We start from the raw sequence: 59,773 nt of genomic DNA, 5'->3' as shown, positions 1-59,773 counted from the left end.
CCGACGAGCTCTCTCTCCATCACTCCCCGCCGCCGAACCCGCGCTGTTGGGGGGGGGTGGGCTCCCCTCGGAGAGCAAGTTTGCCCGTCGGGCTCCAAAGCATCGCGACCGGAGGATGAACCGGTGCCGTTTCCGAGCTCCCTCCCGGTACCTCGGAGCCGCTCTCCTTCCCCGTCCTCTGCCGGCTCCTGGAGCCATCCCTTCGGGGAAGGGAGAAGGGTGTAGAGCCCTGCGGGGCTGCGGAGAGGCCGGGAGAGTGGCGGTTTGGCTCGGAAGGTGGTTTGGGATCCGTGTGGAGGAGGGAGCTGAAGGGCAGAGGGAGAAACGCTGCCCCGGGTTTTCTGGTAACTTGGCGGGGGGAAGAGGGAGGCAGAGGTTTTTTCCGGCCTCTGCAGTGAGCCTTCGGGCTCTCCTGGAGCATCTCCCTTGGCCGAGGTGGTCCCCGGGGTTCTTCTGCTGCTTTGGTTCTGCTGGTTGAGCAAACGCCTCCCTCTCCGAGCGGTGCTGGCCCTGGGACCTCGGCTTCTCTCCAGCCAGGAGGCAATGCAGCAGTGGGGTGGCTGTCCCTGCTCTCTGCGCATCGGGACGTGGCCACCAACTGACCAGGCTTTGGTGCCAAGCTCGAAAACTGCACAAACAGTGGCCTTGCTTTTATGGGGTCTGTCTGTAAAAGAAGCCCGCTCTCCTTTGACTTCAGTGCCTGCTGTCCCACGAGCTCTGTCTTGGGGTGCTCTCCTCTCCTGGAGACCACAAGGTTAGCTCTGGAGTGATTCAGCAACACGTGGATGTTTGGGTGATCTTGGTCCTGGCAGTCTCCAGGTTGTCACCAGGCTGGGGCAGGTAGTTTGTTGCCCCTAGGACAGGACTGGAACGAGCCTCAGAGAGCTCCTGCCCCTTCTCAGTATGGACAGCCTGAAGCATGAGCTGTATTAGAGGATGGGAGGAGGGATGGGGCCTCCTCAAGAGATTTGGGATGTCTCTGTGCTGCTGTTTTGTACCAGGAGGTGCTGGTTTGTTACAAGTTCACTGCTATATGGCTCATTTCAGTGCACAATAGCCTTTTGATTGCAATCACTGCATCAAGCTGTCACCTCGGTGGAACCTCTCCCCTCTGCACCCCAAGTTTCTCTCCTAACCCATGAGTATCTGCTGGAAATACTTTATTCAGCATGGCAGTGAGTAAGACTCTTAGGGATCTGTAAAGATCTGAGTTTCCTTCCTGAGAACTGACTGATTCATGAATACCAGCAAATAGCATCTAATTCAGAGCAGACCAGGAGCTGGCAGGCGTAGCAGTCGCCTGCTGTCTTGGCTTGATAGTCTGGGATCCAAATGGAGTTGCTCCTTAGTATCTTGGGTAGGTAAGGTGGTTCCTTTTGCTTTTTATTAGCTAAGGTCAGCTTGGTGTGGGTGGCAGTGGAACCTCTTGGCTCAGCCAGCCTGTCTGGTGGCCATCCACCCTTGTGCTCATCAGCATCAGTCTGGGTCTCTGTAGATGGAGTGGCACGAGAAAATCAAGGCAGGCATGCTCTGAAGGCTGGAGATCTGCTGGGGAGGCTGTTCTGGGCTCTGGTCTTGCTTTGCTGCATTTCAGGCCCAGGGGCTCAAAAATCAAACAGCCGGGCTGAAATCTCAGCGCTGGCTTCTGTCTTTTCTCAGGTGCTGCAGCCTCGCCTCCAGACCCTCAGCCAAGTTGGGCTTGGGAGCAAGAGGTGCTTCACCCTTTCTGCCTGGCCTGCTAGAACTGGCTGCAGACCACGTTGCCTCCTCTGAAGGATGTGACTCCTCGGGGACAGGAATTTGAGCTCCATCAGCTGAAATTCCCAGGGTCTGGGACCCGCTGGCCTTGGCTGAGTGTAACCAGCAAACTCAAGGCCATTATGTCACATCCTCCTCACGGCTCAGTTTCCACGTACGTGGCTTGTGCTGCTGCCTGCGAGAAGATGGGAGGGAATTCTCTTAATTGTTTTCTGGCTTGAAAACAGGCTCCCACTGCTCCACAGTGGGAAGCACTGAGCCTGTGCAGAAAAGGAGATGCTTACATGGTCCAGTACATCTACGTTGCCAACCCACGCTAGGGCTGAGGCTGGCAGGAGGCTTTGTAAGCTGTCCATAACCATGGCACGGGCCATGCAGACTCTGTGAAAGGGATGAGGGTGCAGCTGGTGACCTCCCAGTTCGGAGAGTCACTCATGAGCAGTGCTTCAGCGGGCATCATTCCCTGGCTTGCCTATCGGTAAAGGATCTGCTTGCCTGTTTGGAGCCAGCAGACCCTACTGCTGGAGCCACTCGACCACGCTTCCTCATGTCATGGAGTCAGCTTTCCCTCCAGAAGCCAAGCAGTAGCTCCTGCTGGGTCTCACCAGACTCATCGCTCTCGTCTGACGTCAGGGCATTGCTGAGCGGTAACGACCCGTTCTGAGCTGGCCCCCTGCCACCTACTCGAGACACCATCACCTTGCCCAGCGGGCAGGTAAAGGGCACAATCCCTCTTCAAATAGCTGCTGGCCAAGGAGGATGCAGAGAAGGGAGCTCCCGGGCAAGTCTAGGAGCCAGGAACACGGAGATGCTCTGGTACGGGCTGTCACCAGTGACCTGAGCGCTCTTGTCTTGCCTGTTTACCTGTCTGAAAAATGAGCTGGGGACAGAGATGTCTGTCACGGGGGAGGCTGGAGAGAGATCAGGAATACCACGGTGATGGATGGTGCAGCTGAAGCTGTTAACTATCACTCTGCTGCCTGGAGAGGAGACTTCCTTCTTGCCTATGGGTAGCAGTTTGGCACTGCTTGTCCCATAAAATAGCGCTGGATGCGGCAGTAGCTCCTCTCCTATGTCCCCTGGGGGACACGGGGAAGGGGGAATTAGGACATGACCCACATTTCCAGTCCTTAGCAGAGGCAAAGGGCTCCTTTTGCTTAGATTTTGGTTGTCTTTGTGCTGGACTGTAGGAGCTGATGTCTAATCCCAGTGCAGCTGGAGACCTGCACGTTTTGCTGAGCATCTCAAGGCGTGAATTAGTTTCCATTTCTTGTTTTTTCCCTAACCTGGGAATTCAGCAGTTCCAAACCTAGTCGGGTCCTGACCCTTGCAACTTAAAGTGACCCAAACGTCAGCAGAGATGCCTCTAAATCCCTCCACCATGGAGTCCTGCTTGGAGCTGCTGCAAAATACTGAAGGCGAATGCTGAATTTGGAGATGTCTGCAGGAAAAGTTGGAATGTGTGCATGGGAGAGGGAGAAGATTGCATTCCCAGATAGGTACTGAGTGGGCTGGAGACCCTTTTATCTCTTTCAAGGGTGGGAATGTCCCAGTGCAGGCATTGAGGCTCTACCTCGTGCTCCCTCCTCTCAGCGAAAGCTCCTCTGGGGTGACTGGGAGCAACTTTGAGCTGAGTTTCCAAACAAAACTCCCCAGGAGTGATGGGGAGAGAGAGAGAGGCTTTAATTAGAAAAGACCTCCAGCCTTCTGTGCGCACCAGAGCCGATTGATTACAACCCACTGAGCTGCTGAAAGACACTGACTAGGTCAATGTGCTGAATGCCCTTCTTGCCTGAAGCCAGCACTCTCTCTGTGCTGTAGAGCTGGCAAACTGTGTGCCGTTTCCCCCCCCGTCCTCCCCACCCCCTTGCTGAGGCTCCACATCCTCTCTGGCAGCTTGTCACTTCTCTGCAGATGTCTAGACAGGAGGATTCAGTGCGTGTCAGTTATGCCTAATTCATTAAAAAAAAAAAAAAAGAAAAAGGAAAAAAAAAAGAAGGCAACCCAAACCCTTCGGAGAGCTGGGGATTCTCGGTCCTGCAGACTCAGCGCTGTCTGTGCTCGCCCTGCACTGCCTTCAGGCGAGCTCCGAGCAGATTAATTCCACCCATCCACAGGAGCAGCGCGCTCCTCGCCCTCCCATCCCCATCAGGGGGGCTTGGGGAACGGAAGGCAGATGTGTGGGCAAGGGGCAGTGCTGGCAGCAGGAGCCAGGAGAGGGGGTGAAGTGTTTGGGCTGAGGTGCCTGCTCCTAAACCTCTCCTTGGGGCTCACCCCCGCTGTGTGCTCTTGGCGTGCTCACGTCCCCCGCTGTGTCCGTTTGGGAGGTGGCAGAGGGGTGCAAGGTGTCAGGGTCCTCCTCGCCCTCCCATCCCCATCAGGGGGGCTTGGGGAACGGAAGGCAGATGTGTGGGCAAGGGGCAGTGCTGGCAGCAGGAGCCAGGAGAGGGGGTGAAGTGTTTGGGCTGAGGTGCCTGCTCCTAAACCTCTCCTTGGGGCTCACCCCCGCTGTGTGCTCTTGGCGTGCTCACGTCCCCCGCCGTGTCCGTTCGGGAGGTGGCAGAGGGGTGCAAGGTGTCGGGGTCCTCAATCTGGCCATCAGAAACTGCCTGCTTCTTAATTCTACCATGCCTCTTGCCGTGTTTAAGTCACATTTCCATCAACGTTTGCCATCCTGACCTCTGTGCAGGAGCAGCTGTAAATCAGCCAGCCCGGCGGCGATGCCTGGACCTGCAGTTCAGAGCAGCAGGTTCACTTGGTGGTCCTGAAATATGAGGTCCCTCTGCTTCCTCACAATTCCCAGCTTTTCTAGCCTGAACATGTAATTAACCTTACATTAAAAAGGCAGAATGTGAGCTGCCACACGCTGTCAGTGTCTGTTTGAATTCCCTGGATGCAGGTAACGTGTTACAGAAGCTGAGAAGGGACTGAACCCCAAAGTGTTGTATTCAGCACGTAGAATTTTCAATCTGTATCAGTGACGCCAATGGGACAGGTCCTGGTGGGGATAATTGCGTGGATTTAGTGCCTGTTTTGCATCTGAGTCCTGGACATACCCAGCTGGATGGTTTCCAACCCTTTTTGATTGTGTTTATTGCGGGGAAGGTAGGAGCGCTATATATTTTGTAATGGGCAGTGCCAGGCCCTCTGAAAGAAGCAAGAATTTGGGATATCCAGGTTTGAGGTGTAAGGACAGTGTTGTAGCTTGTGAGAACAGCCCTGGTGTCTTAGCCATGCCTACTGCAAGAGGATTTACTGATGCTAAAATGCTGCTGGTCGCCTGGTGGTTTAAAGCTTTTCTTCAGAGGTGGGCTTCGGAGCCATGGGCAGGGTCAACAAAAGGGATTGCTCAGCCAAATGAAGGGGGCTGCCTCCACGAGGCATTAAGGAAGGTGAAAATTTGGAGGCCTGCAGCCTGCTGAGCCACGTCTCTGGATGCTGGTACGAGCTGTGTTTGTGGTCTTAGAGCCGCTATTGTTCCTGCCGGCTCAGCTGTTTGCGTCCCTTGAAGGAAGAGTCTTCAGGAACACGGGAGAACATCTTCTTCCCAGCCCAGCTCCCAGGAGGAAAGAAGCTCCTTGTGCTTGTGTGAGCACCCACAGAGCTGAGCAGGAGCTTGCCTGTGCCCCTGGTCTAGTCCTGCCCTGAGCTTTAACGTGTGTTCCCCCCCATTCTTTGGGGAAATGCTGAATTGCAGGAAGCTGCTTGGCAATGGCCTGGGACTTCTTTCAAAGGGGTTAAAAATAAGAATTCTGATTTTTGGTGTAAGGGAGATGGAGATGTGCTTGGAAGCAGCGATTCCTGCCTGTGAGTCCACTGTCAAAGTCCTCCAGGGGTCCGTGCTGTCACTCTGCCCCAGGAGGGGGTTTGCTGTGCTGTTGTGGAGGATGCTGCTCAGGCTCCAAAGCTCAGAAGGGAGACCTGAAGCTGCTGGACACAAAGGAGTGGCACTTCCAGCAGCCCCTTCCCACCTGGGGACAGAGCCACAGAAGATCTGTAGGCAAAAAAAAAAGGACTTTGTGTCTGGGAGATGGAAGCCCAAGGCCAAGAAAGGGGGAAAATCACTGCCCTGAAAGGGAAACAGGCAATGTGGGGCCACCTTATTGACCTAGCTTGTCCTCTGTGCCGTGACACGCTGGGGTAGAAGTAACTGCCAGCGAGGACTTCATGTCTCATCCTGAAGATCTGATGGCAGCACTACTGTGGGAGATGTAGTGCTGTGCAGAAACCAGGGCTTTATAGCCGATTTACCAGAAAAGAGGTAGTGGAATATCAACGTAGGGATAGGGCACACACGGGAGTGGTGGATTTAAGCATGATTGTACCTCTGGCCTTAGGGCATGTCATGCCTCAGAGTAGGAGATGTCCCCAACATCTGACCAGCTGTACAGGATGTGTTTTTGCGGTCTCCTCGCTAGCCCGGCGGACACAAAACCTCCATCCAGGCTGTCAACAAAAAGCCATTCTCCAGGGCCTTCCTGGGGAAAGGGCAGGCTCTGAACTTTTCCCTGGAGGATACTCTGTTCCCTGTTTATTGCTCAACGCGCTTCTTTTCACTCTCGGCAAAATATGGTTTTTTTTGTGCAAAGAGAACAGACCTCCCTTTGGGCAGGGATCATTTGCATTAATTAACGGAGCTGTTATGCACGGCCACGCTCTGTCGCATAGGAGCCAAACAAACGCCTTCTCTCTCTTTTTCTTTTTTTTTTTTTTTTTTTGTCATAACCCAAGAGTTATTACAAGTCGGGCACCGCATCCATTACAGCTGATGCATAACACGTGCGTTCGCGCTGCTGCGCGCTCCACAAAAGTGGGCTTGTATTTCCTTCCCCTCCGCTGGAGCTCTGGACACTGCCTTACTGTCTCTTGTGGGCCAGGCACTGCTCCCCGTTAATTATAGCGTAGCCCTTCGTTTCCTGGGAATGAAGTTTTACAAGGAAATAAGGAATATTTAGCGCTGAGAGTTCAGGCTCAGGGAGCAGTGTGAGCAGCTGTGGGGTGTCCTTTCCCTTTTTTCCCCTGCTGATTATATCCTGACCCGTTAAAACAAAGGAGCTCTGATGGGAACATGTTGTTGGAGAGCAGAGGGGACACTGAAGGGGCTGTACCCACTCCAAGCCTTAGCCCAGACCACACCAGTGCTCCCCGTGCTGTGGGATGCTGTACCCACTCCAAGCCTTAGCCCAGACCCACACCAGTGCTCCCTGTGCTGTGGGATGGAACTACTGGAAAGAGTCCAGTGTAGGGCAACAAAGGTGATTAAGGGATTGGAGCATCTCCCTTATGAGGAAAGGCTCAAAGAGCTGGGACTCTTCAGCCTGGACAAGAGAAGGCTGAGGGGAGACCTTATTAATGCTGACAAGTATCTAAAGGGTGGGTTGAGGGAGGATGGAGCTGGTTTCAGTGGTTCCCAGAGACAGGACGAGGGGCAACGGGCACAAGCTGGAACATGGGAAGTTCCACTCCAATCTGAGGAAGAACTTCTTTTGGGGTGTTCTTTCAGGGTGCCAGAGCCCTGGAAGAGGCTGCCCAGGGAGGGTGTGGAGTCCCCTCCTCTGGAGATCTTCAAGCCCCACCTGGATGCTCCTGAGTGATGTGCTCTGGGAAACCCAGCTTTGGCAGGGGAGTTGGACTGGATGATCTCTAGAAGGTCCCTTCCAACTCCAACAAGTCCGTGATTTCGTGACCTTTTCCCAAGGAGGCTGGTGGGTGGCTGAGCTGCTCTTCAGGGCAGGGATTGCTGAGGCTGTAGTGTGGCTGTAGCCACAAACCCATCCAGCAGAGTTGGCTCAGGCTGCCTGTGGGTCAGGTCAGCTGTGGGCTGTCCCCTGGGGATGCTGGTCCCTTCCAACTCCAACAAGTCCGTGATTTCGTGACCTTTTCCCAAGGAGGCTGGTGGGTGGCTGAGCTGCTCTTCAGGGCAGGGATTGCTGAGGCTGTAGTGTGGCTGTAGCCACAAACCCATCCAGCAGAGTTGGCTCAGGCTGCCTGTGGGTCAGGTCAGCTGTGGGCTGTCCCCTGGGGATGCTCTTGGGAGCCCAGTGGCAGTGTGGTGGCCGGGATGGCATCTCCCTCTGTCCCTGCTCGGTCATGTCAGAGACAAAGTGACACAGCAGTGGTGTAGCCCAGAGTGCTGCATGGTGTTGTGGGCATGGAAAGCAGTGGTGGTGTTCTAGTCAAGCTCTTCAGAGCTCCGTGGTGGCCTGCCTGGTGACAGCAGGAGGGTGTGGGTGGAGAAGGGAGTGAGCAATAGCTGGTCTCTACCTCTTGGCCACGGGAATCGTCGCAAGGGAAGATAATGTCACCCTTGTCACTCGGTGCATTTGTACTTGCCCAGAGTTGTGCAATGACTCAGTGGCAGGGCTGGGAAGAGAGCCCAGTGCTTCTGACCATCCTTGGAAATGAGTTTGATGACGGCGATGCCGATGCGTCGGCTACAGCCACCTTCAGTCTGTCGTGTCCTCTGTGTCTCTGCCCTGCCAGCATTGTGTGCTGCCCCCATGGTCTGGCAGTCCCATCTCCTCCCTGCTCCTCTCTCCTCTCCTGCGTTGTCCTCCCTCAATCCTTGCACTGCTGTGGGGCCAGGAGCTCCCATCCCTGCTAGGAGGGGTGAGGTGGGTGCTCCCAATTAGAACTGGAGCGTGACTTAAATACGGATGGGGAGAAGTATGCTTGGCAGTGTATAAAGATAAACCAGCTCGAGCAGATCAGGAAGACCCTTGGGGCTTGTAGCTACAGAGGGGAATAAAGGCAAGAAAGCACCATCCACTCTCTGCCACTAAAGCGGGTCTGGGAAAGGAGCTCTTGAGCCCAGGTAGGGATGCTAATAATTATAAACAGCCCTCGTGCAGGCACTTCTCATCCAGCGGTATCCCGAGGGTGTCCTGGGGATGCTGCAGCTTTCCAAAAACCTCGGCTGAGGGGTGTGGGAGGACACGGGGAGTTGACTCGTGGGCTCTTCTTCCCTGCCAAGGGCACAACAGCATCCTGCTCATTGCTGGAAAGCATCAACAGGCGTTGTCTTTGTTGTGTTCCCCGTGAGTCTTCCCCGCTGACAGCGAGATGAGGAATCTCATACCACGCAGGATGATGCAAATAGAAGAGGGCATTGCAGGCTTCTCTCCCGCTCACCAAAGATGTTTATTCATCTTTTTTTTTTTGGTTTCCCTCCCCCAGACTCTACTACGTGATACAATTGCTATTTAAAAAAAAAACCCGAATAGATGGCTGCATTCGTGGCTGAGCAGGCACAGCATGGTGGGTTTCTATTTTTAGGCTCGGCACGGCTGGCGACGTGTAGGTGTCGTGAGGAGCACAGAGGCTGAAGGGATTCTCTCGCCGCAGGGATGCGGGGGCAGGCGCACGAGTGCGGCACACAGCCTTTTTTTTCCCCTTTTTTTTTTCTTCTTCAAGCTGCCTTTTTCTCCTGCTCCCTCCCCCTTCTTCCTCCTGCTGCTCAGTCATTCTCCCTTCACGCCCCCACCTCTCCTTCGGGTGCTGCTGGCAGGGAGACAGTCAAACGCCTTTTTGAAACACCACGAGCAGCCTGGATGCTGAGAACGTGGAAAGAGAAAGCATCTTTGCACATATAAACGCCCTTATTCCTTGATTAGGCTTTTTTGTTGTTGTTGTTTTCTACGTGTTTCCTAACTGACCGCCTGGGAATCCCTACCCTCTCCCCGAAAAGAGGTCTGAAATATAAAATGGCAGGAATCCTGGTCTGCAGGGTTCTGTGCTGGGACTGTAGAGCTCTGTGCTGTCATTGCCTTTACCCTCTGCCTTATCCTCCCAAATTGTGTGGACACAGGGAAAAGAGCAGTTCTCTGAGCTTAACTTCTGAAGGCACGTGTGTGCATTACAAATCTAGCATCTTCTGGAAGCTGGAAGGGAACTACCACCACTCAAAGATCTGTGTTCCATAACGTCACTTTTGCCTTTTAGGATATGGGATTCCCCAGTTATTTGTTGTTTAGGCTAATCAGGGTTCTGATGTTCACTGCCTCTAGGGCTCTATTTGAGCTGTGTTTGATCAATGCAGGACTGGCGTGCCCTGGTGGGGCTTCTAAGATCAATGCTTCTGCTTCTGTTCCATGGAAATGCACCTTGTTAGGCTGTTTGGAGATGGTGCAACTTCAAGGAAAAGCGGCGTGAGGGCATGTGGTGCAGAGCAGTACCCTTCTGAAGGCAGGTGAGGAGGATATCGATCCAAAGATGAGCACAGCTGGGGAGCAGTGAGTGGCACAGAAGAGAGAAGAGTCTCAGCGTGGCTTTGCGTTACTTGTGTTCTTCCAGGGACGGTCTCCTCCCCACCGCTGGTTTATGAGCAGGATGATGTTTCTGTGGCAGGGGCTGGTTAGACAGGAGCTGCTCTTGGCAGGGTCTCTGAGCAGTGGCAGGCATGCTTGGGGGCTGGGGGCTGGGACTAGAGCCTTGGCAGGGTCTCTGAGCAGTGGCAGGCATGCTTGGGGGCTGGGACTAGAGATAGGAGGTTGGAGCAAGATGATCTTTAGGGTCCCTTCCAACCCTCACCATTCTATGATTCTGTTCCTGTCTGGGTAATGCTTTGGTTTTTTCCCCCTATGTCAGGGCTGGTGAGAAGGGACATCCCACCATCTCCCACCCGCAGCCATGGAAGGAGGCGTGCAGCTCCTCAACCGTGATGGCCACAGCATCTCCCACAACTCCAAGCGGCACTACCACGATGCCTTCGTGTGCATGAACCGCATGCGCCAGCGCGGGCTGCTCTGCGACATCGTGCTCCATGTGGGCACCAAGGAGATCAAGGCCCACAAGGTGGTGCTGGCGTCCTGCAGCCCGTACTTCCACGCCATGTTCACAAGCAAGTAGTGTCCTCTCTTCCCCATGGCCGGGCTCTCCCAGCTCTTCCAACCCTCTCCTCCCTGCAAACCCCTTCCCTTTCTGTCCTGCTAACTATTCTCCCTACTCTCTCCTATGGAAATATGGTGTCTGTGTATCATCTCTGTGGGCGAGTGCAGTAATGTTCCTCATTTGACTCCCTTCCATGAAGTCCTGTGCCCATAATGCCCTGCACGGGTATCTTGATGCCCATCCTGCAGGTGTGGACCCCGTTCCCTAGAGTATATTGCTCCTTCTCCTTGCTAAGAGGTGGGCAGGAGACCTTCCCAGGCTGTGGTGCTGGGCTGGGAAGGTGGATGGGGCTTGTTCCCTGCGTGGTCGAGTCTTCTTGCGGAGAAACAATCCTGCTGTGGGATTTTGTTCACGTCTGGTGTCTGTGTTGCCCCAGATGAGATGAGTGAGAGCCGCCAGACCCATGTGACGCTGCACGACATTGACCCCCAGGCCCTGGAGCAGCTGGTGCAGTACGCTTACACGGCTGAGATCGTGGTGGGCGAGGGGAACGTGCAGGTAGGAGCTTCCCCCCAGATCTCTCTTCTCCACAAAGCCATTCTGTAGGAGACTTGCCTCCTAGGGGCTCTTCTCTCCTTCTGCTTAACACTTGTGGCTGTTGTTTGATGGCACCTGCATCTAGTGGTGATCAGGGCGTTCATCTGCTCCCCCCCACCTAGAAGTGTCTCCTGTGGCTGGGAATGGCTTCTCAGAGCATATACAATGGTCAGGTCTAGTCCTGAGCATCTGCCATTCTCCTGCCATTTCCTGGCCCTGTGGGGAGTTACGGGTGTCCTTCTCCACTCTCCTTTAGCTTAGTCCTGTTGGAAACAAAGAATGCTTTGTCCTCTGTGCCTGGAGGTGCCTGTTCTGTTGTTGACTTGCAGTGAGACAAGGGTGAAAATAGTTTCCTTGCCCTGGAAACTCTCTTTTCCCCTCTTCTTTTCCACTGCCAGACCCTTCTTCCTGCTGCCAGCCTGCTTCAGCTCAATGGTGTGCGGGACGCTTGCTGCAAGTTCCTCCTCAGCCAGCTCGACCCTTCCAACTGCCTGGGGATCCGGGGTTTTGCTGACACGCACTCCTGCAGTGACCTCCTCAAGTCTGCGCACAAGTATGTCCTCCAACACTTCGTGGAGGTGTCCAAGACCGAGGAGTTCATGTTGCTGCCTCTTAAACAGGTGAGGTCCTGATGGGAGTGTGAAGGTCTGGGTATGGCGAGGCTTTTTGTGCTGTGTCCTGGAAGTCACGTGTCAAGAGCCCAAGGAACCTCCACTGAGGGGACAGGGTTTGGCAGGGGAATGTACCCAAAGTCTGGGCTTTGATCCTCTCTGTTCAGTGGAGGGACAGTCCATGGGAAGACTGCTGTTGGAAAGCGGCCTTAATCCCATGTGGAATAGGGATGGGGGGGTAGAATGGAGGATAATTGCTGTCACTGGTGCTTGCCACCTGAGCTCCGAGCGTTCTGCCCTCTCCCTGGGGGCACAGGCCAAGGAGCAAGTCCTGGCTGCCCTCTGATGTTTAATTCAGAGCTCAGCTAATGTTTCCTGCTGCAGCTCTTCATGTGGTGCTAGGGTGGCCCCTGGCTCATCCCTGCCTGCAGGGTGCTGTGCCGTGCCCAGCCGGCATTCCCAGTCCTTATTCTGCACCCCCTGACCCTCTATGGTCCCTCACCAGGATACAGAGACCTCCCTTCAGCCATCCCCGGGGCTGTGGGCTGTGTGGCAGCGAGGGGAGGCTACGTATCTCCACTTGCTCCCTCTTCATAGTCCTTGGCAAGTGAAGTGAGCGTGCTGGGAACAGCGAGGGCGCCTGGCTCCATCCCATGAAATATTGAAGGGACGCCTGCGAGCGGAGTCGTCCGCCCGATCTCGCTGATGCTGATTGGAAGTGTCAGGCATTGCAGCAGCTTCAGACACAGAAAGGGGGGGAAGGAGCCAAGGAGGATGATGGAGGGCAGAGCTGTCTCCACAGCAGAGCTGCAGGGAGAGCAGAGCCACAGCTGCATCCGCCCGGTTTGGGGGACCCGGCTGCCCTTTGGATCTTTCTGCATTCAGCAAGAGAGTAGTTCTACACCCCCCAGCCACCAGCATCTACAGGGGCTCTGCCTCTGCCAGTGCTGTTCTACTGGGCCACTTACGTGGGGGTGGGAATGTGTCCTTTCCTCCCAAACCATCCCAACCGACACTTGTCCTTTCTGCCCCGCTCTGCAGGTGCTGGACCTCATTTCTAGTGACAGCCTCAATGTGCCATCAGAGGAGGAGGTGTACCGGGCTGTGCTCAGCTGGGTCAAACATGATGTGGACAGCAGAAGACAGCATGTCCCCAGGGTGAGTCTGTTGGGGAAGGTGGCCTGATTCTACCCACCAGCTCTGAGTGCCTGCTTGGATGCAGACATGGCTGCAAGTTGGCCAGAGGACAGGGGCAGCAGGTCCTTCCATACCACTTCCACTCCAGGCAGAGATGAGGGTGTTGCTGAGAGAGTTCAGTCCAAAGTCAAGTCCAAACTGTTGACATAACCAAGGGGAATGCCCTGTCAGACCCCTGCAGCTTGGGCACGTTGAGGTCTGGGGAGGACGTGGGCAGCAGGAGAGGTCACCCTTGCCTGCAGACTCCTTGAGCTTTCATGTGCATCCTCAAACAAAAATCTCGAGCAAATTTGTGCAGGGATTTCTTTTAACTTACGCATTTTATCTCTCTGCATCTGAACCTTGGAGCATGGATCTGCGAGCCCCCTGCCTGCCAAAGGTGCAACTGGAGAAGACATGGTTAAGCCCTTTTCTTCGGGGCTGCCAGTGCTTGGCACAGCTTGGGCACCCTCTCATGGGTGCAGCCTCGCACTGCAGTAGAGGCTGTCAGTTCCTCCAGAAGCTTTGGCTTCATGTCATCCCACCACTTTCACGTTTCCAGGCAGGTGGGAGCAGTGAGAGGAAGCATCCCTAGATGTCTTCAGAGGAACCATCCCTAGGTGTCCTCCTGAAGGCTGGCGCAGGATGAGGAAGACTCTGCCTGAGGGTTTCTCCTGGGTTTCCACCTGCTCCAGGGCTTGACCCTAGAGAGGTTCTGTCTCCACCTTTGCTCTCAGACATCCCTCCTGTGGGCAGTGCAGGCAACACAAGGCATGTTGGACACAGAGCGGTGGTCCCTGGGCTCTGCAGTCCTGCAGTGAGGACTGTTCCTTGTATCATGAGTGCTGGAAGAGGGCGTGGGCAGGGGCAGGGGTGGGGATCTGGGGTGTCTGTGGGACGTGTCATGGCCAGGCTGAGGTCTCCTAGGTCTGCAGGAACTTTAAGGTTGAGTTGCTACCCTTTGTCATGGGGTGCCTGTCCTGCCAAGAGAGCAGGATGCCATCTCCAGGTGGAAGTCAGCCTTGACAGGGTCCCTGGGGACTTGTAGGGGAGATGTGTGGGGTGGCACTGGGAGGACCTCTGCCCACCCCGCTGACGGGACGCAGCTCCTCTGCCCCTCAGCTTATGAAGTGCGTGCGGCTGCCCCTGCTGAGCCGGGACTTCCTCATGAGCAACGTGGACACGGAGCTGCTGGTGAGGCACCACTCGGAGTGCAAGGACCTGCTGATCGAAGCCCTCAAGTACCACCTCATGCCGGAGCAGAGAGGGGTCCTCAGCAACAGCAGGACGAGGCCGCGGCGCTGCGAGGGGGCCAGCACTGTCCTCTTCGCTGTGGGTAAGGCCCCGCCATGTCCTCGTGTCCCCACAGACCCCTTCCCCGGAGGCCTTTGGACTCCTGTGTGCCCTGTTTGCCATCCTGTGTGCAGGTGGGGGGAGCCTGTTCGCCATCCATGGGGACTGCGAGGCCTACGACACGCGGACGGACCGGTGGCACATGGTGGCCTCCATGTCCACCCGAAGGGCCAGAGTGGGCGTTGCTGCCATCGGGAACAAGCTGTATGCCGTGGGCGGGTAAGACTTTGGGGGGGACCTAATCGATGCTACAAATACTTAAAGGGAGGGTGTCAGGAGGATGGGGCCAGTCTTTTTTCAGCGGTGCCCAGTGAAAGGACAAGAGGAAATGGGCACAAACTTGAACATAAGAAGTTCCACCTAAACATGAGGAGGAACTTCTTTACTGTGAGGGTGGCAGAGCCCTGGAAGAGGCTGCCCAGGGAGGTGGTGGAGTCTCCTTCTCTGGAGGCATGCAAAACCCACCTGGACACGTTCCTGTGCAACCTGCTCTGGGTAGACCCGCTCTTGTTGGGGGTTGGACAAGGTGATCTCCAGAGGTCCCTTCCAACCCCATGGGATTCTAAGGAGGACATGGAGCTGTGGTGGGGAGCTGGCAGGGATGCCATCAGCAGCCTCTGCACAGAGCTAGAGGTGAGAGGGCCACCTCTACCCCTCTGTTCGGGGTCCTCTGAGACCTGCTTTCCTCGCAGTCCCCCAGGAGTGCTCTGCTAAGGGCTCTGCACTTTCAGCAAGTGCTTTGGTGCCCTCTGCCTTGAGGAAGCTGGGCAAGGGGGAGACGAGAGGGGTGGTGACAGGGACCCAAGGCTCTTGGTCAGCTCCAGAGCTGTAGGACCAGCGCACAGCCTCACCTGCCATGAGCCTCACCTGTGACACCAGGCTTCCCAGCCCTCACACGTTCTCCCTTTTTCTCCCTACAGTTACGATGGGACCTCTGATCTGGCCACAGTGGAGTCCTATGATCCTGTCACCAATTCCTGGCAGCCGGAGGTGTCCATGGGCACCAGGAGGAGCTGCCTGGGTGTAGCAGCACTTCACGGGCTTCTCTATGCTGCTGGGGGGTACGATGGGGCCTCGTGCTTGAACAGGTAGGGGATTGCCTTGCTCCAGGCTCCTCCGCTGCTCTTGCATGCACTGTCCTTGGCGCTGGGCACCTGGGGAGCCCACAAAGCCTGCTCCTGACAGATGGACTGACCCCAGAGTAGATGTCTTGCAATCCAGCCCTGTCTGCCAGTGTCTTTGGCCCAGGCAATGTTTCTTCAGGGGAAACCCCCATTTTCTAGCCCTCTGCCACAACAGAACACAGCCTTTGTCAGTTCTTCCCTCTGTTTTCCCTGTCTATTCCCAAGCTTCCTTGGGAGCTGCCCCTGAGGGTCTGTGGCAAAGAGCTTTGACCTGGGCTTTGCCAGTGTCACACCTTATGTTCCTGTGTCCCTGCCTGCTGCAGCGCAGAGCGGTACGACCCTCTGACAGGCACCTGGACATCCATCGCTGCCATGAGCACCAGGAGACGCTACGTCCGGGTGGCAACGCTAGGTGGGTGATGGCATGAGGACCTGACTGGCTTCTGTGCAGACTGTCTCTTGCGTTTCTGATGGTTCCTTTTCATGTTTTTCTGTTCTGGTTCCTGCCCCTTCTTCCTAGATTCCCTGGCTGTGAATCTAGGTAGTCCAGCCATTCCTCTGCCATGTCCTGACATGCTCCCTGCCTCTGCCCTCTTCCTCGGTCTCCCTAGTAATTGGGTTTCATCACATTGTGGTGGCAACTCCTGAGGGGACCCACATCTCGTTCCTCAGCTCCTTTGTGCCCCTTCTACTTTGGAATAAGAGGGCTGGCTGTGCATGATCACCTCTCCCTAGAAAGGATGAGACAACCTTATTACACCTTCATTATAAAAGCAGGATAGTCCTTTTACTGATGATCCAAGCAGTAGTGTGGGGTCTAAACTGCCTCTCCCAGGGGTGTCACAACGTTAGATTCAATGCTGTGATGTCTCCTGACTCTCTTGCATGAATTCTGTCCTTAAGGAGGGTACAATGTGAGAATTGGCCACTTCATTGTTTAGTGCAGCTGTGGGGTGAATGCAAGTACCACTCTCCACCCCAGCAGATGCTGGACCTCCCTGGGGATGCCAGGGTAGTGCCCACCATCCCAAGATCTGCTGGTCGGTGTCCCCATGGTGCCTCTCCCCTGCCCTCTTCTCTGGTTTCAGCTCTGTGCTGACTCAGAGGTTCCCTCCCCTCCATCACCAGCTCATACTCTCTGCCCACCACAGCCTTTATTGGCGTTCCCCTGCTCCAGCCTCCGCTGCTAAAAATAAGCCGTTGCTCTGGCGGGGAGCACTTGCAGCTCCCACAACCAGGAGGTCAAGAAGGAGCTCTTTGGGAAGCTTGCAGCGTGGCAGAGAAATTGCCTGATGAATATTTCACGATGCTGCTTGCTGCACGGGGAGGGGGAGCTGGGGGAGCAGGAGGCACCACGGCTCAGCTGGTACCTACCTGGGCACCCTGTGCCAGCACTGGGGGAGGCTGTGCTGGGGCTGGGGCCACGCTCTTTAGCTAACTCCTGTGCCTGTGTGTGACTGTCTTTGCAGAAGGCAACCTCTATGCCGTTGGGGGATATGACAGCTCATCCCACTTAGCCACAGTAGAAAAGTATGAGCCCCAGGTAAATACGAGAGAGAGCGTGGCTGGTAACCCTTTTCCTTCTCCCCTCCTTATGGGTGCCTGCAAGGGCCCTGCAGAAAGCTGAGGGCCAGGCAAGTTGCTGGAGAACTTAGCAGAGAGGGAGAAAGCTCTTGTAGCCTCTTGCAAACCATTGTCATAGCTTAAGATGTGACTGCTTCCTAGCAAAATATTGCAGCAGCAGTGGAGCAGAAGGTGTGCCCACAGCAGCCTGTGCAGCACAGACCTCCCTGCCTCCTTGGAGACTTAAGCCACCATGCGTGGCTCTGAGATGGAGTGGGTGTCAGCCCCCTCCCCAGCTCTCCTGCAGGGACAGGGTGCAACCCAGAGCAAAATGAGCCAAAGCTCATCTGTATGGTCTCTGAGAGATCTCGTTGAGATTTTCAACCACCAGAACACTCCCTGTCCCCAGTGCCTGTAGGGCCAGCTCAGGTTCTGTGGGAAGAGCAGTTCTTGTTCATGCCCTGAGCTGTTTCCAGCTTCCAGCTGAGGTCCTCACTCTTCACACATCTAGAGCAGTGAGTGGGGATTGTGGCAGGCTGGGGACATGTTTTTGGCCTGGGGTTTCACAGCTCTGTTAAGAGCAGGCTGGATCACTGCAAAAAAAGATCAAAGAGAAGGTCCTGGAGGGTTTTCATGAGCTGTAAAGCCACAGTCGTGACTTGTGCAGATTTGAAATAGATACAGCTCAGCCCCCATGAGTGGGCTGGGATTCAGCTGTGACGTGGCTGGTGGCCTGGCACAGAGATCTCTCTGCTGAGGGATGGCAGGGCTCCTGCCAGCTGTGGCTGTGCCTTCCTGAGCCAGTCAGCAGAGGTCTCTCCTGGAGCCTGCAGCTCTTCCTGCGGGCGAGCTGAAGGGAAAGAACTGGGGTTCCCCCCAAAAAAGTCTTTCTGGGCAAGGGCAGTTACATCGGGAGGTGTGTGGTTAGAGCAGGACTAACATCACAGGCCTGGGGTGGCAGGGGCACATGGAAAATGAGTTGTACGTCTGTCTCAGGAGAAAACATTTCTTCTTCCCAGATCAACACCTGGACGCCCATTGCCAACATGCTGAGCCGGCGGAGCAGTGCAGGAGTGGCCGTGCTGGAGGGGATGCTCTATGTGGCTGGAGGCAACGATGGGACAAGCTGCCTTAACTCTGTGGAACGCTACAACCCCAAAACCAACACGTGGGAGAGCGTGGCACCCATGAACATCCGTAGGTAAGGAGCTCTGCCCGCCCTGCCACCCTCCTGAGCTGCAGGGGAGCCTCCGCTGCTGCAGTCAGGAATGGGGACCCCATCTCAGAGAGCCTTGCCTTGCTTGGGGCTGCAAACAGTCAAGAGGAGACCATGCCCCAGGGCCTGGCTGGCTCTATGCTGCTTCCACAAAAGCATGTCTTGCTCCCCGCTGCACTGTGTGGCCATAAAGAACCAGGTGGTGAGGCTGGCTGAGGCCACGGAGATGCTGCTGGGCTATGGGAGGATTTAAGGCTTGGAAGTCCAAGCTCCTAGGGGCTGTTATTTAGAGGTGGCACTTCTCGTATCACCCTGTACTCAGCATTGGTGAGGTCCCATCTTGAATAATGTGTCCAGTTTTGGACCCGTCACAACAGGAAAGACATTGAGATTCTGGATCAAATCCGGAGAAGGGCAATGGAGCTGGTGAGGGTCTGGAGCACAGGTCTTATGAGGAGCTGCTGAGGGAGCTGTGGGTGTTCAGCCTGGAGAAAAGGAGGCTGAGGGAGGGTGTAGATATCTGAGGGTCAATCTCTTCTCCCAAGGGACAAGCAATAGGACAAGAGGAAATGGCCTCAAGTTGCACCAGGGGAAGTTTAGATTGGATATTAGGAAAAATTTCTGCACCGAAAGGCTTATCAAACACTGGAGAAGGTTGCCCAGGGAAGTGGTGGAATCACCATCCCTGGAAGTATTTAAAAGACAGGTAGACATGGTGCTGAGGGACATGGTTTAGTGATGGTTTTTGTCAGTGTTGGGTTGATGGTTGGACTCAATGATCTTAAAGGTCCCTTCCAACCCAGACAATTCTATGATTCTCCAGTGGGAGGAGGGTGTCAGAGTGAAGGGGAAGATCTGAGGCTCTGTGCTGCGCTCTGCCACTGACTGAGCCCCAGTAATTAATTTTCTCTGGGTACCTGTGAGGCTGAGCACTCCCTTTTCTGGGGTAGTAGATCTCTGGCCAGTTCATCTGACCTACTGAATTCCCCTACACCCCACATAGACCGTGTCTGAGCCTCACACCCCGGTGGTCTCTGCCTGGTTGTTGCAGGAGCACCCACGACCTGGTGGCCATGGACGGGTGGCTGTACGCAGTGGGTGGCAACGATGGGAGCTCCAGCCTGAACTCCATCGAGAAGTACAACCCCCGTACCAACAAGTGGGTGGCAGCCTCCTGCATGTTCACGCGCCGGAGCAGCGTAGGGGTGGCCGTGCTGGAACTCCTCAACTTCCCACCCCCTTCCTCGCCCACCCTGTCGGTGTCTTCGACGAGTCTTTGACAAAGAATCAGGACCTACCTTACCTCAAGGGGACAGGGGTGCCTGGAGGAGCTCTAGGCCAGCGTGGCCGGCCCCGCGGGGCAGCCGGTCGCTGTAGGAGGAGAACGAAGGTACCGGCTGCTGCCTCCAGCCCCCAGCAACTCCTGTGAACCCCCGGAGCCATCCCCACTCTTGGTGCACACATCGGATCAGCACGACCACAGCAGTTAGAAATGTGCTTCCTGGACGAGCGCCCACCTTCTAGAGGACGAGGAAGAGGGGGTGCTCTCTGCTCCGTTCAGACCCATCTCACCACTCACCCAAAGGGCGTATATATTTATTTTTTTTTCTTTGGGGAGGGGAACCTTTAAATCATTGCTGCTTCTTGGATTCACGTGATCCAGCCGGTGCCACACGTATGAGCACAGCCAGCCTTTGGAGGCTTCCAGGAGTCCTGTGGGGTGGCAGAGGTGGACGAGCACCTTCTCCCAAGGACGCGGCTGAATGTGCAACTGCTCCTCTGAATGTCACTGTAGCCAGACTCTTTACCAAGCCTATTGTGCACTGTTAAAGACTCTGAGGCCGCTGTATGGTTCTCAATGGTGTCTAATTGATGCCTTAAAACACACAAGCAGAAGAAGCCCAGCTAAGGGACAGGGTCTGGAGGGGGTGAGCTTCGGAGATAAAACTGGACGCAGCATCCTGGACCCTCCGTACTCAGCCGGTCCCACCTCATCCACTGGGATCCCAGTGACCGTTGCTCTGGGTGGTCCCCAGCTGGGCAGATGGGTTGGGTGACCTTGGTTGCATCGCTGCCATTGCTGTCCCGGGTTCCAGCCACCCTGAGGCTGCCTGCTCTCTGCTCCTGGTCCCGGGAGGCAGTTGGGCTGGGGTCGGATCGGCCTGTTTGCTGTTCCCCTCTCTGCAAAGCAGATTCTGGGTTTATGGAAAGGTATCGGTTCTTAAAAGAAGAACAGTCCAGCCTTCTAAATGAGGAGGATTGCCTGGCATTACTTTTTTGGTTGATAATTTTTTGCCCTTTTTTTTTTTTTATTTGGATGCTAATATTTTAATTTTTAATGACTTCACATCCCTTTATTTTTTACACTATCCTGGTATTCCCCACCCCATCTGCTTTTAAGGCAGCAGGAGGGAAGCAATTACTTTCCTTATTTGTTGCTGAGATGATGACTGTGTCCTGGAAGACGTTCTCTACAGAGGTGTGGGTGTGTGTGCGTGTGCGAGATACCGTATGGACAGTGAAAACAGCATTGAAGGGACCATTTGCAATTAGCGTCTCCCTGGCAATTAAGCAACCACTCTAATTAACTAAAGGTTGAATCAATTAGTACTGTAAGTCACGGGCCTGTCCTAGACCCACCTGTGCCATGGCACCTCTTGGGTGGCGTATGCTGTAGGGTGTGTGTGTGTGAGCCTTGAACTGAGACGTATTATCAGGTGTTCTCTCCATTACAGAGGAATGACTCAACCGCTGGTACCTCAACACTGTTCAAATGTAGCATTGGAAATATGGCCTAACTCTTTGTTTTGAACTAATTCCTTTAACTTTTTTTTTTTTTTTTTTCCCCCCTGCTCCTTCTCATTTCTCATTTCCAGAGTTCAGATTTCACTTGTGGTGGTATTTGTTGGTCCAAATGTTCAAGGGGATAGAGATTTCTTCTTTTTTTTTTCCTTTGGGGTGAAAGGAGAGTTTGAGATGAGATAGAGACTCCGCAACTTTAAGACAATTTTTACGGCGATCTGATTTCTCCTGGGCAGGTGCCTGCATGTTTTACCAGCCTACTTACAGTGCCTAACGATGGACACCCGAAATTACCAGCAGCTTCAGAAAATCTGGGCTGCTTCTCCCCCCAGCCACTTCCCAAGGGCAGTCTGGGCTTCTCGGGCTGAGGAGGCCTTTTTTGGCTTTCAGAACAGACTCTAAATCTGCTTTTCATTCCCCTCTTGCTCGCCGAGCCTGTCACAGCTCGGCGGCTCTCCCATTCCTCTGTATTGCAGGGGACCCTGCAGAGCTCCAGGCCGTGGACCTGCAGGTTGCCTCTTGGTCGACGTGGCAGTAGGGCTGCCCCTAAGTAGGTGACATCAATCTGTTTTGTTTGAAATAACGATGAAATCGGTGAAGTCCGCCCTGTTGCGTGTGTGTGCCTACGCGTGAGCGAGCTCTCAATCCTTTTCTTCCCATTCCTACAAGCAACATCAGGATTTTAGTCTTCTGCTGGACTCGTATCGACCGGCACCTTCCAGGTGCCCCCCTGGCTCTAGGGTCATTTTTTTGGGAAGGAGGATCATCCTAAAAGCCCCATGGCCCTGTCAGAAGTGAAAAGTGCTGGTGCTGGGGGAGAAATGGGGCTGGTTTTGAGTGAGGAATGAGTCGTTAGAGCCGTGGTTCAGCATCTGGTCCAGCTGTAGCATGAAGGGGGGGCTGCTGCCTTGGGGGGGGCAGCAGGCAGGCGAAACCAGAGGGGAAGCGAGCAGTGTAGCAGGCTGAGGAGAACTTTTTGCGCCATATCCCCTTGGCCCCAGTTGTGATCTTTAAGCAATTTACCCTCCGAACGGGCACGCGATGCTGTCCTGCCTCTTGGGGGTGAGGGAAAGGGGCAGTGTGACTCCTGTCACCCACCCGTTGGGTCCCCAGCAATATCACCACTCAGCCTGTTCCCTCAGAAACCCCGGGAGGAGGGAGCCTTTCGTGTCTCCGATGTACTAACTATGCAGGTGCTCACTGCTTTCCTGGAAAAAAACAAACAAAAAAAAAAAAAAAAAGAAAAGAAGGAAGGAAAGGGCAAAATGGTTCCCCGGCAGCTTGCGGGGGTCCGGAGCACCCCGACCCACACTGTGTGGACACGAGGTGTCAGCATCTGCCCTGGGAGGTCCCAGGGTGGACATTGCTTCTGGTGCTGCACATCCCTCACCCAGCCCCGAGGCCTGGGAGGGGACGTGTGTCTGTGTCTGTCTGTCTGTGCGTAGTACCCTATCTGAGGGGAGGAGAACTGTCAACTGTTGTGTGGCTTCTCTGCCAGTCTTAGTTAGTGCCGTCTCACCCAAAATGTTAGCTGTGCAATTTTTTTATTTTATTTTTGTTTTTTCCCCCCCATGTGAGCTTTTCCCAGCGGAGGAGCATCCCTGCACGGGGTGGCTCCGGGCTGTGTGTGTTGATGTGTTTTGCCCAGGGACCCCGGTGTCGGTCTGCGGTGAGATGGTGAGACCAGGCAGGAGCCTTTGCCCCGATGTCGGGGGAGAGGTTCCCTTACTGGTTCCCTACCTGCCTTACTGGTAGGCAGACCCGGTCTACTCCATGTCAAACCGTCGTCACTTTGATTTCTCTGTAAGTTATCTGACTTATTTATGTGGAACTCCGTTTCTCTGAATTTTTTGCACTACGTGGGATGGGGAGGGGATACGAGCAATAGAAGCAAACATGTACAATAAAGACCTTTTCTTGAATACCGGATCCTGCCTCCTGCATCCTTCCTTTTCACTTCTCTGGCCCCGTTCCTGCGGAGGCTGGGAGCTGCTCTCTGCCTTGCCCTGTGCAGAGGAGGGAAAGGAGCCCCAGGCAGAGGACGCTGTGCATCTGAGCCTGAGCAACCTCCGGTGAGATCTCATCTGCTTGGGTTTAGCCATTCTGGGCTTCGAGGCGTTTGCACAGAGCAGGTACCTCTCTGGAGGACACTTCGGACTGACCCTTCCGCTGTGGACATCAGCAGAGGAGCCAAAGCCAGCTTTGAAGGAATGGCTGTACCAGAGGTGAGCTAAAAGGAGAAGCTTTTAGCTCGGATCTCAGCCTGGGATGTTGATGTCCTGTGGCCAAGGTGCTTTGTATTCCCAGAGAGGGTGCTGGGGCTCTATGTGCCTTCACCCTGCCTCAGAGAAGGAGCAGGGTAAAGATGATACTGGTGTTGGAGACGGGTGGGAAAAGCCCAGCCCGAGGCACAGGGGCTTTAGGGGCAGACTAATCTACACCCCTCCCCGCTGCTAAATTCTAGTTTGCTCTCCCTAGGACCCCCCATCTCCAGTGCTGTCTACAGCTTTCCCCTGCAGTGGAGATGAAAACCAGATGGGAAACATCCTCCTTTACCTCCAGCTGCTACATGCTTCTTGTCGGGGGGGCAGGAACTGCGACGGGGCGGGGAGGGTAGGGGGGACAGATGTAGCTGCACCAAATCAGATCCGCTTTCACGAGCTGCTGCTGGTCACTGCTGCCTTGTGTGTGGGGAAATACTAAGCCCATTTCACGGTGGTGGGGGTGAGCAGAGCCAGGAGAGGCTGCATGGCAACGTCCCGTGGGGCCCCAAAGGGAACTTTCCCATGCGTGCGATGCTGTACAGCCGTCACCCCGCCGTGTCCTCCCTCTGGCTGCTCTCTAGGCTCTTGCTTCTGTTTCGGGCTTCTATAAATAACTCCCCTCCTGTAAAAGTCTTTCCAAAAAGTCTGGAGCCCTAACTGCTTCCCCACCCAGTCCAGGCCCTCCTGGGGGGCTCCGGAGAGTAATTTCTCCAGCAAATCCATGTCCCCAGCACGTGGAGAGAGGGACCTGTCCTCTCACACCCAGCCCTGCCAGCCGGGGTGGTGTCACTGGTGTCCCCAGTGAGCAAGACGATGGATTTTTGCAGGACCTGCCATAACAGCAGGAGCGAGGCAGTTAAATCACTATTTTGAGCTCATTTAGAGCAAACACGTTGGAGGAGCGGCACGGTTCTGGTCCCAGCGCTGACCGTGTTAGCCACGGATCTTAAGAGGAATCTTATTTTTCCTGAAAAAAACCCAGTTGTTGCTGTTCCCTGTTAAGTGTTGGTCTCTGCCAGGAGGTGCTGGGAGGTGGCTTTGCTGTGGGATGGTTGTTTCACAGCTGTTTCACACAGAGAACAGAGCTCCAGGAGCACCCTGCCGGAAAAATCATGGAGTTTCTGATGGGGGCCCTCCGGAGGGGTGTCCTCTTGCTTCGCTTGGCCGTGAAGGGTTAATGGCTTCTAGGACAGAAAGGGGAGGGGGATAAAGAGGCTGTTTTTAAAGGTCAAAGATGTAGAAGCCTTTGTGAAACTTTATGGCATGTTCGTTATCAGCAACGCTCTGTTGCCTGACTGTACAATTGCCGCTTAAGGGATATGTTGGTTTTGTTACCGCAGGGTGACTTCAGTTCCAAGACAAGGCAGATGCAAGTAGAAAGTCTAACACATCCAGTATGTCCAGAAGAGCTCACATAAAACCACCCAGTTTCATTCAAACAGACTTTTTTTTAGGAAAACATCCTCTCCTGTTTTTAAAAATCCCTTGTTGAAGAAGCCATCACGATGGGAGTTTTCTGGTAAGAAATAACCTTTCCTGTTAAAAACACATCTTGCTCCTGGGTTCAACCTCTCCAGCCTCCCGTTCTCTGCATCTCTTCTTGTCACCTCGCTGCCAGCTGGTTGTCACAGGTCTGTTCCCCAGGCAGGAGTTTCGGTTGTCACAGGTCTGTTCCCCAGGCAGGAGCTTCCAGCTTCACTGCATCCCCGTGGCATCTTTGCTACCGTAGCAAGATGGAGCTGCTGGGCTGTCACTGGAAAGGGTCTGGAGACACAACCTGCTCCCCGGAGCAGACAGCAGAAATCCTCTTCCCAAAAAGCAGTCAGTCCCAGTTCACAGCTGGGATTGCCTTTCCCTGCCGGGCCAGTCTATAACTGATGGGTCTGTTCCCCAGGCAGGAGCTTCCAGCTTCACTGCATCCCCGTGGCATCTTTGCTACCGTAGCAAGATGGAGCTGCTGGGCTGTCACTGGAAAGGGTCTGGAGACACAACCTGCTCCCCGGAGCAGACAGCAGAAATCCTCTTCCCAAAAAGCAGTCAGTCCCAGTTCAGAGCTGGGATTGCCTCTCCCTGCCGGGCCAGTCTATAACTGATGGATGGATCTTACACTCTCTGCAGTGTTTCAGAGTCTTACCAGAAAGTTGTGTAACCATGTCACATCACAGGCTTTATAGTCATTTCACAGAGCAGCACTATTATTTACATTAACTAAATCTGATTTTTTTTTTTTTTTCCAAATGTGGTAGCGATTAAATTAGTTTGGCAAGATCTAATTTCCACAACCCTGAGTTGATTTATATTAATTATACTCTCCTCCTTTAATTCTCAAAGTTAATCAAACTCCCTAACAGCTGTTAACATCATTTTCCTAGGAATCGGTGTCAACTGACAAACCCATAATTACCTCTGGTCTATGGTCTTTTTTACCCATGGAAATCCCCATTAATTTATACAAGTTCTTTGCAAATTCCATGGTCCTGCAAGACTTAACTGCAAATGAACAGCAGCGACCCAAGACTTTTGTTGTTCAAGTTCTTGGATATGAATTCTCTGGACCTTCCGATCCCAAGCATCAAAGTTTTGGGTTTGCTTTCGAGCAGCCGCCGGCAGTACCATGAAATGAAAAGGGTCTGGCATCTCCTGTGACTGGACTGACTGGTTTTTTTCAATCCCCAGAACAGAAATATTTATTCTGCATCTACCTTTTGTATTATCATCAGCTGCTCACTATTATTATTTCTGTTTCCACGCAGTAGGGGACTTATACCATGGTCAGGAATCTTTGTTTTCCTTCCTTTTAAAGCATTTCTTCTATAAATATCCCTTTAGTTCTGCTGATCGTACACAACTCCTTTTAGGCTTTGCTTCCTTTATCAATTTTCCGTAATTCCTAGATTTTGGTATATACTAGCTTTCCCCCACTTATTTATTTGTTTATTGTATTTTTATGCTGTCTGTTTCTCTTCACCTCTAATCCAGGCTGGTCCGTTTTGATTGATCCAGCTGTTCTGAGCGCAGCCTTTGGAACACCTGGGACAAGGCTTAAATGATAATCACCAATATTATCTCTCTGCGTCCTGTTTTCTCCGGGCTGAACTGAATAACGATTGGTTTCCTTTTGGGGAAAAAAAACCCAATCCAAACCCAACCCAACCTGGCTCCAGCTGCCTTTATTCTGCTCTCTGGCTTCATCCTGTTTGTTGGTAAGAAAAGTTTGTGCGCCGCGGCCGCTCGCTGCGTCTGAGCACCGCTGGGGTGTTAATTTGGGGTTCTTAATTACAAGGGAAATGAGGTCTGAGACCGGATTCAAGACACTGCCCATAGACCTTGAGGGCACCGGTCTGTTAACTGAGACATCCCCCAGCTCGGGATGCCATTAATGAGATCGGGTAAGGAGAGAGGCTCTCGAGGGGGTGGCCCAGGACCCCGTAGCTCCCCCGGGGATCCCTCCTTCCTACCCGGGGGGATGCCCTGGTGGGCAGAGGCTGCTGCCCTGCCTGCTCTGCCCTGCCTGCCCTGCCTGCACCCTGCGGGGACCGCTGCCGCTCACCTGGCTCACCCCTCGAGAGGGAGCAGGAGGAGGAGAAGGGGCAGGAGAAGAAGGGGCAGGAGGAGGAGGAGGAGGAGGAGGAGGAGAAGAAGAAGGGAAGGTCGGGCCGAAAACCTCCCACAGCCCACACCCACCCGAGTCACGGCGGCGGAAGGGGAGCGTCTCCGTGACACACACACACTCACACACACAAACCTCCCCGCGGCTCCCGGGCGCTTCCAGTCGCTGCCGGCATGGGGAACATAGCTTGTGTTCCTCAGGCACCTGGGAGGCTCAGAAACTCTTTCAGAAGGAAGCCTTCTCTGAAGAAAGAGTAAGTAACACTCGCTTTTCCTTTGGACTGCTTTTCCAGCGGGGCTGGATTTTCCCCCCCGTGCGATGCACCACCCAGAACGGGGCTGGCAGCCGAGCCCCCGCTTGGGAAACCCAGGAGTTATTTATGTGCTCAGCAGATTTTGGGCTTTTGCATGGGTTTTTGCGGGGTGCTGGGCAGTGCCGAACGCGATCAGCTCCCCACGAGTGCCTGGGGAAGGAATCCTAGATCTCTGCTGGCGGAGTATCCCTTGCCACGCTCCCCCCAGGAGTAACGCGATTTATTCCATTTCACTTTAAAAATTAAAACTCCTTTCTGTGGGACAGGCAGGGCAAGGTGCAGAATGCCCTGACACTCCTTCTTTTCACCTGCCACTTTTTTTTTTTTTCATTGGCGGCGCCCGGAGTTGCGGTGCTGTGTTGGGAAAAAACAACATTCACCCTCCCCTCCGAGAGAGAAACCCCAAATCCCAACACTCTGCCCGCTACGGTGTGACCTGCCTTTGTAACCCTGAAAGGAAGAGCCAAGAGAAAATGTCTGTAAAATCCTCTGGGCACTTTTTGCTGGGGTGGCCAGGGCAGCCTTCAGGTAGCCCAGTGATGGACGGCTGTCCCAAAATAGGACCCTGTGCCCTGCCTTTCCCACTGTGACAGTGCAGTCACGGTGCTGCTGCCAGTCCCTAAGCACCCACAACACGGAGCAATCCCTGTCCTGAGCGCTCTGGGATGGAAAGGAGCTCTCTTGGGAACCAGGGTGGTTCCACACAAACCCCTACCTGCTGGGCTTTGCAACAAACCCCATAAATTCTGCTCGGCTGGGGGGTTTCTAATCCAGAGGAGACACTTGGCATGGTCCCCCTGGTCTCCTGTGCTGCCATAAATTGGGAGCAAAACCCTAGTAGTCTGTGGAGCTCCCGTGGGGTAAAAGAGAGGGGATCAGGTGGAGAATTTGGACCCCAGAGGGCTGGCATCAGGTAAATGCAGGGGAGCAGCCAAACCCCAGAGCACCTCCTTGTCCCCGCTGACTCCTGGCTTCCCAAGCTCCTGACTCTCTGTGGAGATAAGGCTGGTTTCTGCCAAACTGAAGGCTGCAACCTGGTTGAACGAGTGAGGAACTGCTGGGAAATCCCAACAGAGCAGTCCCAGCGCTGCTTAAATGGCACCAGTAACTGCTCCTTGGTGGCGTGCAGGCAAGGAGAAGCTGGGGGCCTTGCTGGGAGTGGAAGGAAAGAGAAGAGGAAAACCACAAAGTTAGAAACAAAACCTGTTTGTGAATATACGTTGCGTACGTGTACATATGCATCGCCATTCCAGAGGCTTTGGAAGAGTTGTCAGGGCTGGATTTGGTCTTTGTGTTTTGCAATGGAACATCTGGTCCCTCTGCTGGTTTGGAGACACAGATGAGCCTAGCTGATCCTTTGGTTATGCAAAGGCATGTAAAAAAGCAAAGAAACACCAACAAGTGCAGCACAAACCCCATTACAATTCTCCCAGGCTGTTTATCAGCCCTTTGCTGGGCTGGGATGATTAGAAAGCCCATGACAAATTGCTTACTTAGCTTTCTGGCTTCCTTATTTCTGGGCAGAAGTCACTGCCTCGGTCTAGATCTGTGTTTGCATGTGTGTTTTTGTTTTTTTTTTTTTCTCCCCTCTGTAGACAAAATGGCAAGAAAAAGCTGCCCAGCATTTTTGGTATTGAAGGAGGGAAGGAGAGAGAGACGACCACAGACAAAATCCTGCAGTATATTCCGGGAACGGCAAGTATAAACACATCCAACCCCTTTCCCCACGGCTCCCAGAGATTATTCCCACCCACCCCAAGGACATAAGAGGAACGATGGGTCTGGATCTGGAGGTAGCAGCAGGTCTGTCTCAAGGAGATGGTGGTCACATCCCAGGAAGGAATGAGCCCCGTGCCCTTCGCCGCGCTCCGGGGTCCCCATGGGGGTGTCGAGGGGACCTGCCATCAGCCAAAATGTGTGATGGGGTTGGGGGGGGGGGGTGTCACACTGAGAACGAAGCAGGCAGGATGGGGGGAATATCTCACCCAGCCCTTTGCTCTTTGGTTCTTTTGTTTCTGGGCAAGCTGGGAAGGAAAATGAGAGCAAGAGGAGCATTTGAAGGTAGGATGATTCATTCCCACGCTGGAATGAGACGGGGCAGGCAGCCTGTTAGCAACGAGCCTTGGGAAGGTAATCAGGAAGGGCAGGTCTGTCCCAGGCACGTACCAGCCTTGTGGCCATATGGCCCGTTTCCCAGCACCGCTCAGGGAAAGCGGAGGTGAAACATCCAACGCTGAGCCCCAGTAGGTTTGCTCGGTCCCTTTGGGTGGGCCAGGGCTGTGGAGCGAGCCTGGGGGCTTGCTGGGCTGTCCTGTGCATCCATCTGCCCCACTGCAGGGCAAATAGGCTATGTGGGTATGTGGGAAGGGGAAACTGAGGCAGAGACTTGCAGCTAGACAGCAGAAGGTTATCTCTTGGGTTTTGAGCTGCTGGCTGGGTGTATTTCCCTGGCCATGGGGTGCTTGTCAAGGGCTTGGTGTCTTGCAGGACCCCGTTCTGAGCAGCCCTGCTCATGCACTTTGGGGTGCTGCAGACATTTAAACACCTGCTCCCCACAAGCAGGGACCCTGCAGTCCCTTTCTATTCACTTCTCCCAGGTTGGCCCTTTCCAACCCAAAGGGCCTTTGTTTTTTCTCTTGTGAGCCCAAGAAGGGAGCAGGGCTGGGATCCTACTCCTGCCTTGTGAGGTGCCCATGGGTGAGTGCCATCTTCTCTCTTGGAAAACGTATCCTGAACTGCACACGGGTGGGAAGAAGAGCAGAACTGGGGCTGTTTCAGAGTCCTGCCTGTTATTTGTGAATGAGAGTAATGGGCACGTCCCTGCGGTTATCAGGGTGACATCCAAAAGGGTTGGGCAGCGTTTGACGGGACCAGGTCCCCGAAGGGAAGCAGGGAGAGCTGTCACGTTAGCGGATCCTGGAAAAGGAATCCTCCAAGCTGACAGAACAAAGGTCAGGGGGAGATTATTCACTGAGGAGCTCAAGCGGGTGCGGGATCTCTTCGGGGAAGGGAGGAGGGTGGAGCGGTTGTTTGGATGTTACCCTCGCCTGGGGCAGATGGGATCCAAACTCCCTGCTCAGCCGCAAGCTTCTTGTGTGGCCTGGAGGAAACCTTGTCTGAACCCCTTTCCCACTCCCATCTTTTCAGGAGAAACACCTCTGAGAGCGGGCGGCCATCAGCTGCTGCGGGGCCAGGTTAGAGAGGAGCCATCAGCATGGGACTCTTCCCATGCAGTCTCAGAGGAGATGGGGTCTCCAAACCTCTGGCCACGGCAGGGGGTTTGGGACTGGGGCGAGTGACATCCCTGAAAAGCATGTCCCCTCTGGACCCAGCTGGCACACAAAGCCAGTGCCTTCTGCCCTGGTTCTCACGCTTCCCAGTTACGGCTCCTGCGAAGCCTGAGCAGAAGAGAGGGGGGAGGATGTGGCAGGAGAGCAGAGCTCCTCATTTGCTTCTTTTATCATTAAACAGCAGCTTTCGGAGCCCCAGGGCACCAGCCTGGAAAGGCTGAGCTCTTCCTGCTGCCAGGGTTCGTGATTCAGCTGGGAGTCACTGGGGTCTGCAGGGGCTGAGGAGGGTTAATTATTAACCTGCTCTACCTGTAGGATGAGGCATCCCAGACACAGGAAGAGTGAGAGAACATGTCAGGGCACTTGCGCTGCCAGAGACCCGCTGCTTCCCCAAACCCTGAGAGAAACCAGGTTTCCAAGGATTGGGACTGCCTCAGAGCCGGCGGGATGGCCCGGCTAACGGGGACGGGGCTCGTCAGGATGGGGCTGGGGGAGGATGGTGCTTGCCACCAGCCTGGTCCAGCCCGGGGAGCAGACAGCTGCCTGGGGAGGACTTCAGAGGAATGAGAAATGCTAGTTCCCTTTCATTTTGGCTGCACGCTCAGGCATCCCCATGGTCTCGAGGGGAGCATGGGCCAAGGGGATGAGTGATGCTCATGGAGGAGGCTGTGACAGCTCAGGTCCCCGAGCCTGACAGGACATTATGGGGTTCCCAGTGCTGCTTTTTGGGGGATGGCCAGGCACAGGCCATGCTGGTGGCTATAAACCTGTCCCAGAGAGGGCAGGGATGCACTTGTGGGGCTGAGCTCAGATTCGGCAGGAGCTGTTTTTCCCAGAACTTGGGAAACTGCTGTTGTACCTGGACAGGGGATGGGGTGTTTGTAGGAACCACCATCAACCGTACAAAGGGGTTTTGCTCCCAGTGAGAAAGCCTGAGCTTTCAGCCTCCTCCTGCAAGTGAGGGACAAAGAAACCCTAGAAATGGTTTCTGAAGGGAGAAATCTGAAGGGGCTACAGGAGAGCTGGGGAGGGACTCCTTGTCAGGGAGTGCAGTGACAGGACAAGGGGTAAGGGTTTTAAATGGGAAGAGGGGAGATTTAGATGAGATACCAGAGAGAAATTCTTTGCTGTGAGGGTGGTGAGAGCCTGGCCCAGGTTGGCCAGAGAAGCTGTGGCTGCCCCATCCCTGGAGGGGTTCAAGGCCAGGCTGGAGGGGGCTTGGAGCAACCTGGTCTGGTGGGAGGTGTCCCTGCCCAGGGCAGGGTGGGTGGAACTGGATGATCTTTAAGGTCCCTTCCAACTCTAACCATTCTGTGATTCTATGACCCTTCCACCTGCAAAGCTTGGGGTTCCTTCCAGGGCCTCCCTGAATTTAGGTAACTCTTTTTCGGACACCAATTAACCCCTTCTCTGCCCAAAGCCTCCCTCCAGCCAGTCCAGCCCGCTCCATGCAGCACGGAACCCAGGTCCTCCCCTGGGGGTGGCAACCTGCTGGTTGCCAATTAATGGTCTCACTGAGGAGCAATTAAGCATAGGAAAAGATTATGTTTCTGCTACAAGCCGCTGTCAGGAACAAAGAGCAACTGATCAGCTGACAGCCGTGGCAGCAATAACAACACACTGCTCAGGTGAGGGAGGGAGGGGAGAGGATGAAGCAATGAAATTAGGGACACAGCGATAAGCAGCAGCACCGGCTACCAGCTGCCTGGGCGATGCTGTGCCTGGAACGTAGCAGCCAAATTCCCCAGTAATAAAGAAAGCCCCAAGAAGCAAAAGCAATCTGGGAGCTGGGCATCCAGCAGTGCTTTTGGCAAAGAGCTCAGCCAACCCGGCAGCATCCACAGGGCTCGGGAGGGAAAGGGAGAGATGGGGCAGCCACAGCTTCTCTGGGCAAGCTGGGACCTGACAACAGAACCTGTTACTGGCTCATAGAATCACACAATCACAGGATGGTGGGGATTGGAAGGGACCTCTGGAGATCACCCAGTCCGACCCCCTGCCAAAGCAGGGTCACCCGGAGCAGGTTGGACAGGAACGTGTCCAGGCAGGGTTTGAAATGTCTCTAGAGAAGGAGACTCCACACCCTCTCTGAGCAGCCTCTTCCAGGGCTGTGGCATCCTCAAAGTAAAGAGGTTTTTTCTCATGATGAGGTGGAATTTCCCATGTTCCAGTTTGTGCCTGTTGCCCCTTGTCCTGTCACCGGGCACCAATGAGAAGACCCTGGCCCCATCCTCTTGCCACCCATCTTTTAGATATTGATGAGCATTGATGAGATCCCCCCTCAGCCTTCTCCTCTCCAGGCTGAACACCCCCAGGTCCCTCAGCCTTTCCTCCTCAGAGAGATGCTCCAGTCCCCTGAGCATCTTCGTAGCTCTTCACTGGACTCCCTCCAGCAGTTCCTTGTCTTTCTTGAACTGGTCCACCAGTTCAGCTCTGGCCTGAGCGCTGCTGATGTGATGTCCCCGCCGTGGTTAGGAGGGGGGTTAATCTCATGCCGGAGGGGTGAGTCAGGGAGGCCCCAGCAGGACAGATCTGGTTAGCTCTGCTGGCTCTTCATTTATCACGGGGCTCAGGCAGCTGTCCCCTTGGCACGGGGCGCTGGGAGCGGGCACACGCCGGCCAGACAGGTTGGGTGCTGGGGAAGCACTGCCTGCTCCATCCCTGCTGAGCCCTGCTCGTTCCTGGAAATGCTGTTTGGACAGAAGCATACAAAGCCCCGGGGAGCCACCACGACACCCTGCCTCCCAGTCCCAGCCATGGCCTCGCTGGAAGTGTCCCCCAAGGAAACACAGCCACCAGTATTCGGAGTGGGGTCTCCCACCATGGTGGCCACAGTCTGGTGACTGAGAAGCAGGACAACCTTGCCTCTCCCACCTACAATTCTCTTTATCTTGGGAATGAACATCCCAGAGTCTACATCTAACAAAGCTGATATTTAAGACTCAAATATGCAAGTAGGATGTAGACCTGGGGGGGGGGTCAGCAATGTCCGTGGCTTCGTGGGGATACAGCCCTTCCCATCTCCCTGAGGAAATCAACCAACCCCCAGAAATAGAAGTGTTCTGCCCAGAGAAACTGCAGGGAGAGCTTTTCAACCCTGGGATTTCTGCTGTATCCGGACAGCGGGGCAGCAGCCCAGGGCTGTGAGCAGTGGAGGGCTCCCAGGGTGTGGGTTCGTGCCACCGCTCAGAAGGAAGAATTTCTGTGTAACCAGAACGCAGGAAAAAAGGGCAACAACCCCCAGCCCTGAATATTATCTCCTCCTCTCATCAGCCCTTGCTCTCCTGCAGTGCTTGCTGGCTTCCCGTAGCTTTTTGCCCTGACAACGAGCAGCTTCATGACTCAGTTCCTTGCAGCTGATTTTATGGCTGTGGGACTCTACGTCAAAAGCATCTGGGCACCTGAAAACAAAACTCCACCTAGAGAAACCGGGGTTTCCGAGCAGATGGCAGAGCTGAGGAATCCAGGTGGAACTAGAGCAAAGAAAACCTTTCCACTAACCCCAGCAGAAGGCAGGCTGTGTTTGCTTAGCCTTGATCAGTCCTCGTTCCAGTGAATCTCATTAGGGTGGCAGGAAGTCGTCTGTGGAGTTGGGCAACCCAAAATGTAGGATGTTCTTCTGCACCCCCTCTTCCCCAACCCAGAAAACCTCCCTTTAGGTCCATATCTTCCCCTGCCCAGGAAGGACAACCTCCCAGCAGTAACCAAACCCCAGCTCCACGCTGGCATGGAGACCCAACAACCAACAGCCCGGCTGGGGCATCTCCACAGGGTGCCTTTCTGAGGAAGCCCCTCTGGAAACATCTCCTCCAGACATCAGGCACCCACCTTCCGCCAGCTCTGATTTGTTTTTTCTGAATCTTTGGTACAGAGTATTCAAAACCAGGAAAACCAGAAAGAAAACTTCGACCAGAGGTTCCCCAGCCTGTTCAAGAAGGGCCGAAGGAAAACAGTTGTCAGGAATCTGGACAAAATGATCCATTACTCCAAAGTCAAGTTTAAGTTCCAGCACTGCCAGGTAAGATGTGGCACCTGTGTGTGGGCGTTTCTCTTCCCGGGCACGGAGTGACCCTGCAGGACTGGGAAATAGAGCATAATTCTGGGAAACATGACTCATGGAGATTTCCTTAGGCTACTGTGTAGCCCCAGGACTTCTGCTGCCACACAGTGTGTGGGTACCTGCTGGCACTCACTGACTCCCATCCCAGTGAGGACCTGGGCTGTGTCTCCATGTTCAGCTGCTGGGATGGCAGCAGATCCACCAGCAGAGATGTGGTGGTGGCCCTTGGATGAGCGACTGCTGGCTTTTCTGTGCCCAGCCCAGTCTGAGAGGCAGAGGGAAGCTGGGAGGAGGAAGGTGTCCTGAGATAAACCCCAAAACGTGTCTTTTCTGCAGGAGGTGAAAGACTGCTTCTTGGAGCTGTTCCAGTCGTACCTGTACTTCCAGTCTATGGGCTCCCACGGACTCACCTACCGGGTAGGGCATCTCCTGGCCATGTCGGGGCAAGCACTGGGGAGTGGGGCAGTGTGGCCAAGCTGGGGGCACTGGGCAGACAGGATGGGACAGGGCAGGGGGCTCTGCTCCTGGGGCTACCACTGGCCTTCTCTAGGTGGTCTCAGCAAGTCCTTTCCCATGGACGCCAAGCTCCTGGGGAAAGAGTGTTTCCTCCTACAGACCATACCCAGACAACCCCAGACCCAACCTGGGTCCTTGGCATTGCCTGGGGGCAGAGATAGAGGTGGGACAGGGGCTTGTGCAGGGCTGGCAGGCAGGACCAGGGATGGGAGGTCTTTAGGTGTCCTGGACTTATCTTTGTGTAGAGTTCCACGCACAGAGAGCTGTGCCTTGGCAAGGGTCAGAGCTCCTATCGCTCAAAATCCCCCTGGCCTTGGTGGACTTTGCCTGGGCTGCTGAACCAAGGGGGAGATCTTCATCTGCAGGGGAGAGAAAGCAGCACGTGGGAGAGGGAGGAGAGAAAAACCTGAGGGCAGCTTTGGGGAGCCATCCTGGCCACCCGTCCATCAGTCTTTTAACCTGGTGATGCTGGTGAATTGCAAACAATCAGCTGTTTTGCACACACGGCCAAAAAATCACAGCCGAACCAACGGGAAGCCCTGAATGTGCTCTCCCTCCACATGAGTAACTGAAGCTGAGCATGGCTGTTCTGTAGGCGTTCCTAAAATTTGTTCCTTTTAGAAATGATTTATTTTCTTCCAGGTGACTTGAGGTTAAAGCAATACGCCAATACAATCTGTAGTCACCCAGCAAGGCAGCCTTTGGCTGGCAAGACACGGGTCAGAATACAGAGAGTATTACAAAATCTCCCATCTTCTTTATAAACGGTTCCTTAGATTATTAATTCTAGAGGAATTAAAAAGGAATTAATGTGCTAGTACTGGCCCTTAGACATTATAGCAATTAGCATCTTTTACAGTCCTTGTTTAGAAAGCCCAAGTCAGGGAGCACTTGTCATCTGCTCCTGTGCTTCGTTGTAGCAGGACTCCCATGAGCTGGAGTGGAGAAACTAAACAGCTCGATTTTGCTTTATGGTCATTTCCATCTCACTTGTGTTAAACCGGCAATGGGGTGGTTTTTTGAGGTTTCTCTGAAAAATGAAAGGCTTGGAATATACAGAAAGTGTTTTTACCTGCATGGCAGCTCATGTCTGCAGCACTGGCCCCACGGAGCTGCAGAACCTGCTTCCCCTGGGCACTGTGCTGGGTCAAAATCCCAAATGTTTCCCCTCAGGACATCGTTTTCCACTTTAACACCGTGAGCCCCAGCATCGTGCTGGTGCTGAGTCGGGAATTCCAGTCTCCTACAGCAAAGGGGCATTCATTTCAGAGCCTGCCTCCCAAAATAACGGCGTGTCCTTCTTGTCCAGGAGCTGCTGCCTTTGAAAGAGCTGAACGTGTGTGAAGTGAGGAGCGGGAAGGGCAGCGGGCAGGAGGACCACGCGTTCCGCATTGCAGGTCGGTGCCTCTTTGTTTGCTTTGCACGGAGATCTCAGGGTGTCTGAATCACGACCGTCTCCTCTCTCTGTCCCGCTCTGACCTAGTCCCAGAAAAGACCCACATTGTGAAAAGAGGTTGCAGAGAGCTGGAGATCTTCCTCCCACCATTTTCATCTTCCTCTCCAAGGCTTCCCTGCTCCAAAACACCTGATGCCCAGGGCTGCAGGCAGGGCAGGGTTTGGATAAGGAGCTCAGAGGGAGGATGGTCCTGTGCTTCAGCGGGTTAACACTTGGGACACATGGTGGCACCTCCACCTCTGCCCAGTCATTTGCTCTTTGTGCACCACATTTGAAGAGAAGGAGTGGAATAAAACTCCCTCTCCCACTTCTCCTCTCCGTATAAACCCTGAGGCTGGGGATTGAGCCTGAGCAGGCTCTCATACAGCCCAAGGCATACAGGATGGGCAACAGTGCCCAGAGGTGACTTGCCACCACCAATAATGCCAGGCTGGTGCTGTCAGGACCCAGTGTCACTTCACCAACTCTCCCTCCACCAGCACTCTGGCCTCCAGAAGCTTTTTTTAAACTTTTTTCCTGGACATCTGGCTCCAGAAAAGTTTTTCTAGGATGACAGCCTGACTGGAGGCTCCTTTGGGCTGAGTCACTGCTGAATTACAGCAGCCACAAGCCCCCAAGAGTAGTAGTTAAAGTACAGAGAACTGAGTAAATCACCCAGTAACGATACAGAGCCAAGAAATCTCGTTTGTGCCCTGGGTCCACTGTCTGTGTGCTCTGTTAGAGAGAAAGTTATACAGTGGCCATTCAAACAAAACAAAAAAAATTACATAAATGGTAAAACGGAGGTGGTACAAGCAACCCATGAATGGTGAGGATGGTGGAGCTGTGGTCTGCACTGGGCAGGGCTTCTCTGAACCTTTCTGGGAGCCTGTGAAATGAAGGGAAACTTCTCCCAGGCGTAACCTGTCAGGGGTGTCTGTACCGGGGCCGGTGGACTTGTTCTGCTTGTATTGAGACAGGCAGGAGCGTGGCTGGGTGGAGAATGGCCTCGGGCTTTGTTGGGGTTGTGTCCTGCTTAGGGAAAAAACTAACCCAAGCCTTTCTGACAGAGAGTGCTGTATGTATCAGGAAGCAGTGACACAAAGAAAGCAGGGAGGTAGCGATATTTAGGATTGCCAGGAGACGAGTGGAACAGTTTTGTCTCCTAGAGGGGGAGGAATCAAGGCACGGAGGGGATAAGAGCCTTGTCCATGGCCCTACACGGGGTCAGGGTGGAAATCTTTTGTCTCATGACTCTGAGACATGAAAGACATGCGTCCACTCTCTTGAGAAATCCCGTGGCGTCGGTAGTTCCCCATGGACTGCACTTTCGGGGTAGCTCAGCACGTCAGGAGGTGCCGGCACCATCACTGGGAGCGTGGAGGTGGAGCTGAGAAGGCATCCCGGCCGCGTGCGCTGCCAGCCCTTGGCACGGAGAAGCGGATGGCAGCTGGCCATCGCCTTGGCTTTGTGGTCCAGGTCCATCTCCTGCACAGCCTCTGATGCTGAGGAAGCCGTCGAGCACCTTGAGCTTCCTCTGCCTCCTCCCCTGCAGGTGTTGCAGCTTTTTCATGTCTCCGGGATGGAGAGATTTGAGTGGGAATGAACTGCTGCTGCTCCGGGAAGGGGCTTTTTTGCTTCCAGTGTTCTCTGGGCAAGGAAAAGAGGAAGGACAGGGTAGAAGAAAAGAGCACGAGGGCTGGTACAGGTTGCTCAGCGTGGCTGTGTCATGGCCCTGCTGCCAGCGTGCCCCTGGGGTGGGGGAATGGCAGGAACTGAACTGGGAGCAACTGAATTAGTGGCAGCCTCTGGGGCTCTGCCTCGCAGCCTCCCCAGCAGCTCCTGCCCCGAGCTCTGGGGTTCAGAGGCTTCAGGCTCAGGCAGGAGTTTCTTTTCTCATTTTCTCTTCCTTTGGGGCCCTGTTTAGACGCGGCGACGCGAGCAGCCCTGGGGATATGTCTGGAAGGCTGGCCTCCGAGGGGGTGGCAGAGCAAGCGGTGCCATGCTGGGGGTCATGCCCTACCAGCATAACTCCTGCTCTTTTGTACCAGGGCATAGATGCCCAGGGAGGTGTTGGGAGCTGCCAGAATATCTAGATAACACTAGCACCTTCATATACCCTCCCAGCAGCTCGGTAAAGTAGGGCATCACCTCATTTCCATTGCAAAAACAGGGAAAACACGGCAGGAGGAGAGAGAACTCCAAAGCCACCGTGGTGGCTCCACAGACACTTGGATGCCCAAGTGCTCGAGACTTAATTACTGTGATGGATCTGAGCGGAGTGACTTACGGAAAGTCACATGGGGCTTTCTCTGCCTCAGTTTCCCCACCTCTGCTTTGTCTGTGTCAGTGCATTTCCTGACAGACACATGTGTTTCAAAGTCTTAATTATGTGTTGTTCGTAAATAATGCGGGAATCATGGGATGAAAGACTCAGCAGAAGGGCAAAGTATCACGCTTATCCGGTGCACTTGCTTATCTGAATGCTTCCGAGTCCCACACAGGTAGATACCACTGAGCATGCACCAAATATGGTTTAATATGAGATCACTGGTAAATTATTAATCGTAACATAATATTATGTAGCCTCTCAGAAAATACTGTTAACGTCACCGGGTTATGTCTCACACAGAGGGTGTGTGAGATGTTTTTCCTCGTGCTTCTTAGCGGAATGATAGCAGGAAACGTTAAAATCAATAAGCTATAGGGCCGTTCCTATATGTCTGAGAGCAGCTTCAGCTCGTTTGGCACGGATTCTATTGGGTGAAGCAATAAATAAACAGTGACAGAAAGCTCCCCGGGTTCTACCCAGGGCCAAAGTGAAACTGAGAGCTGCTGTGCAGTGTTTGTGTCGGGTCAGGCTCCCCGCAGCAGCACAACGTGGCAGAGATGCTTTTCACAACCTGTTGGGGGGTGTGTGTGTGGATTTTTAAAGCTGAAATCTGTCCATTCAATTCCAGCTCGACTTCTATACCGTCTTTGACTTTTCTTCTTGGCCAGGTTTTGGACTGAAAAGTGGCTGGTGGTGAGAGCTAGGTGGTCCCCAGCAGTCCCCAAGCGGGGACACGTGGCCAGGGTGGTGGCAGGAGGGACTGGAGCAGGATGTCACCAGAACGAAGCAACCCCTGGTGTGATGTGCTGAGCAGAACAGCTCTGGCCATTGGATTGCTTATTGATCATAGAATGGTTGGGGATGGAAGGGACCTCAAAGGTCTTCTTGATGCTGCGGTTGGTGCCCTTATCTGCTCAGCTCATCTGGTGTCTCACATACCTAGGTCCTCTGCCGAATCCCCTTATCGTGTTCTGTCCTACTGAGTCAGCGCTGAAGCAGTGGCTTTATCACCTGGAGAAGCAGATCCTGCTGAATGGAGGAAGCCCCAGCTTGCCCTTCTTCTCTCAGGTCGGTGTCTCGGGAGGGTGAGGTGCTCCGCCTTTTCCCGTGCCGTGGGCTCAGAGCTGAACGTCCAGGACCAGCTGGGTGGATGCTGGGCTGCTCCTGCTGCGTTCCCCGGGAGGGATGATCTCTGCAACCAGCCTCTCTCAGCCATTTTCACCACACTTTTATCTGCTCACCTTCCTTTTCCAGAATCCCGAGTGCCCCACGAGGCTCTGGGTGCCTTCTCTGGGCAGAGGGTTGGGGATGGAAGGGGGAGAGGGGCTCAGGGTCCACTTCCAAATGCTCCTTGCTGTGCTTGCTGCTCTTTCAGTTCGTTGGAAGGCAGTGTGGGGCTGACTCCTGGCATAATCACCTTTTTCCAGACCAGATGCTTGAGTGTTTTGCTATACCAGTCAGGGAGCTGCCCCTCTGGCATGGTGCTCAGGGGGTTTGGTGCCACTTGTGCCACTTCCATCAGCTGCTGGGGCTGTGCACGGTCTGTAATTCAGCCTTTCTGGCCCATGGCCATTGACCCCTCTCCACCAGCAGCGTGTACCAGTTTTGCCAGAGCAAGGGTAACATCAGCAACGTGGCAAGGGCTTCAGTGGCCCCGACTTCTTGTTGCCCGAGGCACCTACCTGCTTGCCAGCCCCTGGAGCTGGCCCTGGGCAATGCACCTCACAGCTTTCTCTTCCTTCAGTTATTCCACCACCCCTAAAATAACGAGGGAGAGACACGCTAATTACCCACACCTGACAGACGTGTTCTTGCTTGGGAGCTCCTCTCCCCATGGAGGAGACGTGTATTTATGTTCAGATGTCCTGAGGGGCCTGGGTCTGGGCAACCAGTGCCCGAGTGAATGTGGGATTTTGGTCTGAATGGCAACTCCAAAGGTGCTGTGTAACACTGAGACCTGACAGCAGCTCGGTGCAGTTGTGCTGGACGTGTGTGTGCACACACAGCTTGCTTTTTGTGCGGTCTCCTGCGAGGGAAGGGTGCAAAAAAGAAAGGCAAGGGTGCCTGGCTGGGGGTGTGTGTGCTGAAAGGGAGACCTGGGACCCAGAGGTGCCACCACCACAGCCCCTGAGGGGTCAGAGCTTCGGGTCTGCTTCAGAGAAACCCTCACACAGTTGGCTGGGCTTGTGCAATGAGCCAGAGTTTGCAAAACATTTGGAGGAGGAGACTGGGACCGGGGCCTAGAAAACATTCAAGAGACCTGTCTTCTCCTCTAGTCTCTGCGGGGTGTTTTACTTCCCTCCCTGTTTCCATCTCCCCGCCTGTAAAACAGAGGTATTCCCTTTGAAAGGCAATGAGCAGATGATGCTAGGTACCAAGTATGATTATTCAGGCCCAGCTGGAAAAGTGGCTCCTGCACAGATTTATTTACTCTTTCCTGCTTTTGCCATGCTTGAAAAGTGTCCTGAGAAGGGCCATGGCCTAAATGCTTCGGGGAGGACCTTGTCTACCCCGCTTCTGAGTTGTGTGTTGTTCTCTGTCCCTAGAATGACTGGACACAGAGCTCCATGGGGAAGGAGGAGCTGCGATGGTCCGTGCAGAACATGCCTGTCCAGGACTGGAAAGGGACCCAGCGGGAATCCCTAGGCGATGTCCTCTGTGTTTCCAAAGTGAAGCTCCAGCATCTGCCTTTCCAGGTAGGACCCATCTCTGGGGAGCAGCCTCCCATCGGCACGGCTGGGAAGAGGCAATGGACGGAGCGAGCAGGGCAGACTCCTACCTGCTCCAAATAATCTAACGGGGCCCTGAAGGGTCATTTTAGCCACATCCCAGTAAATGGGAAAGAGGTTTGTCACAGCTCCTGGGGCCCAGCAGTGGTGTTTGGGGGAGGACACGTGCATAAGCAGTTGCAGGACAGGGCTGGCAGCCGGAGCTGGCAGGGATCTCGGTGGAGCCCCGTTGCAGGGAAGCAGCCGGGCTGTTTCCAGAGCCTTGGGCTGCTGTTGGAGAGACAGAGGAAAAGGCTCTCCAGACCTGAGCCCCCTCTGGCCCTTCACAGGGAACCCTCTTCCCCTTTGCTTCCCAAGGAGCAGCACGACCGGCTGTTGGTGCTTTACCCGTCCACGCTGGTGATAGTATCTGAGGAGCACAACACCCTCTGCTTTAAGGTAGGTTCATCTTGGAGCACCTTCCTGCTCTCTCCCACCCATCCACAGCGGTGATTTCGGCGCTTCCTTGGCTTCTCTCTCCCCTCCACCTGGGTTCCCTGGTTGCTCCTCGTGTTGGCAAGGGCTTTCCCCTCCACGCTGCTCCCTTGCCAGCTGGCAGGTGAGCAGGCAGAGGGATGGTGCAAGCTATCTTCCCATGAGAAACACCTTGCCCTCCTACCGAAGCCCCGGAGGGGGGAAGGAGGAGGTGGCTGCCAAGGAATCCGAATCTCTGGGAGGAGGGAGGCTGGCATGTTTCTGTGTGATTAGGCTGGCACAGAGCCTGGCTCGCCGGCTTGGGAGATGGGAGCTGGAACAGAGTGTCCCCGCAGTGGGGGGGCTTTGCATCCCAAATCCTGCTCTGTGGGACCACTGGGAAGCAGGTAGCATCCGGGCAGCACATCTGGTGCTGGTGGGGAAGGACATAAGGCTGTTCCTTTGGCTGGTGGGCAGAGAGGAGAGGCTGCTGCCGCTGTGCTGCGTTTGCTGCCCTTTCCCTCTGTGGGACAAGGGCCCTGAGCAATGTCTGGGCATGCCAGAGGAAGGACCAACAAGGATGTGGAAGCCCGAGTGCCCCAGGGCATGTGAAATGAGCTTTTCTGGTCCATCCTTTGCTTGGGAGCCTCAGCACAGACGGGCCCTGGGAGCTGCGGTCACTTTGCTTGCAGTCCCAATGGCCCTTAAACCCGATGGCCACCATCCACCTTAGGCATCATTGCAGTGGCTTCTAAACAGCCCTGTGATTTCTGATTCCAGCAAACGTGCCAAAAATGAGCCCTGAGCTGTCTGTGAACGTGCACGGGCAGCAGCACCGGCACATGGTGGAGCGGGTCCTGCAGAGGAACAGCATCCTCCGTGGTCACCCAGAGAGGAGCTGGTGACACGGAAACCCTGCCGAGACCGAGGGGTTGTGAAATCCAGTGTGAACTCACTGGGGTCCTTCTTCACATGATTTCACCCTGCCCACATCAGGCCCCGAGCCACGCAGGCTGCTTTTCATTCCAGGGCTACCCACGGGGAAGGGTTGCGTAGAGCATCTCCCCGGCCAGAGGAGACTGTTCCTGGGCTGGGAAGGGGTGTGAGGAGGGACATACGCCAGTCACATCTCTCCCCATCCCTGCTGCAACAGCCGAGGGTGTTTTCCAGCAGCTGGTGGCTTGTGTGACACACCTCAGACAGAGCCTGTGTTTCGGGAACATGTTGTTTGCAGCTCCTGGGAATGGGGCACCGCGTAAGGGGGGGGGCCTTGGGCTGGGCTCTGGGATTAAGTCATCTCTTTTGAAACCTTAAACCAGATTTGTCTGCCCTGTCCGTGCAACGTTCCCTTCCCACGGTGCCGGAGCGTTGGTCCCCGGGCGTCTCTCTCGCTGGGGCGATGGCAGGGCTCCCCGCAGCCCGGGCACGAGGTGATTCACCAGCCTCTGACACCACAGTGGAAACCTGCTTTTCCACAGGCATGTCAGGGCACAGGAGCCTTCTCCCAAGGGCTTCTGCAAATTAACTTCCCTTCCCCGCCAGCAGACGCTGAGCCCTACGGTTTGTGTGTGAAGGGAATAGCCCGGCCTTTTTTTGTTCTTCGGTTTCATACAAACCACAAGGAGCCATGGCTGCCAAGTTTGCGTGTGGGACGGGGAAAGGGGAAGGGGAAGGAAGGCAGGGGCTGAGCCTGCCGGGATGGGGCTCACCCAAAGCAGCGGGCTCTGGCTCAGCCCTGGTGGGAAAAAGCCCCAGGCGAGGTGTAAATCAGCAAAGGGGGAGCTGCTGGGGGTGGGGGGACAGGTTCATGGCATGCCCAGGGAAGGCTGGGGGGGCTCTTTGCAGCCAACGTGTGGGTTTTTTCGGGGGCTCTTTGCAGCCAACGTGTGGGTTTTTCATAGAATCATAGAAGCATCTAGCTTGGAAAGGACCTTCTGGATTGTCTAGTCCAACCATCAACTAACTCTGACAAAAAAACCGTCACTAAACCATGTCCCTCAGCACCATGTCAACCCGTCTTTTGAACACCTCCAGGGATGGTGCCTCAACCCCTTCCCTGGGCAGCCCAGTCCAATGCTTGATAACCCTTGCAGTGTTAGAAATTGTTCCTAATATCCAACGTGAACCTCCCCTGGAGCAACTTGAGGCCCTTTCCTCTAGTCCTGTCACCTGTGACTTGGGAGAAGAGACCCCCTGGCTACACCCTCCTTTCATGGAGGTTTAGGCAGCGAGAAGGTCTCCCCTCAGCCTCCTCTTCTCCAGGCTGAACACCCCCAGCTCCCTCAGCAGCTCCTCAGGAGACTTGTTCTCCAGACCCCTCACCAGCTCCGTTGCCATTCTCTGGACCCGCTCCAGCCCCTCAGTGTCCCTTGTGGGATGCCGCTGCGCTTCCCCAGGTGGGACTCCAACCCCTGGGCTATTTCAGCCTTCTCCCATGGACACGGGGTGGTCGCCTTAGGGAGGATGGAGCACTGGGTGCCTCGGGGAAGCCCGATGCAGTCCTCCTCAATGGTAGGAAGGCTTGCTTAAATGTGCTGGGGGGGCGAGGAGCAGCAGGAGAAGGCAGCACCGGCCCCTCCACCACCTGCAAATGTCCCTTGTGGGATGCTGCTGCGCTTCCCCAGGTGGGACTCCAACCCCTGGGCTATTTCACCCTTCTCCCATGGACACAGGGTGGTCACCTTAGGGAGGATGGAGCACTGGGTGCTTCGGGGAAGCCTGATGCAGTCCTCCTTGATGGTAGGAGGGCTTGCTTAAACGTGCTGGGGGGGTGAGGAGCAGCAGGAGAAGGCATCACCAGCCCCTCCACCATCTGCACCAGCTGAACCATCCAAGTCCATGAGCGTTGCATGAGCTTCCCCTCCCGGGGTCAGCCCTCCTCGTGCTGCTCAGCCCGTAAATCACTGTCGGTGCAGGATCAGTTCCCCCAAAAGCCCACGTGTGCCCAGGGGCTGCTGCAGAGAGGCGGGCGGCCAGCTCAAACCACCGACAGCTGGCCCAGCTCCACGTTCCCCTTGTGGCAAAGCCGGCACGTCGGCCACGTTCCCCAGGGGCTGTGCAGCTGGGACAGCTTTGCAGTGAGGACACGATGAGGGGTTTCTGCTGGAAACCCTTGTTTTTGCAGCCTGTAACCTGGGGCAAATGGATCCTGAGTGAATTGCACCTTCAGCTCAATGACAGGGTTTCATTCCAGCTTTCTGTGCTCCCTCCGCTGCCGGGCATCGGGGAGAGCAGCGTGGGGTGGGAACTTCTCTTCCTGAGCTCTCCCCAGACCCTGTGTTTGCCATCCCAGCCAGGAGCTGCTCCCAGGGCCATTGCCACCAACTGTCCCTGCTCCATGCCCACAGACAGGGTTGGAGTCCCATCCGGGTGATGTGAACAGGGGCTTAAGGAGCAGAGAAGCTGCGTCTCACTCGGTTTCCCCCTGCTCAGAGAAAGAGAGAGGTGAGAATTAAAGCCATGAGCTCGTTGGTGAGGTGGTTCCAGTGCAAAAATCTGCTCCGGCTGCTCTCCCAGGACCCTTCTTGTTTAATTTCTGTAAGAAAAAATCAGCTTGGGGAGCTTTTGGTGAAAGAGAAGACCTAGATCCTAACTGAGTGTTGACAAACCCTTGGCCCTTCTGCCAGGTTGCCCGTCAGAGGGAATTAAAGTGTCAGTGGTGACACTCAAAGGACAGCAGGCAGCAGAGCAGGGCTGTGCTGCTGGGCTGAGGATGGGGCGCAGCTGCAGGAGCAGAAGAGGTGGATGTGGGTGCAAAGGCACTATTGCACTTTGGGGCAGTAGCACATGGTATCTTATAATTTCAGGTTTTTTCCAGGGATGGGCTGTTTTAGCTCCCTAATAGGAACGTATATGGGGTGCCTGCCCAGAGCAAACCCCTCTCCGATGGCAGGAGTGATGTCCACAACTGGGCTGTGCAGCACAAGAGCTCACGTTTCACCCGCTGGCATTTACAGGGCTCAGCCCTGTCTTTGTGAGGCTTTGGATTGCGGGGGATTCCTGTTTGCAAGGCTGGAATTCCCATTCCAGCAACTCAAACCTTGTTCAGGACCACGCTTGCAAAATTTTCTGGAGAAGTTCAGCCGTTAAATGATGGGAAACTGTTGAAAATGGAGCTGGAAAGGAAGGGGCGTTTTTCTGAGTTTAGTTCTCAGGAGGGACTTTGTAAGAGCAAAGTTTACAGCAATGGCTCGTGAGGTCGAGGCTTTGTTCCTGCAATAAGGGTGAGAGAGCTGTGAGTGGGGAGGGTGAGTTTAGTGGGACACGGCTGAGTCAGTCTGCTGGGGACAGAGTTCTCCAGCCCGTGCCCCATATCTGTGGGACTACAGAGGTGCCTACATCCCCACCCAAATTAGCAGCAGCTTGGGTGCCTCTTGTCTCCTGCAGACCTAGGGGATCTAGGCACCGAGCCTCCTCTTCCTCCTCCCTTTCCCCACTGAGGGGGTTGCCAGTGGGACTGAGCTGCACCTTCTCCCCACAAGGACCAGGCTCCTCCAGCCTCCCCCAGCCCTGCACGGGGACCTCCCCTCCTCATCCTCCCACCTACACTGGCAAAATCAGCTCCTAAAGCCTCTTGGCTTTGGGGAAAGCCCCCGTGGAAGTGGAATTTCGTCAGCTGGGTGCCTGTGGAGGCTCCATCCCTCCATGGGCAGCCAGGTTGTCCCCTCTGCTCTGTCTCTCTGTGGGCTGCGTGGTGGTCCTCAGCCTGCTTCTCTCTCGACAGGGCGAGCTGCCGCTCAACGCCATCCAAGTGCTTTTTGAAGAGAACGAGAAAACCTCCTTTTTAATAGAAGGTGCGTGTCCGGCGTGGGGAGGGGTGTGCTGGCAGCAGCCACGGGGGTCTCCGAGGTTGGGCTGGTCCCACTAGGATGCTGTGCCCACCTTCCTGCCACCTGAGCTCTCTGAACTGAACTGTTTGGAAACCCCAGTGCCCTGGGTACCTCGGAGGACCTGGCTTTGCTGGCAGGGAGAGGCTGTGAGCCACCAGCAGCATGGTTCTCCCTCGTTTAGATCTGGGCTGTGTTGGTCCCCATCCCACCTTCAGCCAGGTGCAGGTGGGCAGCGCCGAAGGCAGAGCCTTCCCATTGTCCCCACACTGGTGTCAGGGTCTCCAGACCTGTGTCAGGGTCTCCAGACCCTGTGTCAGCGTCTCCAGACCTGTGTCAGTGTCCCCACACCCATGTCAGGGTCTCCTGACCTGTGTCAGTGTCTCCAGACCCCGTGTCAGTGTCTCCAGACCCTGTGTCAGGGTCTCCAGACCTGTGTCAAGGTCTCCAGACCCCGTGTCAGGGTCTCCAGACCTCTGTCAGGGTCTCCAGACCCCGTGTCAGTGTCTCCAGACCCTGTGTCAGGGTCTCCAGACCTGTGTCAAGGTCTCCAGACCCCGTGTCAGGGTCTCCAGACCTCTGTCAGGGTCTCCAGACCCCGTGTCAGTGTCTCCAGACCCTGTGTCAGGGTCTCCAGACCTGTGTCAAGGTCTCCAGACCCCGTGTCAGGGTCTCCAGACCTCTGTCAGGGTCTCCAGACCCCGTGTCAGTGTCTCCAGACCCTGTGTCAGGGTCTCCAGACCTGTGTCAAGGTCTCCAGACCCCGTGTCAGGGTCTCCAGACCTCTGTCAGGGTCTCCAGACCCCGTGTCAGTGTCTCCAGACCCTGTGTCAGGGTCTCCAGACCTGTGTCAAGGTCTCCAGACCCCGTGTCAGGGTCTCCAGACCTCTGTCAGGGTCTCCAGACCCCGTGTCAGTGTCTCCAGACCCTGTGTCAGGGTCTCCAGACCTGTGTCAAGGTCTCCAGACCCCGTGTCAGGGTCTCCAGACCTCTGTCAGGGTCTCCAGACCCCGTGTCAGTGTCTCCAGACCTGTGTCAGGGTCTTCAGACCTGTGTCAGGGTCTTCAGACCCCGGGAGAACGTGGAGAGGGATGGACCAAAGGGATTCAGGGTCTCTGGGAGAACATGGGGGAGGGATGGAGCAAAGGGATTCAGGGTCCCTGGGAGAACACGGGGGAGGGATGGAGCAGGAGGATTCCCGTGGGTTTTTGGAGGACGCAACACAGGGTGTTGATCAAAGCTGGTAACAGCAGTGGGTGGTGTTTTTCCAGGTCGGCTAATCAATTCCATCCGGGTGATCTGCCGCAGCTACGACGATTACCAGGAGTGGCTCTACTGCCTCAAAACAGCCCAGTTTCGAAACGCCGACTCCTCCCTCTCTGGATCAGAGAGTTTCTCAGGATCAAAGCTCCCACACCCCGGGCAGGTAAGAGATGTCCTGCCTTTGCACCGTCATCAGTCCATGTCTCCCAGGACATCTCTCCTAGGATGTCTCTCCTATCTCTGCCCACACGTGACTGCTCTTGTGACACAGCAGACTTTGCTTCAAGTCTCCTGCTCAAAGGCTGTCATGAAGTTGCTGATCCTTGCAAATTGCTTTGAAGCCCTGTCTTACATGATATGGGAAGTATTATATTAAATTCCTTCAAAAGCCAGCCCCTGGCCACAGCCTGTCACAGCGCTGTGCAGCGAGGCATTGGCAGAAGGATATTAAGGGGGTCTCGCAGGGAAGGGGATGCTCACCCTGCCACCACTGCAGCTGGGATGGGGTCAGGGTGCCTTCACCTTGTCATTTGTCCTTGTCACCCTGCGAGCTGGCCCCAGCCACCCTCTCATTCCTAGAGGGCAGCAGACCCCTCCGCAGTGGGCAGGGATGCCATGTGGGCACAGCCTGGACCCGCTGCTGGCCCCTGTGATGCTTGGGAGGGAGATGGAGCTGGGGAGGGATGTGCTGTTCCTACCTGCTGGTCTTCTCCCCCGTCTAGTTTGGCGGCAGCGGGAGAGGGTCCCTCACTTCTGATGGCCGTACGAACTCCTGGGCGTCGGGAGGGAGAGTGCCCACCTTAACACACCTCTCCCAGAACAGCGGCTCTCTCCCCGATGGACAGTCCTTCGTGCTGATGCCTGAAAGCAGAGCACTTGAAGATTCCTTCTCCTCCGGCTATTCCCAGCCTCTCCATGTGAGTGAACCCCCCAAACCATAGAACCATAGAATTGCTTGGGTTGGAAGGGACCTTTCAGATCATCTGGTCCAACCGTTAACCTAACACTGACAAAAACCATCACTGAGCCATATCTCACCTTTCAGATCATCTGGTCCAACCGTTAACTGAACACTGACAAAAGCCATCACTGAGCTATATCTCTAAGCACACAGAATCCCATGGGGTTGGAAGGGACCTCTGGAGATCATCTAGTCCAACCCCCTGCCAAACCAGGTCCACCCAGAGCAGGTTGCACAGGAACGGGTCTTGAAGGTCTCCAGAGAAGGAGACTCCACCACCTCCCTGGGCAGCCCCTTCCAGGGCTCTGCCACCCTCAAAGTGAAGAAGTTCCTCCTCCTGTTTAGGTGGAACTTCTTATATTGAAGTTTGTGTCCTACTCCAAAAGCCTGGGACACGTGGGGACAGACACTGCCTTTGAGCAGAGGGATCTATCCCGGATGGGCTGAGCTCAGATGGTCAGTTTGCCACGTGGCTCCACGCCTGGAGCCTGTATTTGTCCTGGCTCACCTTTGTCACTGCTGATAAAGGACAAATCTGCTGAGGGGTCCCGTGCCAGTTCTCCACTCTGCATAAGGACTGTTGGTACAGATTGCAAAAAGGGCAGATGGGACTGTTCAAAGGTCAGGAAATCCCAAAGGAAAAGCCCGTGGGTGGGAGGTGATGGGCTGGGCAGGTCTTTGCTCTGCCCCCGAGCAGCATTTGTACCACCAGGGGATGGGGAGGAGCACATGGGGCAGGGACCTGGCTGCAGGACCAGGCTGATGCAGGAGCACCACGAGATGCCCACAGCAGGGGAGGTGTGTGTACCCAGGGCTGGGCTGAGGAGAACCATCTCCAGGGTCTGTCTCCTTGTTTCAGAGCCTGGTGCACCCCAACTGGCCAAGCACGGGGCTACCCCCCCAGGACCTGCGGAGGGGCGGCAGCGCCAGAAAGTCCAAGGGCAAATGTGGCCAGCAGCTGCCCAGCCAGGACACGGAGAGGACCATCTGCAGCCTTATTCCTGAAAACCCCAACGGCGAGCTCCTGTCCTCGGTGTACCACCAGCCCTACCCCGCACACCGATCGCAGCATCACCCCGCAGCTCCCCCGTCACACCTGGACCTCAGCAACGTAAGGGGGCTGGGACGCGGTGGGGATGCCCTCCTGCCCAGGAAGGGTCCACCAGCAGAGAAACTGGTGCACAATTCATGTTTTCCTTACCCCTGCTTGCAGGGATAGCTGTCCTGGCAGGCGTGTAACCCATTTCCATTTAAAAATGGCCCATGGGAGGTGAGGTTAAACACAGCAAATGGGGCAACGTCTCTTGGAGCCCTGAGATGATGGGCGGTAATTCCTGAGGCAACACAAGTAGGAGTGTTATTACTTCATAGGACACAGCCTCTTCTCCTGAGGGCTTTCCAGCATGTGTCCATCACTGGTCTAGCGTGTGATGCCATGGTTCCCTCCCCATGATGAGTGTGCCTCTGCCTTATGCCCAGGGAAGTCCCCTTGTTATCACAGCTGGGAGACAGCCCCACCACCCCTCAGGGCTGAGCAGCGTTTGGGACTTGAATTGCAGGGACATTCCCTGCTCTGATCCCTCCTGGGGATGAATTGCAAGTGGGGAACACAGAATCACACAAAATCAAAAACAGTGGGGCTTGGAAGGGACCTCTGGAGATCATCCAGTCCAACCCCCTGCCAGAGCAGGGTCACCCAGAGCAGGTTGGACAGGAAAGCATCCAGGCATCACCCAGAGCAGGATGGACAGGAACGCATCCAGGCAGAGTTTGAAATATCTCCAGAGAAGGAGACTCCACACCCTCTCTGAGCAGCCTCTTCCAGGGCTGTGGCATCCTCAAAGGAAAGAAGTTTTTCCTCATGTTAAGACAGAATTTCCCATGTTCCTGTTTGTGCCTGTTGCCCTTGTCCTGTCACCGGGCACCACTGAGAAGAGCCTGGCCCCATCCTCTTGACACCCATCTTTTAGATATTGATGAGCATTGATGAGATCCCCCCTCAGCCTTCTCCTCTCCAGGCTGAACAGCCCCAGGTCTCTCAGCCTTTCCTCCTCAGAGAGATGCTCCAGTCCCCTGAACATCTTCGTAGCCCTTCACTCTCCAGCAGTTCCTTGTCTGAGGAGTCAGTCACGTCGTGGTCCTGTTGCTCCTTGTCTTTCTTGAAGCGGCGTGTCACGTTCCTGTTTCAATTCTGCCTTTCAGCTGAGCGGATGGAGCTTGGTGGGGAGTCAACCCTCGACAGCTTCCAGCTCCCTGGAGAAGGCGGCCGTGCCCTGCTCCCCCTTGTACACGGACCCCTACACTCCCAGCTCCTCGGGCGCCCGCAGCCTGGCGGGCTCCGGCTTCCTGCAAGAGGTACCTGCGCCTTCGCTGCGCGTTACGGCCCTGACTCAGCACACGGGGATTTTGGCTCCAGAAATCGTGCCTCGGGCCATTTCTTTTCCTGCTGTCTGCCCCAGCGGGATGGGGAAAAGCATTTCGGGGTTGGGCAGGGCACAGCATAGTTCTCTGGTTTTTTTCAAGCCGGGACAGAGTCGGAGGGGAACTTGTCTTATCACTGGATGCCAGCGGCACGACAATCCCAGGAAGAGCCAGAAACTCCCCTCTCTGGTTTTTTTCAAGCCGGGACAGAGTCAGAGGGGAACAGGTTTCCCTTGTCTTATCGCTGGATGCCAGCGTCAGGACAATCCCAGGAAGAGCCAGAAACTCCCAAAACAAAGGCAGAGACTGAGCTGTGACCCAGTCTACAGAAACCAGAGATGAGTCAGACATGGAGACCACTTTACCCACCCCCAGAAATTCCAGCTGTGATAACTGAGTGCCTGTTGAAGGCTACATTTCTAGTTTTGAGCATCTCTTCTGAGTCCGTGGCTGGCGTCCCCCATACTGCCAAAGTCCTCCCTTTCCTTGCAGGGTTCTTCTGACTTCTCTCTGTCCTTCCTGACCCCCTGAGGAATCAGGAGGTCTCATCCTACTACCTTCACATCTGGCCAACTTCCACTACCTCTATGGGTCACTGCGAGGGACCCACAGCCATTCTTCTTTTCCCTTCAGGGTTGGAGTGTAGTAGAATTGGCCAGGTGGGCAGAAAAATCTGGGTTTGCCTAAGACTGCTCAGAGCAGGGCTGGCTTGCAGGTGGGAAGCAGCAGGTCAGTGGTATCACAGCAGGTATCAAATCTAGAGGTTTGGGGTTTTTTTGGTTAAATTCCTACAGTGTCACGGACAGATGGGTTCAGCACACGTGGATGGATTCCCAGCCCTCCCGGTACCCCAGCATCTCTCTCTGCAGAAGAGGAACTGCCACCCCCTGCGTGGTGGTCACTGCAGAGAGGTTCCTGCTGCCCTCAGTTACAGCACCACCTCATGCCATCTCCAGCTGAGGCCTCCTGCTGACGCTTATCTTGAAGAGGTGAGTTAGTAAATGCAGCCCTAGTGCTCCCCACACTGCAGGGGAGAACGTGGGGGTCCCAGCTCGCCTTTCTCTGGGCTGGAAGTGGTGGGTCATGGCAGGGCTCTGAGCACTTTGCTCTGTATCTTGAGAAGCAGTGATGGGGAAACCCAGAGAGGGCTGATTCCTGCTGTGTGGTGTTCCAGGACTGCAGTGCTCAGTCATCCTCATCAGCACGTCTCTTGCTTTTCAGGTCTCTTCTCTGCCAGAGGAACATCTGGGCCATTCATTGCACCCACCAGGTGAGACCCTTGGGATGTTGCCTCCCACCCTGCCTCGTCAGTGCCTGTCTCCATAAGCATCATTCAAAGCAGAAATGAGGGAGTGCATGACCTTCTGCTTCTTCGTGGTGGTACCCATCACTTGTGGGGCTCGTGGTTCATTCTATGGCACGCTTGCAGCCTCCACTGCTTTGCCCAGCTCTAGCAATTTTGCTGGTGCTGTGCGTTCTCTCCTCCACCAAAGGAGACTCCAGCCCCTGGGTTGCTCCTCAGCTCTCTGAGCGCTTTGGTCTGGTTTTTTGCAGATGATAATTTTGGTGCTTACGACCTGCCGGAGACCAGCCTTGACTCCCCGGCCTACCACGACTACGCCGAGCTCCAGAGCTTCCAGAGCGACTTCAGCTACGACAACCTGTGGGAAGCTGAGGGCAAGGAGCCAGACACCCCCCACGCCTCCCCGACTCCCAGCCAGCAGTTCTACCAGGCCTGAGGGAACTTCTCCACAACCAGGCACGGAAAAGCTCCCCGGGCTCATTTCTCGCCGGGTTTCCCTCCAGGACGAGGAGCCTGGGGCGTACAAAACGTATAAAGCTCTGCGAAAGGCTGGTTCCCATGTCCTGGCAGGTCGAGAGCTCAAACTTCTCCCCTAAATCTGAGGAAGGGGGTAAAGCAGGAAAGCGACAGCCTCTGCGGAGCCGGAGGAGCAGCGTGTGTGCCGTGCCAAGGAGCACGCTCTGCCGCTGCCCCGGCTCGGGGAGGGACCAGCATTGCCCCCCTGAAAATAAAAGGAAGACCAAAAAGCCGGTCAGGGTCCCTCAGATAAAAGGGAGAGGGTGTTCAGATGGAGCAGTCGCTCAAAGGCCAAAGAAAAAGGGCTGGGTTAGTTTGATCATTTTCATTTCCACCAGAGCCCTCAGGCTGGTCCCTTGGAGGATCCGCCGATCCCCAAGAATAGCTGTAAAGCCAAACCTTGCCCCCTTGGGCTCTGAAGTCTGCAAAGAGGCACAAGACATGCCCCATCGTGGTGTACAAGGTTGGGAGCAATAGTTGTGCTCATAGGGTTGTCTTCCTGCAAGAGCAGAGTTATCTGACAGAGATGGAGAAAGAAAAAAGGAAATCCAGATCTGCGTAGAAGGGAATATTCTTTCCACTTTATGCAAAAAATCCTTTCCTGCCAGTGCTGGCTCCAAACCACGGTGGTGACCTGCAATATTATGAGCCTGCCACCTTGGGAGATGGAATGGAGAAATGGGCTGCCAGCAAATATGCCAAGTGGGTTGTGTTTACCGAGGTCTTCCCTGGAAAGGGTGCCCCGGGTTCCTCTCAGGGGGCTGCCTCCTTCCCTCCCGCCGTGCTGGACTGGCAGTGAATGCTGCCCGTGAGCATCTAGGCAGGGAGGGAAGGAAGAAAATTCACTACAAGCCAAATTCATCACAGCCATAACACTCTGGTGGTCAGAGCAATGCCATTATGGGCTGCAACCTCTCTCTTCCCCCCCTCCCGAGCAGCAGCAAGAGCAGGACACAAACAAGAGGGGACAGAGTCTCAGGGCTATTGTTTTCCAGCCTCTTAGGCCAGATCCTTTAGCACATAGAAGGTCAGCAGCAAATCCAAATGTTTTCACCTGAGGCTCTACATTCTTAACCTTTGTTCCCTGAAGAGGCTGCAAACCAAACATTTTAGCAAAATCTCAGTTTTCATTCTTTCACTGGTGCAAACAAAACAATCCCGGAGCTCTTTGTACTTGAATCTCTACGTATTACATTGTACTTACATGTATTATTTTTTTTTTCAGAAGGTATCCAACAAAGTTTACATGCAAGGTTTGAGTGGATTATATGTATTTAAGGTGTAAATGTGGCTGAGTTGAAGCTCTATTTAATTTTCTAGCTGTGGATGACATGCAGTACTGTAGAATGGGCAGCTGTCTGCCCATTTGTGTGTGTGTGTGGGTTTGGGTCTTCTAGCTTTTATTGTGTTATTTCAGGTTTACTCTCGTTTTGGGAAGATTTGTATCTAATAACTTAACCCCCAAAGAATCTATTTATTCAGAACAAAACTGAGCTGGGGAACATCAGGAGTGCAGAGTCTGCTGGGAGGCAGCCGTGCTCATGAGCTCCTATGGACACGTTGGCTTTGAAGGTGGTCACCTTGATGTTTTTAATTGGGTTTCAAGAGTGGTACCTGCAATGTATCGGGAGGGAAAAGCCCCCTCCCTATCGCTGTAAAAGTTCCCTGGTGGTATTTCTGTGAGACTGGACAATTTGCAATACACGTTCTTCTGGAATAACTGCTCTTCTCTCTTTCTGTGCCATCACCTGGTTTAGTGGAGGTGAATATTTTTGTCTGTCGTGGCTTCTTCCCTTGAGGACTTTGGGTCCAGGAGGATTTCCAGAGTGCTGACTGGCTCTACTTTGGGTCAGGCGCTTGTAAACACCTCATCCTGGAGCAAAGTCTCCCCTGGCTGGTTTTAACACCAAAGCCAATAGGACTTTGCTTCAGCCCTGCCTTCTGGGGGGCTTGGAAAGGGGCTCTGGAAATGTGGGTGACTCCAAAGGGCTCCGTGCCGCGGTGTGGCCGGGAATGTCCGTGCCATGCTGTGATTTGTGGTGGTCCATGCTACCTGCTCTCCAGCCCGGGGGCAAAACTAGGTGAATGGGGTGGGACTGGGGTCAGATATGGAGCTGAGCCCCCTGTGAGCTTCCAGCTGGGGCAGGGTTTGGCTCTGCCTTCGCCCTGTTGTCAGTCTGACTGTCGTGGTTTGGGCTGAAATGGCCACTTAAAGGCCAGATGCTCTGACTTCGTGGCAGCTGCTTTCTAACGAAGCTGGTCTGGAAGAGGATCTGGCCATGGCAGGGGCTTGCTTGGCAAGGAAATATCGCTCTGAGGATGGCATCCAGAGGCCTGTAGGCCACTTCTGTCTCTGCATCTGCTCTGGGCAGAAAACCAAGTGTCCTGGCTACCTCTGCAGAGGGTAATCTCTGCAGCTCAGTAATCTCCTCGGGCTGGGAGCAGCAGGGCAGGCAGAGGGCTTGTCCTCCCAAGCACAGCCAGCCCGGTGGCTGCTGGAAGGTGACGAGGCTTGGGATGGTGGCAGGGATTTGTGCTGTGGCCAAAGCTGCTCAAGAAACAGAATAACAGCTCTCCTGGGGTGCCACGTGCTGAGGGGTGACAGGGACACAGTGCACGGCAGTGAGGTGCAAGGTCCTGGTTTCAAAACGCTGCACAGACACGACACAACTCCTAAAGTGGTTTTTAAGCCCTGCTCCCGGGGTGGTGACTTTCCTCCCCAGCTCCATCTGGGCTAAATTTGTCACTCTTGCAGAGGCTGCCCTTTCAAGGGGCGGGCTGCTCGTTTCTCACGCTTCCAGCACGCCCTCGGTGCGCAGCTGCCGTGGTCTGTTCTGGCTCCGATTTCGGGTCCTGAACTCCCATCTTGACGTTCCTGCCTCTTGCCCCTGAGTTATTGCCTTGTTCCTGCAGGACTCCCGGGGCAGGGGGGAGCTGCTTCCAGCTGCTGCCCGCCGCAGAACATAGCGTTTCGGGATGAAAGGCGAGCGTGCCCTTGGCAAACGGGCACCAGCAGGGGCTTGCACCGACGGAGAGAGGGGCTGTGGGTGGAAACAGGACCAAGTGTCCCATCCCTGAATGCTGCTGGCCACTTGACCACTACAGCCCTGCCGTTTCCTCCCTGCCACCCTGCAGGAATTAAGGATTGTGACAACAAGCTGGCACAGAAATGGTTACACAGCCCCTGCCATACAGGCAGCTAAAGGAGTTTTACACCCTCTCCCAGCTGGGTTTAGCTTCCCTGGAAGAAGCACTTTTTCCTGCCCTCCCTCTATCTGTCCCTGCTTTAGAAGGCTGCACAGCTTTGCTAGGCTGGTATAATTAATGCAGAGTAATTTATGTGTGCATACAAGCCCTAAAATGTTTCCAAACCAGGCCCTATAAGCACCAGCTTGGTCAGGACTCACACCCGAGCTCCTCAGCACAGCCCAGTTTCCCAGTTGAGCCATCGTTTTTGCTGGCCACTGGTTTCCCCCTGATTTTTCCTCTTCAGATGCTGATCCGGGCAGCTCCATCGCTGGTGGGGACAGGGCCGTGTCTGTGAGCTCAGCTCATGGACACCCACCTTTGTGACTGTGAAAACCCCTACTCTGCTGCTTTTTCTCTGACACCTTTCTCAGCAGATTCAGGATTTAAAAATAGAGGGTTTACTTAAAAGTGGCACTAGATGTCTGGGTGCAGCTTGCATTAAAATGGAAGCTGTAGCACCTGTAAACACCCTAAATACCTCTCATTTCCTGAAAAAAAACCCCTGTATTGATGCTTTGCAGCCTGGCTGCAGCAGAACTATGGTCTGAACCAGGTCACCCCCAAACTGCAGTCCCAGCTCCGGAGCTGCCACAAGCCTGTGCACATCCCACCGCTCACAGGATAGCTGCATCCTGATTCACAGAGGCAGATGAAAGGCAGGAGATGATACAAGCTGCCAACAATTCACTCGGGAAAGCTCCTGCTCCTCTGCTGTGTGTGGACTTGCTGATCTTTTTATCCGCATTTACAAAGACACTTGGGGTTTGGGAATCAGCATTTTGCATGGACGTGTCTCTTCCCGTCAGGCTGAAACCACGGCTGGGGTCGGGGAAGGACCTGCTGGGTGAACCTGCTGCCTGTTCCTGCTGGGAAAACAGGAGGAGCTGGAGATGTGCAGGATCTGCTCCAGTCCCTGACCAGCAACTCCTTCTCTGCCCGGTGGGTGGGGGAATCCACCCAAACATCTCCTGCTCTCCCAGGGCTCAGGAAGGCCGGCTGAAATAGGGGGGGCAGCTCTTGGGGATGCACCTGCCTGACTTTTTCATCTGCTTGGCAAGGCGAGGTGTCAGATGTGGGAGCTACGTGCAAGGCGAGGAAGAGGAGTGGGATGGCACGGCTCCCACCTCCAGCCCCGACCCTCTCTGGGGGGGGGAAGGAAAACGGTCTCCCGGCAGCGAGGATGCACCCAAAAAGGTCGTTTCTATTGTGGTGGTTGTTGCAAAAAGATGGTGAGCTCCTGGCTCCTCCCTCCGGGGTGATGACCTCGGTGTGGAGGGAGAGGAGAGAGCTTAAAAGGTCGCAGAATAAACCAAACATTGAAATTGCAGGCAAGTCCAGGCTTGTTTCCTTGAAGGACACTTGGACTGAGCACTCCCAGAGCTGATCTCCCGATACCAACAAGACCTTTCAATATTTCTTTTCGCTTCTGCAGCTGACTCAAAGCATCCATCTTCTGAAATATTTCTCTCATCCGCTTCTTCCCGTGGGGAGCAAAAGGAGTGTGAAATGTGCCGATAACCTGATGGATCACCGGGCACCTTCGGTCACTTGTAGCAGGTGGCAAATCATATTTATGTCTCCAAGCCCAAGCTCTAAAGGATCAGACACTGATTATCACAGACAGGCAAAGGGCGCTCACTGGTGGAGGTGGCAGGCACCTTGTGTTACCCACAGCATAACAGGAGCATCCAGGTCTCCTGGGAAGAAACTTAGCACGAGTTTTTGAGCACTAGGATAGAAGCATTGACAGAGTGATACATCCCATGTCCCTCAGAGCAGGAAAACAGGCGCTCGGTGCCCTTCACAGCTCGAGCAGGTCGAGGAGGCTGCTTTTCCCAGCCTGAGTCTGGTGTTTTGGCTGTGCAGGGCTCAGCAGGGCAGTGGGAGTGCAGACCATTCCCTACCATCCTTGTGACATCTGGGTCTGACCATGTCTGATGTTACTATTTGCACCCAAACCATCCTGCAGCCTGCCCCATGTAGTTCAGGAAATCCGACTGTAGCCTCCGACTGTAGCCTCCGACTGTAGCCTGACTGTCTGTGAGCTGCAGAATGAGTTGTCTTCCTGCAAACAAGCGTGCACCACAGCCTTCAAGTGATGGTGGCAGGACAGGACACACAGGTCTCTTCTCAGCAGTGATTTAGCAGCATTGCATTCACCATGAAGTTCTCCAGCCCAGCCCCAACGGCCTGAGCTTCCTCATTCCTCTCAAGTGACCTGAACCGGCAGCACCCCCAAATGGCTGCTTTGGCTTGTGGGGAGCTGCTGAGAACAAAACTACTTCCCCAGGGAAGATGAGGTCCCCAAAGCAGTGCCCTATTACTTAGAAAAGATCCCGCTGACACGGGTACAAGGCAGCCTCCCCACATCCCAGCACAGAGCCCTGCCCCATCCAGACCTCCCTGGAGGGGCTAATGTCATCAAAAGTGTCTTCAACGCTGTGGTTTCTGGCCAGAAGCCCTCCCAGTTCCAGTGGGATCTCCAGGCCAACTTTGTAATCCCTGAGACACTGAGACAAACCAGAACAGCTCTCCCAACCACTTTGCCCAGGATTAAATTCTGTGACTTTTAGCCCAAGCACTTATGCCCTGTCAGTGCTGCACCTGGGAGTACTGTACGTGGCTGGGAGAGAAATTATCTGTTCCTGCAGCTGCAAAGCGAAGGGAAAACATTATTTCCTTCCAGGTTTGTGTGACAAGGCTAGAAAAATCTGAAAAATCAAACCAAGGAAGAAGTCAGCAGTGACCATTCAGGGTTTACCCACATCCTTTACCCTGGGGACTCCATTTTATGTGAAGAACCCTTCAGGAAGAGCCAGAGCATCCCGAGAGAGGGGCTGGCCATCCCGGAGACCCCTTTCTCTTTCAGCAAACCCGTCTGCTGCCCTCCTCTGACCTTTTCCTGCTTCCCTCAGCTCCCTGTGGCAGTCTCGTGTGATGAAATTGCCCGATTCCTCCAGCTGTTCCCCCCCAACCCACCCCCCACGCCAAGGCTGCTGTATTTCCACCTGCCACCGAGAATGCCCAGGGCGCTTAATGGATTATGGCTGGATAAACAGGAAAACTGAGCATATGGGAACCCTTCAGCCTGTCCTGTGCCTGCCGTGATCCTGCTCGTTGGAGGGAGCGAGGTCTGTCGGGCATGTCTTTCAGGGCCTGAGGTGTTCCCGGGTGCAGGACAGGCTGGGGAGCTGGGAAGCACG

The 59,773-nt window shown here is 54.8% G+C and overlaps 2 protein-coding genes across 3 annotated transcripts in view; both read left to right on the top strand.

Moving 5' to 3' along the window:
• Nucleotides 1–22,958, top strand: part of KLHL17 (kelch like family member 17) — a 23,166-nt gene extending 208 nt beyond the window's left edge. The window contains exons 2-12 of one of the 2 annotated variants that reach the window (XM_014941520.1): nucleotides 10,345–10,597; nucleotides 11,024–11,145; nucleotides 11,583–11,804; nucleotides 12,837–12,953; nucleotides 14,094–14,307; nucleotides 14,399–14,543; nucleotides 15,245–15,412; nucleotides 15,772–15,860; nucleotides 16,918–16,991; nucleotides 18,031–18,212; nucleotides 19,279–22,958. In XM_014941520.1, the coding sequence (XP_014797006.1) occupies nucleotides 10,387–10,597; nucleotides 11,024–11,145; nucleotides 11,583–11,804; nucleotides 12,837–12,953; nucleotides 14,094–14,307; nucleotides 14,399–14,543; nucleotides 15,245–15,412; nucleotides 15,772–15,860; nucleotides 16,918–16,991; nucleotides 18,031–18,212; nucleotides 19,279–19,507 (1,773 nt within the window). In that variant the 5' untranslated portion in view covers nucleotides 10,345–10,386 and the 3' untranslated portion in view covers nucleotides 19,508–22,958. Of the gene's footprint in view, nucleotides 1–10,344; nucleotides 10,598–11,023; nucleotides 11,146–11,582; nucleotides 11,805–12,836; nucleotides 12,954–14,093; nucleotides 14,308–14,398; nucleotides 14,544–15,244; nucleotides 15,413–15,771; nucleotides 15,861–16,917; nucleotides 16,992–18,030; nucleotides 18,213–19,278 lie in introns of those variants that run through there. The other variant, XM_014941521.1, reaches the window with a different exon arrangement.
• A 4,099-nt stretch (nucleotides 22,959–27,057) lies between these two features.
• PLEKHN1 (pleckstrin homology domain containing N1) lies at nucleotides 27,058–55,006 on the top strand. The gene is made up of 16 exons (XM_014941371.1): nucleotides 27,058–27,156; nucleotides 28,812–28,911; nucleotides 34,378–34,524; nucleotides 34,903–34,983; nucleotides 36,392–36,479; nucleotides 39,793–39,917; nucleotides 41,396–41,545; nucleotides 41,936–42,016; nucleotides 46,755–46,824; nucleotides 48,129–48,283; nucleotides 48,843–49,037; nucleotides 49,941–50,192; nucleotides 51,284–51,436; nucleotides 52,297–52,491; nucleotides 52,724–52,772; nucleotides 53,057–55,006. Exons 1-16 carry the CDS (start codon nucleotides 27,077–27,079, stop codon nucleotides 53,239–53,241), a joined length of 2,106 nt encoding a protein of 701 aa, XP_014796857.1. The 5' UTR covers nucleotides 27,058–27,076; the 3' UTR covers nucleotides 53,242–55,006.
• Nucleotides 55,007–59,773: the final 4,767 nt, after the last annotated feature.

This window comes from Calidris pugnax, unplaced genomic scaffold, assembly GCF_001431845.1.
Source record: "Calidris pugnax isolate Ruff unplaced genomic scaffold, ASM143184v1 scaffold82, whole genome shotgun sequence".
NCBI lineage: Eukaryota > Metazoa > Chordata > Aves > Charadriiformes > Scolopacidae > Calidris > Calidris pugnax.
This window is presented reverse-complemented; position numbering and strand designations above follow the sequence as displayed.

Coding starts and splice junctions, on each gene's coding strand:
- PLEKHN1 (XM_014941371.1), top strand. CDS start 27,077: ATGGGGAACATAGCTTGTGTTCCTCAGGCACCTGGGAGGCTCAGAAAC. Junction 28,912..34,377: donor TGCAGTATATTCCGGGAACG/GCAAGTATAAAC, acceptor TCTTTGGTACAG/AGTATTCAAAACCAGGAAAA. Junction 41,546..41,935: donor TCCAGCATCTGCCTTTCCAG/GTAGGACCCATC, acceptor TTGCTTCCCAAG/GAGCAGCACGACCGGCTGTT.